This window comes from Numenius arquata, chromosome W, assembly GCF_964106895.1.
Source record: "Numenius arquata chromosome W, bNumArq3.hap1.1, whole genome shotgun sequence".
In the NCBI taxonomy this organism is placed as follows: domain Eukaryota; kingdom Metazoa; phylum Chordata; class Aves; order Charadriiformes; family Scolopacidae; genus Numenius; species Numenius arquata.
Window position 1 is genome coordinate 3,996,475 of NC_133615.1, and position 72,089 is coordinate 4,068,563.

The 72,089-nt window shown below is 44.3% G+C and overlaps 1 protein-coding gene across 2 annotated transcripts; it reads right to left on the reverse strand.

Moving 5' to 3' along the window:
• Positions 1 to 15,515: 15,515 nt before the first annotated feature.
• LOC141476584 (arrestin domain-containing protein 3-like) lies at positions 15,516 to 50,308 on the reverse strand. Of its 2 annotated transcripts, none has more exons than XM_074165347.1 (8): positions 50,029 to 50,308; positions 38,693 to 38,756; positions 34,015 to 34,162; positions 32,676 to 32,778; positions 32,010 to 32,266; positions 31,419 to 31,581; positions 17,220 to 17,374; positions 15,516 to 15,572 (listed from the first exon to the last, which is right to left on the reverse strand). In XM_074165347.1, exons 1-8 carry the CDS (start codon positions 50,306 to 50,308, stop codon positions 15,516 to 15,518), a joined length of 1,227 nt encoding a protein of 408 aa, XP_074021448.1. The 2 variants fall into 2 exon arrangements, with proteins under 2 accessions (XP_074021448.1, XP_074021447.1); XM_074165346.1 differs by having other exon boundaries at positions 38,693 to 38,774.
• Between the last annotated feature and the right edge of the window lie 21,781 nt (positions 50,309 to 72,089).

A 72,089-nucleotide genomic window follows, 5' to 3' on the forward strand; every position in this document is an offset into this window, starting at 1 on the left:
GAGTCTTGCTGATCACTCCTTGGGTCTCCAGCCGACGAATCAGGTTCTGAATGGGAATCAGGGAGTCTCGGTTCGTGCGATACTGTCCTTGATGCACTGTGACAGTAGCAATTGGCACCTGCTGTTCTTTAACCCTCAGCAATCCCACAACAGAAGGGTCATCTGAAAGGCCAGGTAAGGTAGACAGCTGTGTAATGTCCTCAGTCTCTACAGCTGCTACACCAAAAGCCCATCGATACCCTTTCGGGTCTTTGAAATACCCTCTCTTGAGGAAGTCTATGCCGAGGATGCACGGAGCATCTGGGCCAGTTATAATGGGGTGCTTCTCCCATTCATTCCCAGTTAGGCTCACTTCAGCTTCCAGTACAGTCAGTTCTTGAGACCCACCTGTCACACCAGAAATAGTGACTGATTCTGTCCCTTTATGATTCGATGGCATTAGGGTACACTGTGCACCAGTATCCACCAGGGCTCTATACTTTTGTGGCTCTAATGTGCCAGGCCATCGAATCCATACAGTCCAATAAACTCGGTTATCCCTCTCCTCCTCCTGGCTGGAGGCAGGGCACCTCTAACGTCTATAATTGGCACATGAGTTTCTACCTGGACCGGAGAATCGCCCCCTACGAACTGGAGCAGCAGTCCTCCTGGAATGATTCTGTCTTCTATCTGCTTTACCTTGCAACTCACTTACTCGTGCCTGTAGGGCTGAGGTAGGTTTTTGTTATGGTTTGAGAGAACCCATAACAATCTATTGTCGTTAGATAATTATTCTATCAGCCGATGACCCCTCCCCACCCGGAAAGGGGAATCGGGGAACACAAAGAAACACAAGGGTTGAAATATAAATAGATTTAATAGACTAAGACTAAATAATTAACAATAATACTAAAGAACCAGTATTAATCCCAATACTGATATGAGATATACAGAAATTATACTCAGCCAACTATATCAGTAGGAAGCTGTGCACTCCCAGCAGTGGATAGCAAGTATCGGACACTGCGAGCGCAATGGCTTCAGGAGGAAGGGAAGGCCTCAGGGGTCCGGCACCGGGGCAAGGAGTTGTCTGGACCACCGCCATCAGGGAGAGAGCCCGCTATGCAGCAAACTTTTCTAATTTATATTGAATGTGACGTTCATGGTATGAAATAATCCTGTTGGCCAGCCTGGGTCAAATGCCCAGGCCTTGTTCCTCCTTGTCCCTGCACCTGGCAAGGCTCGAAAACACTAACCTTGAATCCCACAGAGCCTGGCTGGCTATAAAGTAAATATTTTCACAAATTCAGACACTAGAGTCTTCTAAAAGTGCAATTTTCCCAGCATTAGAAGAAAAGTTAGTCCTGTGTCTCTCAACCCAGGACAGTTTTTTATCCCATTTACTCATGTCCTCTGCATAATCACAGAGGCAAAACCACAGGATATTTCGTAGTGTGTTCTGTCTCCTCTGAGTCGGTCTCATAGGAGGGCGTCTTCTCCTGACAGCTGCAACATTGGTCCATGGAGGGGAAGAATAGGATCTTTCCTCCATCCTAGACAGTTTATCAAACAGTTTCTCAAACAGTTTCTCATTTTTCTCAATAATTTTCTTAGTTTTATCAGTCAATTTTTCTACAGCTGCTACAGCTAGGGGACAAGAGAGACTGTCATCATACTGTCGCATTCTGCTAGCCACTTCACTTACAGTTAATGAATCATCATCAACTCCTGCCCAAATCAGTACCGACAAAGTGTGGGAATACATTGGTGGTGCACTCCGTGAAAACTTCCGCAACATAGGTTGTCTGCATGGCATCTCATCAGGATTTACAGTTTTATCCCAGTCACCATAAATCACCTCTTTCACAGCCAATTCTCTCAGGTACTTAATACCTTTCTCTATGTTGGTCCATTTACTTGGGGAGCATTCAATATCATCCTTAAAGGGGTATCTGTCCTTTACAGCTGATAAGAGTCGTCTCCAGAGACTGAGAGTCTGTGACTTTTCCCCAAGAGCTTTATCTATACCGGCCTCTTTGGACAGGTTTCCTAACTGCTTAGCTTCTGCACCGTCTAATTCCATGCAACCAGCTCCATTATCCCAGCATCGGAGCAACCAGGAGACAAGTGTCTCACCATCATTACGGCTAAAATCCTTTCTTATATTCCGCAAATCCTTCATAGAGAAGGATTTAATGATTATCTCTGTATCTGAGTCCTCCTCCCTTGCTGGCACAGGAGCCTCTCCCTTATCAGCTCTAGAAGGACGCTCCTCTGCATCTCCATCAGAAAAGTCCTCTCCCCTGCTGTCTGGCCTTACTTGCTGTTTGTCACTAGGGACAGAGGGCTGAGCTGACCTCCTCCTTTTCCTTCTGGTCACCGGAGCAACTTGTACCGGTGCGGATGGAGTCCGAGTAAGGTCAGTGTCAGTGCATATCGCATTTCTGCGCCAAGATTTAAAGAGAAACCACCCCTGCAGCCCATTCAGCAATATCAACACTAAAATAATGATTTTAGGAATGCAGCTGTCATTCACACTATTCAAAGGGGCTGCATCCTCTGTCTCTGATGATGACGTATTCGCATAAGCAGTAAAGGGTGAAGTAAACATTCCCAAGGTAAAATTCGAAGTATAATTAGCAACAGAATTCAGTACAAAATGCCCGAGGAATCTAGGTAAAGAAACCAGCCATTCAATCACGGTATGGATCAGGATCAAACACAATACCACGTTTGAACCACCGCATACAGACACAAAGAGCAAGTAAATTATACAACACATAAGGCAAATTATACAGTGCCGAATCAAGTAACCTGGACGAAATCCCCATCAAGATATGATACAATATCCTGTCTAAAAACATGATGTGAGCTGTCTGTTTTAATCCCGGAGAAAGCTGGAATTCAAACTATTTAGACAATCTACCAGAGCTCTAGTCGTACCACAGTCGAGCCCCACGTTGGGCGCCAATAAATCTGTCATGGTTTTGACCAGATTGACCAATCAGAATGACAGATGGCCCCTCCCCCCCCCCCTAAGGAAAAGAGAGGAGAGGAAGAGATAAAAGAGATTTATGAGTTTAGAAAAAAACTAAACTACTTTAATGAAAATATTAATAAATAATTAAATAATAAATAATAATTAAAAAAGGGAAAAAAGTAAAAAAAAAGTATACAGTATATACAGTATATACAAAACCATATCAAGCTCCCAGGATGATGATCACGTCACCAGCAGGCACAGGGGAAAGTCCCAGGCTGGACTCGGTGATGGACAGGAGCTGGATTCTGGATCTGGAGTCAGGATTGCTCGGATCGGGATCAAAGGCAGACAAACAGACAGGGTCCTCCTCAGATGTCAGCCATTGAAGGAAGAGAGATAACCCTTTGATCCCTCAGCTTTTATACTGAGCATGATGCAGATGGGATAGAATACCCTGTTGGTCAGTTCTGGGTCACCTGTCCTGTCCTCTCCTCCCTACAGGTGGGACCCCTCTACGCTTTTCCGCTTCCGACCCTCCAATGGGGCAAATAACAAATTTACCTGACCTTGGTTGTTATAGCAATAAGTATAAGCAAGGGCCTCCCTGCACACCATCCCTTGGCATGGAGCACAAACATTGGTCTTATCATTCTGAGAACGAGCAGTTTTCTCCTTAATATGCCGTTAATTTCAGACAGTTAGAAGAGGCCTAGCTAGGATGTAAAATTACAGAACAGAAAAATTGGTTTGTTTTTACTTCAAACCGGGACACTTGCACAGGCAGCTTTTGCTTTCCTTATTAAATTGTCATTATCTCGATCCCAGAGTCTTTTTCCCTGACTTCTACTTCTTTCATCCCCCAGGTGGAGGGTGAGTGTGAGGCAGGGTAGGTGTTTGGCTGCTGGCTGGAGTCAACCCACCACAACAATGAAGGAATTAAGAGAAGATTGTTACCTTCTTTGAATTACAAAGGAAAAAATAGGGAAAATTAGAAAGTAGAAAAGTAAACACAGTGATTTGACTTGAAAGTTCATTTAAATTATATTGGTTTACTTCTGCATTGACCAGCTATTGTTTTCTTCATTTGCTTTCTTTGAGATAATAACATTATGTGGTACAATCAGTGAATCACTGTATTGCTTTAGAGGTGTGCAAGTCAGTCACAATATATGGTATATGATGGATTAAAAGGAAAGGGCAGCAGTAAAATTGCTTTTTCTGACTTATGCTGTTAAGACTGGTAAGAAGACCATTTACTTTAATTTATGGGTGATAATTAAATAGCTCTAAAACAGTGATGCAAATTTCTCTTTATTTATACCACATATTTAATATTGAAATAAATTTGGAAATCACACCTGGACTTTCACAGAACCATAGAATCATTTAGGTTGGAAAAGACCCTTAAGGTCATTGAGTCCAACTGTTTACCTAACACTGCCAAGTCCACCACTAAACCATGTCGCTAAGCACCATGTCTCCACATATTTTAAATACCTCCAGGGATGGTGACTCAACCACTTCTCTGGGCAGCCTGTTCCAACGCTTAATAACCCTTCTTGGCCATCTGGGCACACTGCTGGCTCATCTTCAGGTGGCTGTTGACCAACACCCTGTTCTGGTTCCAGTGGGGATAGGGTTAATTTTCCCAAGGATCTGGCACTGGACACAGGTATTCCATACCATGTCATATCATGCCTAGTCTATATAGAGGGAGCTGGCCAGGGGAAGGGAGCAGGAAGCCGCCACTTGGGAGAGGGTTGGGGCATCCCAGGTCTGGTTGGTGAGCGGTGATACAGTAATCATGTTTTGTACATTCCTCTGTCAGTATTATTGTTGTTGTTTTCCTCTTTCCTTTGCTGTTCTGTTAAACTGCTTTTCTCTCAGCCCACGAGTTTTGCCTTTTTCTTCCTATCCTCCCCCACAGGTGTGTGGGGGTGAGAGAGCAGCTGCATGGTTCTTCTTTGCCAGCTGGAGATAAACCATGACACACGCGCAGGTCCTTTTCTGCTGGGCAGCTTTCTAGCCACTCTTCCCCAAGCCTGTAGCGCTGCATGGGGTTGTTGTGACCCAAGTGCAGGACCTGGCACGTAACCTTGTTGAATCTCATACCATTGGCCTCGGCCCATTGATCCAGCCTGTCCAGTTCCTTCTGTAGACCCTTCCTACCCTCAAGCAGATCAACACTCCTGCCAGACTTGGTGTCATCTGCAAACTTATTGAGGGTGCACTCAATCCCCTCGTCCAGATCATCAATAAAGGTATTAAACAGAACTGGCCCCAGTACCGAGCCCTGGGGAACACCACTCGTGACTGGCCACCAGCTGGATTTAACTCCATTCACTGCAACTCTTTGGTCCCGGCCCTTCAGCCAGTTTTTCACCCAGCGAAGAACGTGACCATCCAAGCCATGGGCAGCCAGTTTCTCCAGGAGAATGCTGTGGGAAACAGTATCAAAGGCCTTACTAAAGTCCAGGTAAACAACATCCACAGCCTTTCCCTCATCCACTAAGTGGGTCATCTTGTCATAGAATGAGATCAGGTTTGTCAAGCAGGACCTGCCTTTCCTAAACCTTTCTGGGCCTGATCACTTGGTTGTCCTGTATGTGCCATGTGATGGCACTCAAGATGATCTGCTCCATAACCTTCCCTGGCACGCTTTAATATGTTATGGTGATCTGTTTTCTGAACTTAGCAATGCTAACCCCACAGACTTCAACCGATTTAGAATTGGCCCCAAAACTAGGGTGTAAATAATACAAATTTGATTTATTAATCAGAAATCATTACCAAGTACATGGTCTCTATCTTCTACAGAGCTGAATGAATCATGGAAATTTTATTATATTCTTTTTGTTAACTGATGGACAAGCATGACAAATTTACTTTGAATATTAATACGGCCATCTCTAGTGGGAAGTTTAATTTGGATTCTAGGCATTTTGATGACACTAAGGTATCATTTATATTTAGATAATTGCATGAATTTTTCAGATAAAGATAAAAAAGCATTAGATTTTGTAGTGATTTTCCCTGTTCCTATGTTTCCCCATTGTATCAGTTAAAAACAAGTGTCATATCTCTTTTGATAGATTGAATGACATCCCACTCATAAAATAATTTTAGATATATTTATTAAATCAATGAATGGCTAAAAGGTTCTGACTTCCCCCATTCCCATTTGTTGAAGAGTAGGCAAGTCAAAGGCATACTTTAGACTTGCCTGATGCACAGGAACAAGAGGGGAACCATCTTTCACTTCCTAATTCCCCCCATTGTCCTTAGTGGGAACCCATACAGGGATTTCATGGTAGACTTCAGTGCTGTCATGAGTGGTGATTCACCATCTTAGATTTTTGTTTTTCTTGTATAAGGGATCAGACTCTACTGCTGAAGAGGCAGAGATTTAATGCTTAAATACCTGGTTTTGCACTTCAGTATTACTTCCTGGATGTGGGTTTGGGGTTTGTTTTTTTGTGATTGTATATTCCTACCCCCTTAAAAATGCATGTTCTCACCTTCCCTGTTGTAAGTTATTGTCTTTCATCCAAATATGCAATCATTTATAGCAAGGTGCCTGAAACAAATTCAAAATCCTTATGAACTGGATTAAAGGTACACTGTTCAATTTTTATGTTGCAGCATCATCTGGCCTCTACTCAGAAGCTACCACTAGGTCAGGAGATATGGAGATGCAGCTCTTAAAATAGCAGGCTGTAGCTGACAGGGAGTGAATGATTACTTAGAGAACAAACATTACTTTTTTCCTATTTCAAGGATATCATCTGGAGGGCGGGTGAAACACGCCTGATGACATGCCTTTGTATGTTGCTTTCACTAGAAAAAATATAGAATCATAGAATCATCCAGGTTGGAAGAGACCCTTGGGATCATCGAGTCCAACCATCTACCCTACACTACAAAGTTCTTCCCTATATCATATCCCCCAACACCACATCTAAACATCTCTTAAACACATCCAGGGATGGTGACTCAACCACCTCCCTGGGCAGCCTGTTCCAGTGCCCGACCACTCTTTCTGTGAAAAATTCTTTCCTAATGTTCGGTCTAAACCTACCCTGTTGGAGCTTGAAGCCATTCCCTCTCGTTCTGTCATTAATTACCTGTGCGAAGAGACCAGCACCAACCTCTCTACAGTGTCCTTTCAAGTAGTTGAAGAGAGTGATGAGGTCTCCCCTCAGCTTCCTCTTCCTCATACTAAACAGTCCCAGCTCCTTCAACCGCTCTTCATAGGATTTGTTTTCCAGGCCCTTCACCAGCTTCGTTGCCCTCCTCTGCACTCGCTCCAGCACCTCGATATCTCTCTTGTATTGAGGTGCCCAAAACTGGACACAATACTCCAGGTGTGGCCTCACCAGTGCTGAGTACAGGGGCACAATCACCTCCCTACTTCTGCTGGTCACGCTATTTCTAATACAAGCCAGGATGCCGTTGGCTTTCTTGGCCACCTGGGCACACTGCTGGGTCATATTCAGCCGCTTGTCAATTAGAACCCCCAGGTCTCTTTCTTCCAGGCAGCTTTCCAGCCACACTTCCCCAAGCCTGTAGCAATGCACGGGGTTGTTGTGGCCCAAGTGCAGAACCTGGCACTTGCCCTTGTTGAAACTCATGCCATTGATTTTGGCCCAATGATCCAATCTATCTAGGTCTCTCTGTAGAGCTTAAAATATAAAATCCTAATTCACTGTCATAGAATCATAGAATTGCCTAGGTTGGAAGGGACCTTTCAGATCATCTAGTCCAACCATCAAGCCAACGCTGACAAAAACCACAAATAAACCATATCGCTAAGCACTATGTCTACCCATCTTTTAAATACCTCCAGGGATGGCGACTCAACCACTTCCCTGGGCAGCCTGTGGTGAAGAAATTTTTCCTAATATCCAATCTAAACCTCCCCTGGCGTAACTTGAGGCCATTTCCTTTTGTCCTATTGCCTGTGACTTGGGAGAAGAGACCGACCTCCCCCTCGCTACAACCTCCTTTCAGGTAGTTGTAGAGAGCATGCAAGTACAAGTCCTTGGCAGCTCCTAAAGTTCTAAGAATCTCTGAAGAAGATTCTGCTCAAAATCCATGGAATGTGGAAAGTCAGTGACTGGATTCTTAAAAGTCAGTCTGGACTCTCCAGCCAAATCAATATTCCTAGGAACAGCTGTCCTCTTGTAACACCAGCCTACTGAAAATTTATGTTGGACACTTGACTCTGCCATATAGCCATATAATTCGATTCACAGGATTCAGTTCAGATCAGCAGCATTCACATTAACAAAGAAGTTTCCCTGTAGAAAGTTCATTATTGGACAATGGCCCCACTTACTCTGTTCTGAAGACTGTTCTTTGATTCTGTACCTGAACTTTTGTGAGTGTTGCTGTAGTTTATGGTGATTTACTGGTTGATTTTTCTAAAACATTAAAGGCTTAAATTTAAAAAGGGATTAAGAAGTGCTATTTTAGCTAGATAATTGAAAAAAAAAAAGTTGATCAATTTTGCAACATTGCCTAATATCTCTCAGATATTGGAGTTTTATAATTTATCACCCTTTTGTATATTTTTATGGATAGCCGATGTAGAAGAACCATTAGTTTTATATCCTGGTGTAGCACAGATTTGTATGATGATAATTTAAATTCTAACCTTGCCACATAGCATTAGAAACTTTAGTTATTAAAAAGGGTTGTGCTGTTATTAGAAAAAAATATTCTAATAATTGTCACTCAGCTATAAAGGAGTTCTTAGTATATGATCATAATGAGAGACCACCTTATTTTTTATATTTTGTTGGAAACTGAAGTTTTGCTTAGCATAACTAGCTAGATTGGTGTAGCCTTCTCTAGGCCGAAAGCTGTAATCCTAGCAACATAGTGAATTTAGGCTGAACTCCTTCTTAGTCCAAGAAGAATGGCTGGTAGTCTTGTATGACTTTGATACACTGTAACTTAACTAACATAATGAAATTGTATAAGTAACTTTGATGAAGATTATATGCTTGAGCAATATGAATTAGAGTGACTGTTATGTTAAAAGGAAAGGGAACTATAATTTGTGAAAATGAAGAAAGGGACCATTCTACCTGGAGTAAGCAAAAGACAGATGAGACCCAGGAGACCGATGAGATCCAGGTGCAGATGGGACAAAGAGGTCATGAAACCATGTAAGAAGGTAAAACCACCTTCACCAAAACTCCAGTCAGCGAAGAGGACACATAACTGTTGAACAATTTGATTGGACAAAAGACACACACTTGTCATGTGAACAGGTGCATGGACAGTTTATGTAATAGATTGTGAGGCTTTAAAAAGCACAGAAAAATAACCGAGGGGGGCCCTCTTCTCAGAGGCACCCAGCTAGAGCTGTATTAAACCGACTCTGTGACAGAACCTAGGGTCCAAAATTTTTTTTCTACAGTCAGAGGCTAAGATTGGATCTAGCCGCACCTAGATTTCTCTGAGAAGGAGTTTAGAAAGCAAGGGGGTCCAGTCTGAACCTCACAACTCAGCAGAAGGGTCTTCCCGGACTCTTTAACATATTTACTCTTAGTTTCAACCAGAACTCAGGCACAAATGATTAAGTGTTATTAATGGGCAAAAGACCTAAAAGATCTGTCTGGATTCTCCATAGTTGGCAGTTACAAATTCAAAATTAAATCAAAATGCTTTATTTCACACAAGAATTCACACATTCAGGAAGTCTACTGTTTGCATTATGCAAGGAGTTAGATCAAATGTTTGGGTTGTCTATGTTAGTATCATACACCATAAAACCTACTGTAACAGTACCATGAGAATTTAGTGGTCTTCAGTACCTTTAACACCAACAGACAGGAACAGCACATATTGGACTTCCGAGTCCCTGGCTGCTAGCCTAGTGAACCTTGCCTTAGGTCAAAGGACATTTTGATACCAAACAATGATGATAATCCATTCTGTCAGAGGTTCAGCTGTGTGCAGTATGCAGAAACAAGATGCTATGGCAGTGCTTCATTTCTGGAATGCTGAGGAACTGTATTAATATCTTGCAAAGCTCTACTGACCAAAACACAAATAGCACATAGTGATTTTCAACATCTGGTAACATTAGACTTCCAAGGAAACAGCAAGATGCACCTTATTGACCCCAGTTCAACAAACCAACCTTCATATCCCAACTGCAAACCACTGAGATATCTGGCTTTTAAAGTAATTCCCCTTCTCCAGATTCCTCCCACCCCTACCAAAATGTGCAATCCCTGCCCCCACCATATGTACTGGAAAATACTAGACAACTTGAACAGAGATCATCAGTTACAATAATTTTTAAACATTGTCCTGGAAAGACATTCATATCTTGTAAGTTATTAGTACTTTCTAAGTTTAGGAGATTGTATTGTGGCTTCCCACCGAGCCCCAAGAAATCATTGATATAAACAAGAAAAAGGTGCTGAAACTTAGCTCTTGTGCTAATCAATGGTGTAGCTCCAATGTTTTTTTCCCTATGTAGTTGATACATAGCATATGTATTTCTATAGTAATTTGATCCTTATGGCTATTGTTTATACAAAAACACATATTAAATGTTTAAGTCACAAACAATCTTATGGCTTACAGTTAAAACATTTAAAAGCATTTTTTTTTAAAAAAAGTTTATTTTCCACAAGGAGGAAAACTTAAATTGTTTCCCACATAGTTTTCTTAAAATAGAGTCCATAAGGACATATTCAGCACCAAAACTAAAAAAAAAAAAAAAATACAAACAGCCATATAATATAATCTATAATGCAAACATTTAATATTGCACTTTGTTTTTCTAATGCTTGGATTTTACTTTTTTCCCCTAATTCAGATCAAGATTCTATATCAAATATTGGGCTACAACTATGAACTTGTAATGCCTCTGAACAACTAACAAAAAAGTTTAAATGGGAAGTCTTTATTTGATAAGGTTTTAGAATTTTTCACTCTGATCACAGCCTGTGATGCAATGTCAATTACTACAGCATTGGTCAATTCTGCTTCATATATAGTTTTCCATTACACTGGGATAAGTACTTTAATGCTATATATATCAGCAATTGTTCCCATGTCTGTTAAAACAACAAAAAAGAAAAAAAGTAAAATCACCAAATGCCCTTTTATGCCAACAATCTTATCAACTTTTAAAATTTTGTCTGGTTGGAGAGAGTAGAAGGAAGGGACATTCACAAAATTAGCCAGCATAAGACATCACCCAATTTCCCATTCTTGCTTATCAAAGCCCAAACCTTTGAACCAAATCACTTAAAACGTGACTCTCGTTTTAACCACCCTGTCATCATTTTTGAAACATGAAATATCTTTCATGTTCTCATAAAGGCCACTTATGGAAAAGCCTATTTTGTCATATTTATGAAGCCTTAAAAATAAGGCAGAACTTTGTAAGAATGAGCACAATGCAGAAACACCAGCTTTCTCCCCCTCCATTCTGAGTTGTTTTATTGCACAAGGATATACACATTGGATTAGATTTTAAGTAGCCAACATCAGACATGTCTCTGACAATAGTTGAGGGGGGTGTTTTTTTGGTTTGGGGTTTTTTTGGTTTCATTTTGGGTGGGGTTTTTGTGTTTTGTTTTGTTTTTTTAACGTGATTTCTGAAAAGGAAATTTACTTTTACAAATCTCTAGCATAAAAGCACTGGTCAGATCTAATGGCTCCATCATTCTTTTCTTCTTTAGGGGTAAGTGCTTTTTATATATAATTTCTCGCATTCTAGATGAATGTATGTTTAAAGTTGTTGGACTGTTTGGTTGGGTTTTTTTGTTTGTTTTAAAACTCTCAGGACTAGCCCAGGAGACAATCAGAGCAATTCTCAGCAAACTAACTTGAGTATGGCTGGTAACACTGATACTCTGGCTCGGTTTTATTATAGTTTTAGTATTACTATTTTTACAGTCTGCTACCGACCTCCAAACCAAGATAAAGCCAACAAAGCAATATTTGGGTCACTTAAGCAAGCTTTGGGTCAACAGAACCTGGTTCTTATGGGTGACTTCAACTACCCAGACATCTGTTGGAAGAACAATACAGCAGTTCACGTCATCCATCAAGTTCCTGGAATGCATATGAGGAAGCTGGACTACTTCCTCATACAAATGTTAAGATGTGCCAACCAGGAATGATGCACTGCTGGACTTGCTACTCACAAACCAAGAAAATCTGCTTTGTAATATCTTGGTTAGTGATAGCCTTGGTTGCAGTGATCAGTTGTGGAGTTTGGGATCCTGCTGAGCACACTAAAGGTTAGTACTAAGACAAAGGTTTTAGATTTTAGAAGAGGAAACTTCAGCTCTCAGAGCTTGACTGGGAAGGATTCTGTGGGAAGCTTCCACAGAGGATAAAGGAGCTAGTGAGTGCTGGGAGTTTTTCAAGAACACTCTCCTGGAAGCACAAAGACAGTTCATCCCCTTTAAAGATAAGGTAAGTAGGCAGAGCAAGAGACCCCCTTGGCTTAACTGCGAGCTTCTGTGTCTGCTCAAAACCAAAAGAGAAGCATACCAGAGATGGAAAAGCAAACGAATACTACAAGGACATCGCCAGGGTGTGCAGAGATGCAGTTAGAAAAGCAAAAGCTCATCTTGAATTGAAAGTAGCCAGAGATGTCAAAGACTACAAGAAAGGGTTCTTCAGGTACATAAACAACAAGCAGAAACAGAAGGAAAACATTGGCCCACTGTTAAACAGGAGAGGTGAATTAGTCGCTGACAACACTGAAAAGGCAGAGGTTCTCAACACTTTCTTCACTTCTGTCTTTACCAGCACTGTTGGGCCCCAAGCCTTGGGAACAAAAATCCAGGTTGATGCAAACACAGACCCACTGTCAGCAAAGGAAGAGTTGGTTGTGAGGCCACTCTCCATAATCTTTGAGAAGTCATGGAGATCGGGGGATGTCCCGGAAGACTGGAAGAAGCCTAACATCACCCCCATCTACAAGAAGGGCTTAAAGGAGGATCCAGGAAACAGGCCCATCAGGGAAAGTTATGGAACAAATCCTGGAGGCTATCACAAGTCAAATGAAGCATGTGATTGGGAAAAGCCAGCACGGATTCACCAAGGGCAAATCATGCTTGACAAACCTGATTGCCTTCTATGACAAAATAACCCGCTCGGTTGATATGGGGTGAGTGGTGGACATTGTCTACCTGTCTCCAAGGCTTTCAATACAGTTTCCCACAGCCTCCTCCTAGAGAAACTGGTGCATTACAGTCTAGACAAGTGGTCCATGCACTGGGTGGGAAACTGGCTGACAGGCCGCACCCCGAGGGTGGTGGTAAATAGCTCCTTTTCAAACTGGCAACCTGTCACAAGTGGGGTCCCCCAGGGATCGATACTGGGTCCAACGCTGTTTCATAACAGTATCTTCATAAGTGACCTGGATGATGGGATCAAGTGTACCCTGATGAAGTTTGCCAATGATACCAAACTGAAGGGGGAAGTGGACACCTCTGAAGGGAGAGCCACCCTGCAGGAAGACCCAGATAGGCTGGAAGCAAGAACCTTATGAAGTTCAATGAGGACAAATGTAAGGTCTTGCACCTAGGAAAACATAATCCAGGAGTGCAGCACAGGCTGGGATCTACCCGGCTGGGGAGCAGCTCTGTGGAAAGGGACCTGGGGGTCCTGGTGGACAATAAGCTCAATATGAGTGAACAGTGTGCTACTGTGGCAAAGCAAGCCAACAGGATGCTGGGTTACATCAACAAGAGCATCACCAGCAGAGATAAAGAAGTCATTATCTCACTCAGTGCTTGTCAGGCCACACCTGGAATCCTGTGTTCAGTTTTGGTCCCCGCTATACAAAAAAAATGTGGACAGGCTGGAGAGGGTCCAGAGAAAGGCTGCAAAGATGATCAAAAGACTGGGAAGTCTGCCATATGAGGAAAGGCTGAGAGAACTGGGTTTGTTCAGCCTTGAGAAAAGAAGGCTTAAGGGAGACCTTACCACCACGTTCCAGTATTTAAAGGGTGGCGACAAAGAAGGAGACTGACTTTTTACAAGGAGTCACATAGAAAAGAGAGAGGTGTAATGGGTAGAAGTTAATCCTGGGGAGATTCCGATTGGACACAAGAGAAATTTTTTCACAATGAGAACAATCAGCTATTGGAATAATCTTCCCAGGGAAGTAGTTCCCCAACATTGGACACTTAAGATTTGGCTGGACAGGGTGCTGGGCCATCTTGTCTAGACTGTGCTTTTGCCAAGAAAGGTTGGACCAGATGATCCCTGATGTCCCTTCCAAGCTGGTATTCTATGATACAGTATCATAAACCCTGAAGATAATACAAAGTGCATAAACTGAGCTGTTGCTTAGTTGTTATAGTTCAAACTTTTCTTGCAGTCTGAAATATACTTTCTACTGGAGACTCATTTTATATATAATTTTTGATGATTAGGTAGCTACATATTATTTTAAAAAACAATCAAACCAACCTTCTCCTTCCCATCCCTACTAGTTGAGATATCTCTCTGCCTATGAACCCCGGAGAGCATATGACTATCCCCTTTGAAAGTTCTTTTCACACTTTGCTGGTGTCTGCTGGTGCTGCTTTCACTTTGTAAGTTTTGTGCATGTCCCTATTTAAAATCCCCCTCAAGAATAAAACCAAAAGACAAACACAAAACAAAAGAAATAACAGTGCAACGTAACAAAACAAACAGCATTCTAACAGTTTGGCAAGCGATGAGTTCACCTGAGATTAAGTGATCTTTACGCAGTCTGTAACAAAATGTTGCTTTGTAATAATAGCAGAAAGGCAAAGTCTTAAAAGAAATCAAGAATGTATACAATCTTGACAAAGTCTCTTATTAGTCTCCTTCTATTATCTCTTTCCCCACCCCCATATATCTGTTGCTTGTCTACTACAATTGGCTGCAAAACATACAGCAAGAAGGATTGGCTTGAAGGCATGTGATGTTTGTAAATAAATCCACAATAGGATCCAAGCTGAAGAGGTGATACATGATCAGCCTACTAGAACAATTCTGAGCATATGCATATGCAGGTAAAGTCCAGGCTACATTAAGTTTTAAAAAAAGTCAGTGCATTTGCCAGTTTTCATCACATTTTTTTTGTCATAGCTTTCTTTTGTTCCTTGTTGTGCAGATTACAAACAATTAAGGGGGGATAACAACAGTCCATCATAAATGAGAAAAAGCTGTAGTGACACTGAACTGCATAACATAAGCAATAAGCATGTGCAAATTTTCAAATCATAAGAAGCAGCCATTATTTTCTTAGAACATGGTTTGAGTGTTTTGAAACGTGACTGTATGCTAGTAAGGCTACTCCAAGTATGTGCCACTATTTAAGGGAGGGAGCCTCAGGTTTTCAAGCATGTGGAGCAGTCTTATGATGTGCTGTAGGTGTCAAAGCATGATCACAGGTTTTTTTCATTTATTCTCCGTACAGGCAAGAGCAATATCATTTCCTTTAAAAGCAAGTCTCCACTATGACACCTTGATCTTCAACACAGCAGGTGTGATTCAAAATCCAAGTCAAGTCAGCTTTTTATGGATTCCTTCAACGAGAGGGGCAAGATGGTCTCTCATCTGTGGGCTGATCTGGGTTTGGATCAATCTAACCAAAAGAAAAAAACAAAAACCAACCAAACCAACCCCAAAAAACGCCACAACAACCCAGTGCATTTTAGAATCAATTGCTAGAAATAAACTTGTGAATTTTTAAGACAATTATAATGATATATGGCATTCCCAGTCCAAAAGTTATTGAAATAATTGAAAAACTTCTAGTCAGATAATACTTTGAATAAAAATTAATAGAAATTAATATTAGATACAGTGGAAGACTTTCAGCTACAGGTTGATTGCAATTTAATGATAAGCATGAATAACTAATATAAAACTTTAAAAGTTTCTGCTTTACAAGCACTAGCAAGTCTTGAATTATCTGATATATAAAAAAAGATGACATATCACTAGAAACGTAATTTAAGAAATATTTGAGAGAAGTTTTGCTTGAAAAGGCAGAAAGTTATCAATTAAAAAATCATTCTACTTTTTAATTTAAAAGTAGTTAATCCTCAAATATCCTATGGGATGTTTCAAAAGTTCATGTGTTCTAAACCTTACCTCTTCTTCCTTTCTATAGGAGAAAGGAGGGGTACAGCCTGCTAACTTCAGTCTCAAAAACTGGATGGTAAGAATAGTTTAAGTATACAGTGCATCTTTTAGACAACATTACATCAATTAACTTCATATAGCCTTTTTTTGTTTAAAAAAAAATAACAAATGCTTCTTTCTAAATCTTAAAGTGCCTAAAATGAAAAGGACTCAGGAGTTGTGCTCTAGAGTTAAGCTATAGCAGAGTTCTCAGGAAAGTGTCTAGCACACAAAAAATGCCCCTCTGCTCAAATAGCACAGTAGTGTTTCAAGGCTGGGGCAGAGAATCATGCTACATAATGCTATTTTCCTAAAGTGGGTGAATTCAGGCAAAAATTGGCCAGAGAACATGTTGGGTTTTTTCTTTTGTCCTATATCACTGCTTTTTCTTGAAAAACAAACACAAAAAGCTTTGAAATTTGCATCTCATTCATAGTTATTCAGTGTCTGCATTTTTAGTTCTATAAAGGCCAAAAGCGTTCAAGAACTGTGTACTTCAGAAAACTTAACTCAGAAATGAATAACAGCATGCCGCTTTTCAACATGAAGCTTCTGAAACCCCTACATCCACAGAACTTAAACACAACTCAGCAGTTGCTATAAAATGTTAGGAAGCAGTAGAGGTGAAAGAGTTGAAACATTTTTTTTTATTTTTAATACAAAAATTTATAAAAATTATGTTGCCAAAATGGTAAACACCACCTTGAAAATTTCCAAAAATTATTAGATTAGGAAAGAGTGCTGCCAAGGAAAATTACCGTCCAGGTCTGCAGCTCCAAGAAATAGCATGACACAGAAGCCAAGACACCTCACAGAGCACTTTTTAATTTTAAGGTTGCAGAGTTCATGTTAAAAAAAAAAAAAAAAAAAAAAAGGGTAATCTATGCTGTAAAACAGGCATGGAAAACCCTTGATGCAATTAATCTGCATCTCACAAACAAACAAAAATCCTCCCCAACAACAACTTATTCCATTTTCATCATTTTAATGGTTTCTCCTAGTTTTAGGCAGGAGAAACAACTTCCTAAACTTATTGCACAAGACAAAAAAAAAAAATCAGACACAAACAATACATGAATCATCATATTCTGACAGATATACCTACTTCTGAATATAGGGGTGGAGGCAGAAAACGGAATTCCTGGATGTATGCAAATAATGGTCCTTGAAGTACTCTCTCAAAATCATCAAAAGCAGCTATAGGTGCAAGGCCGGACTGTCTGTTTTCCTCTGTGACCACTTCTGCATAGCTAGGAGGTGCTGAAGGGAGAAGGTACATGCAGTTCAAAGTTCTTATGCATGTCAAAATATATAACATGATAAATATTAAACTTCAATGACTATAAGATTCACCAGCAGGTAGGTGTCTTCTTAAAAATTGTTAAACAAAAAAAGGAAGACTAGAATGCTTCATTTTATTCTAATATTAAGCTTATGTTGAAAACCAGACTGACCACTATTTATTGTGGCTTAATTATTCCCTTAAAATTTAAAGCATACTAAAAATAATTTATTTCTGTACAGGCAGGAATGACAGAACATGGCAGTCCTCCGAACTCCAGAAATCTCCAGGTCTGAGATTTGTACTTTAAAAAACCCAGGATCTTAGGTACGTGAAAACAGGAAGGAAGGAAATACATAATTCTTTCTTTGGCCATAAGAGATTTCCCACAGAAAAGAATATTATCTTTGCATAAAGCCTTGGCTACTAAGGCTGATGAGAGACTTCAGAAACTGCTACTATGGGTTGCAATGCCTTATAACCAAGGATGCGATTGGGATACTAGAGATGGAAGTAATGAAGGTGTACACAGATACAATAGCATTCTATGCTTTCATTTCTGCCACCTTCCAAGGCAGCTGGATTTCACTGCCTGTCCTAGAGAAAGGCAAGGAGAGAAGAAACTCTGTTCTTTCTACATAGGACAACCAGGTGGCAAGAAAACATCCACAACAGGCTTCCTGGGGGCTTTATTACGAAAGGATGTAATTTGACTCTTCGCAAGACTGCAATGAATTGATTCAGAGAATGAATGGTTAAAGGTCGTTAGTGTGGATTTAGTACAGCCTGGCAAAGAACAGAGCTCGGAGCCCAGGAGCCCAGCATTCCAAGATAAAGAAATGGCCTTGTGTATAAGATAGCGGGAACAGCCTGCATGCTAAGGAGGAACCTAACTGTCTGGGTAAAGTGTCCATCTGGTCGGGACCAGTCCCGCGGTTTGGGGTCCAGCCAACCCAGCATTCTAAGCCAAAGGTAAAGGTACACGGTGAAGAAGACTGCGAGCCTTCCTCCAGAAGACCCCGGCCCATGACCACCAGGCGACAGTACGCATGCGGCAAGGGGAGAAGACTTATGATAATGAGTTCCTAGAAATAATTAGAATAGTAACGCCTTTTCTTAGAATCAATTATAATAACCCAGCCCACCTTAATGAATATGTATGCTTTTCATCATAAATAGATGCTTGTTTTACAAACCGGTGTGCAAGTTTGGAGGAGTGATCCCCCTTGCACCCAGCGCCGCAATAAACATACCTGCTTTATAACTCTCTGCGAGTTGTAAGGTTTGTTTCCGCGCGTCAATTTGGCACCCCAGATGGGACCCCCTCTGTCCGGCTGCGGGACCTGCTGAGGACGGGACTCCTCTGGGAGCCCCCGAGATTTCTCGGGAGGACTCCCCAACTCATCCAGATCACCGCGGGGACAGACAAGGACCATCTCTTGCGGACCAGGTATGTTTAGGGTTTCTTAAGGGGGGGACCTGTAAGTCGTGAGGAGACGTCCTACGCGTGGTAAAGAGTCGGCGTACTTGCCCCGGGGTATGCTCAAGCTTGGGCTAATGGTTGGGTTATGCTTGTGTGGGATCCCTCGGTTTTGGATTTTGTGGTAGTGGGTGGAATTGTAATACTGTTGGTTACTTGTTGTATTTGTCATAAGGTACCACTACCGTGTTATTGTCTAATATAAGGTGGAAATTGTTGTATGAGTGAACTGAGTGATTGAGACGCGGCACTGCTGCGGAGCGAGTGCGGAGTTCTGATCCACGGTTCCGTGTTCTCCGCGAGGAGAGCGGCCGGAGACGAACGAAGCGTATGACGGACTGTAAAGAAACATTGTGTGAACCAAATATTGAGAATATTAAGTGGCAGTCTTGGACATTCGGATAACGTTTGTGATCCTATTTTTATCTTAAAGTGCTTTGCTTGTAATACGGAGGTTTGGGTAGATCAGGAGGACGATTTTTGGTGTCCACAGTGTGGTAGCTGGGCTGAGTGGGAAAAGATTGAGCGGGCGGGAGAGTTGAAACAAGTAATCTGTGGAGACATAGCCTACCCCCGGAGATAAAGGTAGCGACAGGGATATAGCTGTACCGTTTCCCGGGAGGGAAATAGGAATAACACCCAGGTGACACACGGAGATCAGGGTCACCTCTTAACCAAGGGGGTAAGGAGGACATAAAATGGGCAATAATCAAGGGGGCGAAATACTGAAAAAGAGTCCCCTAGGGTGTACTTTAGCACACTGGAAGGAGATCGGGGGCTCACCAGGTGGCAGCGTGGACAAGAAAACCTTAATTAAATATTGTAATCAATGGTGGCCCCTTTACAAGTTAGATGATCAAGAGAAATGGCCCTTTAATGGGACCCTTAATTACAATACTATATTACAATTAATGCTATTCCTTAGAAGGGAAGGAAAGTGGGATGAAGTCACATATGCGGACATGTTTTTCACCCTTCGGAACCACCCAGAGTACCAACGGGACTGCGGGCTATTACCTCCACAAGACCCGATGGTATTAGCCTTAGAGAAAGAAAAAAGAAAGAAATGAATGCAAATATAAAAAGATGTTGTTCGGCCTGTAGCATAGGGCAGAGATGCACAAAGCCTGAAAAGATTCGGGGTTTTAAAGAAGAGGATTTACTTTTACTTGAAACTTACTTACCACCGGTTAAGGTAATGGGAGACCGTTGGGAGGTAAAGGTTTCCCAAGGAGATGGAGAAACTGATTCCAGAACCCCACCTGATAGCCCGGTATCGTCCCGTACCCGAAAGGGAACAGGGCGAGCATTGATTCAGGCACCCTTAAGGGAAGCCGTGAGTCCGGAAGGACCTATATTGATAAGAGTCCCTTTTTCCTCATTTGATTTAGAAACCTGAAAAACGTGGCGAAGAATTATCGGAATGATCCCATAGGGGTTACTAAACATTTTCAGTTTCTGTTAAAGCAGCACAATCCTGACTGGGGTGATATCCAGTTATTATTAGATCACCTTACAAAAACTGAGAAACAACTGCTTTTGAAAGCTGCTCAAGATATAGCCACGGACCACCTGAAAGATTCAGGAAGAGACATTAAAGACTATTTCCCCTTGCAGGACCCTCATTGGGACCCAAATAGGAGCAGTCACTTGGAAGCATTACACGGTTATAGAGATTGGGTTATAAGGGGGATGGAGAGGGCTATCCCGAAAGCCATTAACTGGTCAATGCTATATGCTGTAAGACAAGGGCCGAAGGAGAGTCCCTCGGAGTTCTTGGATAAATTACGAGATGCAATGAGACGCTACACCCCCTTGGACCCTGGATCAGAGATAGGAATCCAGCAGTTAGTGTCTCTCTTTATAGGGCAGTCTGCTAGTGATATCTGGAGGAAGCTGCAAAAACTAAGAACAACTGAAAGCAGAAATCTAGAGACTCTGTTAGATGAGGCATGGAGAGTATTTAACAACCGAGAAGAAGAGGATAGGAGAAGGGACAGACAGGCACTGGTAGCAGCACTACAAGAGGGGGGTGGAAATAAGAAATGAGAACTTTAGGAAACCATTAGAAAGAGATCAATGTGCATGGTCTAAGCAGAAAGGACACTGGAAGAATGAGTGTCCAAAGAGACGAAAAGAAAAAATTCAGGCCCATTTTAAAGGAGATTGACGGGGACCTGGGGAATCCTAACTAAATTGGTACCTGAATTGGCATGGTTTACCATCTTGGACCTAAAGGATGCCTTTTTCTGCTTGCCTCTGAGCCCAGAGAGCCAGCTTTTATTTGCATTCGAATGGGAAAACCCAGAATCTGGAAGGAAGACACAGCTTACATGGACTGTGCTACCACAGGGCTTTAAAAATAGCCCAACACTTTTTGGAAATCAGCTAGCCAAAGATTTAGAACAGTGGAAATGCCCGCCTGGGACAGGAGTGGTATTGCAGTATGTGGATGATATGTTACTCGCCACTGACACCAGAGACACATGCCTAGAATGGACTGTGAGCCTGATAAATTTTCTTGGACTTAATGGCTACAAAGTTTCTCCACAGAAGGCACAGATAGCCCAGCAGCAAGTGACCTATCTGGGATATGAAATAACCGCAGGCCAACGGACACCAGGGAAGGAGAGGAAAGAAGCCATCTGCCAGACACCTCGACCACAGACGCCTAAGGAACTTTGGACCTTTCTAGGAATGACAGGATGGTGTCGTCTCTGGATATACAACTACGGACTCTTGGTAAAGCCGCTATACGAGTTATTAAAATCTAACTCAAAGAATATTGTGTGGAATAAGGAAGCAGACAGAGCCTTCCATCAGTTAAAAAAGAGGTTAATGGAAGCACCTGCCCTGGGATTACCCGATACTACTAAACCTTTCTGGTTGTTTTCCTATGAAAAGCAAGGAATGGCCTTAGGAGTCCTAGCTCAGAATCTGGGACCCTATGGAAGGGCGGTGGCATACTTCTCCAAACAGCTCGACGGAGTAAGTAAAGGGTGGCCCAGCTGTCTCCGAGCGGTGGCAGCAGTGGTAATAAACATCCAAGAGGCCCGTAAATTCACCCTAGGCCAGAAAATCACAGTTATGGTATCACACACCGTCTCAGCAGTACTGGAAGTAAAAGGGGGGCATTGGCTTTCGCCTCAGAGGTTTCTTAAGTACCAGGCTATCCTGATAGAGCAAGATGATGTAGAAATAACAGTAACTAATATTGTCAATCCAGCCTCTTTCCTCAGCGGAACCGAAGGAGAATCAGTGACCCATGACTGCTTGGAAACAATCGAGGCGGTGTACTCCAGTCGACCAGACCTGAAAGAAGAACCATTGGAAGATGCAGAGGATTCCTGGTTCACCGACGGGAGCAGCCTCATTCAACAGGGGATACGCAAAGCTGGCTATGCGGTAACCACCACAGAGAAGGTAATAGAGTCCAAAGCCCTGGCCCCAAATACATCAGCCCAAAAGGCTGAGATAATAGCACTAACCTGAGCGCTGGAACTAGCCAAAGGAAAACAGATAAATATCTGGACAGACTCTAAATATGTTTTTGGGGTGGTGCATGCTCACAGGGTGGTCTAGAGAGAAAGAGGACTCTTATCTACACAAGGGAAACACATAAAACATGCTGAAGAAGTTCTCAAGCTCTTAGATGCAGTATTACTGCCTACCAAAGTGGCTATCATGCACTGCAAAGCTCACCAAAAAGGGAACACCGCTATGGAACTGGGCAACGCACTGGCGGATCAAGAAGCCAAAAGAGCAGCAGAGATGGGTAATGCAGAGGTACAGTCCTTGGTCCCAGACGGTAAGATACAAATTGACAATGAACCTAGATATTCTAAGGACGATCACAAATTGATCAAAGACTTAAATGGGAAAATTGAAGGGAAATGGGTCAGAACCCCACAGGGAAAAATAATAGTGCCTTTCTCGTTACTATGGGCTGTAGTCATGGCAGAACATAGGAAATCCCATTGGGGGACAGAGGCACTTTACAGATACCCGAGTAGGCTAATATGTGCTCGGAATCTATATGCCACTGTCAAACAAGTCACTCAGCAGTGTGAGGTATGTTTACAGAACAACCCTAGGACAGGTCCCAGAGTCCAGTTTGGCCAAATAGGGAAAGGAAACTATCCGGGATAACAATGGCAAATTGATTTTTCAGAACTTCCAAGAAAAGGGGGGTTTCGATACCTATTGGTATTAACTGATACCTTTTCAGGATGGCCAGAGGCATTTCCCTGCCGAACCAATAAAACAAGAGAAGTTGTTAAAGCATTGTTGCAAGAAATTATACCAAGATTTGGGGTTCCCGCAGTGATTTCCTCGGACCGAGGATCTCATTTCACTGCAAAGGTTGTTTCAAAAGTAAGCAGATTATTGGGGATAGATTGGCAACTTCACATCCCATACAACCCACGATTGAGTGGTCAGGTAGAAAAGATGAATCACTTAATCAAAACGCAAATTGTGAAACTAGGCCAGGAAGCTAACTTGGCCTGGCCTCAATCACTACCCTTAGCCCTTCTCAGGATAAGAACAAAACCCAGAACCAAAGAAGGTTTGAGCCCCTTTGAAATACTATATGGGAGACCATATAGTGTACAAGACGGGACATCCACAGCGTTGGGGAATGAAATATTGACAGATTACATGATAAATTTACAAAAACAGCTCCGAGGGGTAGAAAAACTGGTTCTGGGAACAAGAGCTCGTGGGCTGGATGGACCAGTACACGAGATCGAACCTGGGGATTATGTATATGTCAAGTCTTTTACAGATTCACCACTGAAGCCAAAGTGGGAAGGTCCCTTCCAGGTACTGCTGACCACTCACACAGCCATAAAGATTAAGGAACAAGCCACTTGGATCCATTGGACTCGAGTCAAGAGAGCTCCAGAACCCCCAATGGACATCAACGCAGGCCGGACCCCTGAAACTTCACCTCCAACGAAAAGATGGACATTAATGACATTAATAGTCGTCAACATGCCAGGACTTTGTATTTCAGGGGGAGGGACATGGGATATGAGTACATATTCATGAAATCTGGAAACATTGGTAAGGGCTACTAATCTGTCAGATTGTTGGGTATGTACTACCCTACCCAAAGGAGAAATGAAACTGCCTCTATATGGGGTGGCAGCAAGCGACTGGAACTGTGCCAACGGGACCTGGCCCAAATTTTGGGCAAGAGGGGGAAATGAGTTGAACGGGTATTGTGAGTACGATGATAATATCTACCCCTTAGGACCCAGATTTGATTTACAAGTGTTGAAAGAAGAGCTTGTTGTATTAATTAGCAGTAAACAATTGTACCCGGGAACCTCGTGGTTACCTAACTTGGTTTGGCTTAAACAACTGTTTATCTTTCTAGTAGCAATACTTGTGTTAGGAATTTTAGTGTGTGCATTAACTAGATGTCTTATGTGTTGTACCGGGGGGGGCCAAAGACAAATACATTCAATGGAAGAAGCATCAGCTCCGTGAACGAGTGGAGTCAGGGAAGTATTTTAGAAATCAGATGGAGAAGGAAAGTGTGTTACAGGCAATTGTAAAAGAATTTACAAAGGTGAAAGAAAAGGGGGGACTTGATTCAGAGAATGAATGGTTAAAGGTTGTTAGTGTGGATTTAGTACAGCCTGGCAAAGAACAGAGCTCGGAGCCCAGGAGCCCAGCATTCCAAGATAAAGAAATGGCCTTGTGTATAAGATAGCGGGAACAGCCTGCATGCTAAGGAGGAACCCAATTGTCTGGGTGAAGTGTCCATCTGGTCGGGACCAGTTTCGCGGTTTGGGGTCCAGCCAACCCAGCATTCTAGGACAAAGGTAAAGGTACACGGTGAAGAAGACTACGAGCCTTCCTCCAGAAGACCCCGGCCCACGACCACCAGGTGACAGTACGCATGCGGCAAGGGGAGGAGACTTATGATAATGAGTTCCTAGAAATAATTAGAATAGTAACGCCTTTTCTTAGAATCCATTATAATAACCCAGCCCACATTAATGAATATGTATGCTTTTCATCATAAATAGATGCTTGTTTTACAAATCGGTGTGCAAGTTTGGAGGAGTGATCCCCCTTGCACCCGGTGCCGCAATAAACATACCTGCTTTATAACTCTCTGCGAGTTGTAAGGTTTGTTTCCGCACGTCAAATAAAGCAGACAAAAACCAAAACAGACCAGCAAAATTATTTGGATTTGTATTGTTGTCATGGTTTAGCCCCAGCCAGCAACAAAGAACCGTGCAGTCGCTTGCTCACTCCCCACACCGTGGCAGGATGGGGGAAGAATCAGAAGAGAAAGGCAAAACTTGTGGGTTGAGATAAAAGGTAATTTAACAAAACAGCAAAGGAAAGAGGAAAACAACTGTCATAGTGTCTTCCCTAACATATTCTTCATGTGTACTATGGGGACTTTATCCCCTTCCACAGTACATGGAAGTTTTGATTGGGCAGGGCAAGCTTGATTGGTAGATCCCCTGGTGTTAACTAGCCAGGTGGCTTTTGATAACTGTGTATCCCACTGTCTGAAGGTTTCACCACCCATTGCCATCAGTATAGTCTTTAACAGTCCATTATATTGTTGGATCTTCCCAGAGGCTGGTGCATGATAGGGGATGCGATATACCCACTGAATACCATACTCTTCTACCCAAGTGTCTATGAGACTGTTTCGGAAATGAGTCCCGTTGACTGATTCAATTATCTCTGGTGTGCCATGTTGCTATAACACTTGCTTTTCAAGGCCCAGGAAATGTTCCAGGCAGCGGCATGGGGCACAGGGCATGTTTCCAGCCATCCAGTGATTTCTTTGGCCGTTTTGTGGGAGTGTGATATAATTAATCTGCCAGGCCTCCCCATATTGATATTTCAACCATCGTCCTCCATACCAGAGAAGTTTTAACCACTTGGCATGCTTAATTGCAGCGTATATTTCAGAGTCAGGGATAACTTCTGCAATTGCGTCCATGGTCAAGTCCAACCCTCAGTCACAAGCCCACCTATATGTTGCATCTCTTCCTTGGTAGCCTAAGGTGTCATGGGCCCATCAAGCCCTGAATAATTCACCCTTATATTGCCAGTCCCGATCCACCTCAGTCACTCCAATCTTAGCAGCCCGATTCACCTGCTGGTTGTTTTGATGTTCCTCAGTGGCCCAACTTGTGGGTACGTGGGCATCTACATGATGTACTGTTACAACCAGATTCTTTATACAGGCAGCAATATCTTGCCACAATGAGGCAGCCCAGAGGGGTTTGCGTCTGCACTGCCAGTTGCTCTGCTTCCACTGCTGTAGCCACCCCCACAGAACATTTGCCACCATCCATGAATCAGTATAGAGATGAAGTACTGGCCATTTTTCTCGCTCAGCAATGTCTAAGGCCAGCTGGATGTCTTTCGCCTCTGCAAACTGGCTTGATTCACCTTGTCCTTCAGCGGCTTCTTTAACTCGTGTAGGACTCCATACAGCAGCCTTCCACCTCCGATGTTTTTCTACAGTACGACAGGACCCATCACTGATCAGGGCTTATTGCTTCTCATTTTCTAGTAGTTTATTATATGGTAGGGCCTTTTCACCACACCTTACCTCCTCCTCTGGCAATATTCCAAAATCCTTGCCTTCTGGCCAGTCCATGATCACTTCCAGAATGCCTGGGCGACTGGGGTTTCCCATTCAAGGCCACTGTGTGATCAGTGCAATCCACTTCCTCCATGTAGCATCCGTTGCATGATGTGTGGCAGGGACCCTTTCTTTGAACATCCAGCCCAGCACCAGCAGTCAAGGTGCTAAGGAGGAGCTGTGCTTCTGTACCAGCCATTTCCAACGCAGCTCAAACCCCTTCATACACTGTCAATATCTCTTTCTCAATTGAAGTATAGCGGGCTTCAGATCCTCTGTATCCCCGGCTCCAAAAATCCTAGGGGTCGACCTCGAGTCTCCCCTGGCACTTTCTGCCAGAAGCTCCAGGTAGGGTCGTTCTCCCCTCAAAGTAGGTTGTCCATCCCACTTCCTCATGTCCTCTCCATTGTCACGCAGGCAGAATAACAGGGTGCTTCGTGGGGTGTACCCTCTATATTCTCGCTCTTGAATGGAGAAATATCTGCTCCTAACAGCTGAGATACTGGCTCATACAGGTGGGGAGAAGAACATATTCTCTTCAAGTTGCTGGACATTCGGAGACAGTTTCTCCAAAGATGAGACAAGGGGGAAAGAGAGGCTTTCTTCATATTGCCAAAGTCAGGCAGCCACCTCATCCACCGTTGGTCCCTCTTCGCCTTTCCATTCCATTACTGCTAATGAGTTGGCATATGATGGTGTGCTCCATACAAACTTCCACCACATGGGCCTTGTACATTGGACCTCATCAGGATCTGTGGGTAACTGTGCATTGTCCAGGTCATGATAAATCATCTCCCACATGGCTAATGCCCTCAGGTACTGGATACCTCTCTCCATGGTGGTCCACTTGCTTGGATGATATACAACATCTTCACTGAAGGGGTACCTTTCCCTCACACCTGACTGGAGTCACTTCCAGAGGCTGAGGGCTTGTGTCTTTTTCCCCAATTGCCTTGTCAATGCCCCCTTCCCTAGACAGGGATCCCAAAGGCTTGGCTTCCCTGCCCTCTAATTCCAAGCTACTGGCCCCATTATCCCAGCATGGGAGCAGCCAGGTGACAACATGCTCACCTAGATGGAGGCTGAAGTCTTTTTGCATTATCCCACAGCTCACTCAGGGACAGAGATCGAGTGATTATTTCTGGTTCTGCCTCTTCCTCCTATTCTCGTGATGGCCCTGGTTCATCGTCATCCCTTACTAAGCAAACATTTCTTTGTGTATTTCTTCTTCTGTATAGGGGCAACTGATACCAGAACGGGTTGATTTTCTGGTTCAGCTGCAGGACCTATTGCAGAGGGTTGAGTGCAGAGTGCCTGTCACAGGAGTTTCCCCTCTCTGCCCCCTGAGGGTGCTGCATAATATCAAGCAGTGTTTGGCAGATACTGGCGAGGGTCCAGCACAGCGCAGTAAATTGTGCCTCTCTGGAATAGCTGCAGCATTTTCCTTTCAAATGTTCTATTACTTGATCAGGGTCCTGCAGTTGTTCAGGGGTGAATTCCCAGACCATTGGGTATGAGTTCACTAGATATCTGCCCATATTCTCCCACACCCCATGCCGCCCATGACTATCCAGCCTTGAGGCAGATCTCTGGTGATAGCCTTAAATAGTTTTTTACCCCTAAACAAGACTTTAATCTACCAGATATCTGCTGAGAATACAATATAGCTGAGAGGGAACAATTTAGGAAGTTCCTGGAGTGTGTTGAGGATAACTTCCTGACACAGCTGGTGAGGGAGCCACCTAGGGAAGGAGCCTTGCTGGACCTGTTTTTTGTAAACAGAGAAGGATTTGTGGGGGATGTGACAGTTGGAGGCTGACTTGGGCATAGTGATCATGAAATGACAGAGTTTGCGATTCTTGGAGAAGCAAGGAGGGGGGGTCAGCAGAACTGCCACCTTAGCCTTCCGGAGGGCAGACTTCAGTCTATTCATGAGAGTTGACAGAGTCCCTTGGGAGGCAGTCCTGAAGGGCAAAGGAGTCCAGGAAGGCTGGACATTTTTCAAGGAGGAAGTCTTAAAGGCGCAGGAGCAGGCCATCCCCATGTGCCAAAAAATGAGCTGTCAGAAGACAAGACCAGCCTGGCTGAACAGAGAGCTATGGTCACAACTCAGGAAAAAAAGGAGAGATTATGGCCTTTGGAAGAAGGGGCAGGCCACTCAGGAAGGCTACAAAGATGTTGTAAGGCTACATAGGGAGAAAATTAGAAGGGCCAAAGTCCAACTAGAACTTAACCTGGCTTCTGATGTTAAGGACAATAAAAAAGTTTCTATAAATACATTAGTAACCAAAGGAGGACTGATCAAGAACAATCTCCATCCTTTATTAGATGAAGGCAGTAAAATAGTGACAAAGGATGAGGAGAACACTGAGGTACTTAATGCGAGTCATTTGTTCCCCGAATACCCAGACCCCATAGCTAGTAGATGGGGTGGGGAGAAGAATGAAGCCCCCGTAATCCAAAGGGAGATGGTGAGGGACCTGCTCCAACATCTGGACATACACAAGTCTATGGGGCCAAATGGGATCTGCCTGAGGGTACTGAGGGAGGTAGCAGAAGTGCTCACCGAGCCACTTTCCATCATTTATCAGCAGTCCTGGCAAACCAGAGAGGTCCTAGCTGACTGGCAGCTAGCAAATGTGACACCCATCCACAAGAAGGATCGGAAGGAGGATCCGGGAAACTACAGGCCTGTCAGTCTGACCTGGGTGCCTGAGTGCCATTATGTGGCACATGCAGGACAACCAGGCAATCAGGCCCAGTCAGCATGGGTTCATGAAATGCAGGTCCCGTTGACTAACCTGATCTCCTATGACAAAGTGACCCACTTGGTGGATGAGGGAAAGGCTGTGGATGTTGTTTACCTGGACTTTAGCAAGGCCTTTGATACAGTCTCCCACAGTATCCTCCTGGAGAAACTGGCTGCCCATGGCTTGGACAGCCATACACTTTGCTGGGTAAAAAACTGGCTGCAAGGCTGGGCCCAGAGAGTGGTGGTGAATGGAGTTAAATCCGGTTGGTGGCCAGTCACGAGTGGTGGTACCCAGGGCTCGGTACTGGGGCCAGTTCTTTTTAACATCTTTATCAATGATCTGGAAGAGGGGATCAAGTACACCCTCAGTAAGTTTGCAGATGACACCAAGTTAGATGGGAGTGTTGACCTGTTTGAGGGTAGAAAGGCTTTGCAGAGGGATCTGGACAGGCTGGATCGATGGGCCAAGGCCAATGGGATGAGGTTCAACAAGGCCAACTGCTGGGTCCTGCACTTGGGTCACAACACCACCATGCACCATTACAAGCCTGGGGAAGAGTGGCTGGAGAGCTGCCTGGCAGAAAAGGACCTGGGGGTGTTAGTTGACAGCCAGCTGAATATGAGCCAGCAGTGTGCCCTGGTGGCCAAGAAGGCCAAGAGCATCTTGGCCTGTATCAGGAACAGTGTGGTGAGTAGGACTAGGGAAGTGATCATCCCCCTGTACTTGGCACTGGTGAGGCCCCACCTCAAGTACTGTGTCCAGTTTTGGGCTCCTTACCACAAAAAAAAAGACATTGAGATTCTGGAGCGAGTCCAGAAAAGGGCAACAAAGCTGGTGAGGGGTCTGGAGAGCAAGTCTTATGAGGAGAGGCTGAGGGAGCTGGGGTTTTTCAGCCTAGAGAAAAGGAGGCTGAGGGGAAACTCCTCGCTCTCTACAACTACCTGAAAGGAGGTTATAGAGAAGCAGGGGTTGGTCTCTTCTCCCAAGACACAGGCAATAGGACAAGAGGAAATGGCTTTAAGTTACACCAGGGGAGGTTTAGATTGGATATTAGGAAAATTTTTTTACACTGAAAGGGTTATTAAGCATTGGAACAGGGAAGTGGTTGAGGCACCATCCCTGGAGGTATTTAAAAGATGGGTAGACATAGTGCTTAGAGATATGATTTAGTGATGTTTTTTGTCAGTGTTGGGTTGATGGTTGGACTAGATGATCTTAAAGGTCCCTTCCAACCTAGGCAGTTCTATTCTTTTAAGACCTGAAGCATATTCAGGAGACATAGCATTAGGAACATGCTGGTTTGAACGTCCCAAGCATATTCAAAATTCTCAAGAACTGTTGTACCTGGCCTGAGGGAGAAAAGGGAGGCCAAAGAACTGGGGAAAGTATCCCCCTATTTCCCCCATAGATCAGGTGTGTTTATTAATAAATTCGAAGAGATGGCACCCGAGGTATGGGCAGGACAGCAACGCCACATAAACATACCAACTTGTCCTCATGAACAGTGATGTTATAAATTGATATATTACACAGGACAGCACAATGATAATCCTAATCCCTCTCCCAGAGGTAATCAACAGCACCACAGGGAGTATATAGAACATGTAAGAATTTACATAATACAGCCATGTGAACAAAGCAATATTGTGACCAGTGACTATTTAACTAATGTAATAAAATAAATTTGTTTAATTCATTTAACACACTTTGATCAGATCTGTCATTACCTCAACCCTTTGTGCACCAAAAAGGACTGTCATGGTTTAACTCCAGCCAGCAACAAAGAACCACATGGTCGATCACTCACTCTCTCCCACCCATCCCCAGCTGGGATGGGGGAAGCATCGGAAGAAAAAGGCAAAACTTGTGGGTTGAGGTAAAGGTAGTTTAACAGAATACAAAGGAAAGAGGAAAACAACAATAATACTTATAAAGGAACATACAGAACACAATTAACGTACAAGCTCTCACCAACCCGAATCCAGGAAGCCCAACTGTGTTCCTGCCCCCCCCCCCCCAGCTATATACTGAGCATGGCATCACATGGTATTGAATACCCCTTTAGCTAGATTGGGTCAGCCCTCCTGGCTGTGTCCCATCCCAGCCCCTTGTGAAAATTAACCCTATCCCCACCAGAACCAGGAAAATTGTCAAGTTACCTTCTGGTCTTTCAGGCAGTGTCAGACCAAGCCAATTCATGTTCATGCTACCCTGGCTGCTCACACTTGATGTTCTGCTACCAAATGGATGTAGAGGAATGGTACCAATGACGAGTGGTAAATTAAGGAATAAATCCATTGCTCCTGGAATATCGACATATACCTGAAGAAAAAAGAAACAAGTGTATGATTAAAATCTGGGGGTTTATCAGCACTTCATAAGTATTAGTCTAAGTTGTCTTTCTATGGAAGTTTCCATGAGGAGCTTGTTTCTAACAGTCTCTTTTAGGGCCCATGCCCTTATGGAGACATGAGCTCTTCAAGTTAAAAAAAAAAAAAAAAAAGTCTCTCAACATGAGCCCTCGCATGGAAACACAGTCTGCTCATTAAATACTTGCTTAGTTGACACACAATTGTTTTAAGAACTTGCATGATTTAAACGAAATTTACTTACCAGATCTCCTGTCAGGACACTAATACCAGAACATGTATTTCTTTCATAACTAATTATCACAAAATGCTGTGCTAGGAATTTGTATGGAATGTTGGAAGCTACTCATTCTCAGGAGTGAAAAAGATTGCTCAACATACCATCAGTGAATACTCCACACGGATTATACTACAGTCAAGGATTGAAGGGGAAACAGGTGGAATTTTCAACTGTTTGCCATTCCAGGTTTCTGTTTTTCCAGATGACAAGGATTCCCCACGGAGGTTAGCAACAAGCTGTTTTACTTCCTTTATTTTCCCTTTGGCATAGAATGCCTGTGTTTGGTAAATGGTTGCCTTTGGCACCACCATACGGGAAGAGCAATTCTCAATCTCAGCAAAGATCTGAATTGATTCACCTGAAACAAGAAAACCAGAATTTCAAGTTACCTTTACATTTACAAGGCAGCTTAAGCTAACTGTCACGTTCTGTATACTGTTATAACACACCAGATGCTGCTATCACTGCTCTACCTGGAAAAACATCCACTGATGCTAATAGAAGCAAGATCCCCATGAGCTGTTCCAAAAGGAAAACCTCCACAAAAAAAACCCCAAAGCTTACCAGTCTAATAGATGAGGTCCTTTAACAATCTAGAGATACAAGTAGCGTTGTCTTAGTTAACAGAGTATACTGAGAAGATTGCTAGATGCAGAGTGAGGTGGTAAAAATGCACTTGATGTTTCTTTTATATAAAAACAGTAACTACAAACTCTAGCTTTAAAAGGGAAGAAAAAACATATCCTACAATTACTTCTATAACATACCTGGGGTGTAGCCCTTCCTTTCAATTTTGGCACTTAAGGATATTGGGCCTGAGGTACAAAGCCAACAACATAGAGTCTTCTCTTTTGTGCCTGCTTGGGGTGACTGCAAGAAGAGAAAAATATTGTCCATTAAAATATGACCTCTGTGAATCTCTTCAGGTATTTAAATCAACACAGGAAAATAATCACTTTCATAATGCACTTAATATATATTTTGATAAACAAGGCTACTTTCATAGGAAAAGTCTCAAGCAATTTAAACAGCATTATACAGACACAAGGCTTGTCCTAATTCCACTGATGTATAAGTATTACTTTTTCTGCCATCCTCCATAGTATAGCCATACTTAAAACAGTTTTTAATACTAAAAATAAATACCATATAGCTTAAAACAACATGCTTCATAGCCTACACATCCCAACATATTGTTGCAGAGCTTTTCATTTAACTAACAGTAAATTAGAACATCTTTGCACTTTCCATCAAGCTGTATTTCAGAAACAAAGTAACTAAACTACTGTAATCTTGACTCCTGCTATTTCCTTGGTTTCTGAATGATCCTGTTTCATATATATTAAAAAGACTTATTTTACACAACATCAGGATTAATGGGCTTTGGATCAAGCCCTAAAAGTCAAATGAGAGACCTTTGATTTTAATGGAGTTTGTACAAGGTCCCTTTGCAAGCCTGATTTTTCACCCATACACACAAGAAACCTATTGCAATGGACTTCTAAATTTTTTTCCCCCTCTGGGTTAAAATTTGAGGAAGGGATAAAATAAATAATTTCTAGGCCAGACTGAAATCAAATCCTCATTGAAAGAAGTTGTGATAATTAAGTTATTTTAATAAAGTGAAATTTCAGGAAAGGATTATACAGAATTGTGATAATTTCACCCCATCAGTAGAAAACTATCCATATGGAAATTATCAATTATGCACTGCAGTAAATTTTTTTTACTTTGCATTTTTAAGTTATCAGTCCCTCACTAAAATATTAAGAGTTGCACTGTTCCTTCCATAGATCATTATTTATAATTGAAGAGGAACAGTTCACCAAGTTTTCTTCCTTAATGAGATTCTACAATTTAGTAGTAGCAATTTAGATTGACAAAGGCATTTTATGTATCTTAAAAATCAAGCAACTCCAAGTACAGGATAACTTAGCCTTCAAAATACCAGCAGTTAAAGAGTTTCTAAACTGATATGATACTTAAAAGAAGAGCTGTAGTTAAACTAGCAAATAAATATTAGGTAAAATTACATGTTGATGTTGCTTCAGTTATTATATTCTTTTTCTGGCATAAACATAATCAAGTAATTCTGTCAGTTCTTACCAGTAATGAAGGAGTGTTGATATCTATATGTTCAAAGACCGTAAATTCCTTCTTTAATTTTACTGGTAGAAGCCAAGGCCTATGCAATTCAGCTTTCACCCAATAGCGCACACTGCCATGTCTGCCTTCGAATGAGGTAGCAAGTGGTCTGTGCAGGACAAAGGTCAAAGTTGAGTAAAATTTTTCTCTCTTTCCAATAACAATACAATTGATCAAATTAGGAATTAGTATGTAGAACTGCATTTTTAGTGCATCATTAGAAGCATAACTTGTTTGCAAAGTTTCCATATCTCAGAAAAATGTAAGATTAAAGTTGGGAGAAAATATCATCACCAATTCATCCAACGGTAGTTTTGTAGAAGTTTTAAGAATCAATTAAAGAATTGTGCTAGAAAATGCCAGAAGAGTACACATTTCCTTTAGACTTGAGGCCATTTTCAAGCGTAGAATAAAACATGCCCCTTTAAGGTCAAATTAAGACCACCAAATAAAATTAGCATTAGCACCATCCAATTATTGGTTTGGACATTGTATTCTATAAATAATTGTGTATTATTTACTTGGCTGGTATCTCAGTGGTTTATTTTAGCTGTAACTGAGTGCTTTTGTAGTTTGTCTTGCCTTAAGTCTGGTAGTTAAATATTTCAATTTAGAGTTCTGAATAGAGAGAGGCTGTTTTGAGCATCTTACAGTTTTCCTTTACCCTGATCAGGCCATCTTAAAATATTTATATATATTAAAAAAAAAGATAAAGACTATTCTGCTCTGAATGCTGAAAGACAAAGGAAGTCCTTTGGGGGAGTTGAAAGGGGAAAGAAAGAGATGCAGAAAGGGACTCCAAGTCTTTCAGCATTACCCTTTTTTCCTCCTCTCCTCTCTCCTTCCCCCCCCCAACATCCTAAGATGAAGGACATCAGATTTTTATATTCCAGCCACATCCAGTTAACTGTAACTTGTCTTTTCCTAACATTTTTTGCCTTTAATATCAAAGGCAGAATTTCTATATTCCACTATGTTCAAAATGCATCATAATAAAAGATAAGTTATGGGCAAAGCTTCACTCCCTAACTTCTATATGGAATAATACTAGCTGTGCTAGTACTTTACTAGAATGATTCTTTCTGCTACAGGTTTGACATCTCTATTTGCACATCTGAAATGTTTACTTATTTCTTAATAATGCAGCTGAAAAGATTTTTCTAATCAGTCTTCAGTGTTTCATCCTGCCCCAGTATCCTTTAAAGCAAAAACAGTAAGGCTAGTCAGTGTCTTGGTTTTTTCACTATTGTTTTGTATTTGGTTATACTGAGTCTGCCTGAGATGGAGTTAACTTCCCTCATAATAGCCCATATAGTGCTGTGCTTTGCATTTGTGGCTAGAACAGTGTTGATAACACACCAATGTTTTAGCTATTGCTGAAAAGTGCTTGCACGGCATCAAGGCTAACACCTCGTTCCCAAAGGCCAACAGGCTAGGTGTGGACAAGAGCTTGGGAAGGGACATAGCCAGGACAGCTGACCAAAATGGACCAAAGGGATATTCCATACCATATGACATCATACTCAGCAATAAAAGCTGAAGGGGTGGGGGGGACACACATGGACATAGCTGGCACAGACATTCATGGTTTATGGTGTTTTGTCTTCTCAAGAAACCACTACACATACTGAGGCCCTGTTTTCCAGGAAGTGGCTGGACATCTGCCTGCTAATGGGAAGTAGTAAATAAATTCTTATTTTCACTTTGCTTCTATGTATGGCTTTTGTTTTTCTTATTAAACTGCCATTATCTCAACCCACAAGCTTGTCAATCTTATTTTATCTCCCTGTCCTGTTGATGAGGGGAAGCGAGAGAACAACTGCATGGAGGGCTGGCAGCCAGCCAGCCAAGGTCAACCAACCACATTGGTTTTGTTTGAAATAAATTTTTTAAAATATTCTATGAATACTAAATAGCAAGAAGCATTAAGGAGGCAGTATCAAACTAGTGTTCTTCAGGCCCTTTATTACCAGCCTTCATTTTTTCAGTATTATCAAAGATGGCTTCATAGTTATTCCTTCAAGCCACTTGAAAAGAACTGTAGTGTTTTAATCAACACTTGTGCTATTTTACTGGTCATCTATTTAATCTCAAACATAATATTCCATATTCACATATACTATTTTGTTGTTTCATATTTGAACATCCCTTCCAACTCAAGGTTCAGATGAAAATCTCATCTATAAAAAGTCATAAGGATGATACTGATATTCCCTTAAAATGACTTCTAAGGCTCCATATATATGGGTCTTCTTCAGTGTTTAAGTAATATCTACTGTAAAGCCCTCTGCTATTTGCTGAAACTGATCTGTAAAAGCATTTATCATCTACAGGTTCTGCTAAAGCCAGACCCTCTAATAAGCAGATACCTTGTATTAAAGCTAATAATTTATTAGTCTAATACTCTGCCAACTTTTTTTAACCTTAATGACTTCAACACTTGGCTTTTACAGTAAAAGGCTTCTCCTGCCTCCCTTCTTTCATCTATTTCCAGACTCCCTCTGTTCCTTTATATTTAATTTTCCTGCAAGTTGTGTTTTAGCTAATTTCCATGTTGGTAACTCCTCTAAGTATAAATCTTCCCTTCACAATGTATAAAGTAGACACCTCAAACTTTTTTGTGTGTGTATGTGGCAATTTGTCTTAAGACTTCTGCTATCACTCCTGCTTCACCTTCGCTTTCTGAGACAAGCAGGATCAGGTATGGGAATGTTTCTTGCTTCATCCACCCATCTATTTGCTTATTTCCATCCTAGCTTTTTGCATAAAGGTCAGCCTGAGTACATACATCCTATTTAAACTAGAAAAAAAAAATATTTTGTTCAAATGTGGTTAAGCTTGACACATCTGTTTCAGACTGAGCCCAAACAGTTAAGCTGTTACCTTATCACAGTCAGTCTGTCAGTCTGACCTCGGTGCCTGGGAAGGTCATGGAACAGATCATGCTGAGTGCCATTATGCAGCACATGAAGGACACCCAGGAGATCAGGCCCAGCCAGCACAGGTTCATGAGAGGCAGGTCCTGCTTGACAAACCTGATATCCTTCTATGACAGTGACCTGCTTGGTGGATGAGGGAAAGGCTGTGGATGTTGTTTACCTGGACTTCAGTAAGGCCTTTGATACAGTCTCCCACAGTATCCTCCTGGAGAAACCGGCTGCCCATGGCTTGGATGGGAGTACTCTCTGCTGGGTTAAAAAAAATGGCTGGAGGGCCAGGCCCAGAGAATGGTGGCGAATGGAGTTAAATCCAGTTGGCAGCCGGTCACCAGTGGTACCCAGGGCTCGGTACTGGGGCCGGTTCTCTTTAATACCTTTATCAATGATCTGGATGAGGGGATCAAGTACACCCTCAGTAAGTCTGCAGATGACACCAAGTTAGGTGGGAGTGTCGACCTGCTGGAGGGTAGAAAGGCTTTGCAGAGGGATCTGGACAGGCTGGATCGATGGGCCAAGGCCAATGGGATGAGGTTCAACAAGGCCAACTGCTGGGTCCTGCATTTCAGTCACAACAACCCCATGCACCATTACAAGCCTGGGGAAGAGTGGCTGGAAAGCTCCCTGGCAGAAAAGGACCTGGGGGTGTTGGTCAACTGTCAGCTGAACATGAGCCCACAGTGTGCCCAGGTGGCCAAGAAGGCCAAGAGCATCTTGGCCTGTATCAGGAACAGTGTGGTGAGTAGGACTCGGGAGGTGATTGTCCCCCTGTACTCGGCACTGGTGAGGCCCCACCTCGAATACTGTGTCCAGTTTTGGGCTCCTTACCAGAAAAAAAGACATTGAGGTGCTGGAGCAGGTCCAGAGAAGGGCAACAAAGCTGGTGAGGGGTCTGGAGAGCAAGTCTTATGAGGAGAGGCTGAGGGAGCTGGGATTGTTCAGCCTAGAGAAAAGGAGGCAGAGGGCAGACCTTATCGCTCTTTACAACTACCTGAAAGGAGGGTGTAGAGAGGTGGGGGTCAGTCTCTTCTCCCAAGACACAGGCGATAGGACAAGAGGAAATGGCCTCAAGTTGTGCCAGGGGAGGTTCAGATTGGATATTAGGAAAAATTTTTACACTGAAAAGGTTATTAAGCATTGGAATGGGCTGCCCAGGGAAGTGGTTGAGGCACCATTCCTGGAGGTATTTAAAAGACGAGTTGACATAGTGCTTAGTGACATGGTTTAGTGATGGTTTTTATCAGTTAGGTTGACGGTTGGACTAGATGATCTTAAAGGTCCCTTCCAATTTAGACAATTCTATGATTCTATGATCACTAGTTCTGATGGTCTGCGTGGCTCCAGTAAAATCATGTTTCATTTATAAGATACCTCAGGCACTTTGCAGGACTCAAATGACACAAATTCCCCTCCCTTCTCCTGTGAAGGGGTAAAATACTACAAGACATAATGAGTCAATAGACCTCAGTCAAAAGAGAGAGTAACCAGCTAGGCAACAATGAGCTCCTGTTTTTTGAAAAACTCTTAACCAGCTTAAAAGCAACTTCTTCAGTTTAATGAGATTATGTCCTCTATTGCAGGTCTGAGCACAACTCCTACTAACATTGAACAGGTTTCCCCCTCCACCCACAAGAATTTTTCTTAAGCAGGTATGTATCTTAGCCTTCTCTCACACAAACTGTCTACTGCATTTAAGTACTTACATCTGTGGAAGCTCAAAGCTGAACGCATATTCATGCCTTCCTGAATGAATGGTGTGAAGGCCTTCTTCAGAACTGTCATCATCTAGGAGAGAAAAACCCAATATGCTATTCGACCTGTGAACATCTTACACAATATACTATATTTCATAGGTTTCTTTTCCAGAATAAGAGAGATTGACACATTCTTTACAATACTAACATGGTGTCCCAGAAACAAGTCCTTCCAGTCCATTTTTATTAACTGCTAGATGAATGGCTGCAGAAAGTTTAAGGTTAGGTGAGATTACAGAAATCACCTTACATGAAAGCAGAAGCTCACTTGTTTTAATTTATGATCTTGTTTCTGAGTACTGACATAGTTATAACTGCTGCCATTTCAAAGTCTGCCTGAAATATCTGTAACGCAAACTGTGGTTTCCAATACAATTTAGAGTTAAAACTTAAAATGAAATAGAGCTTTCTAATAGTATTACGTGATCTTCGTATTAAGTCTGCTACAATAATAGATTAAATGGTATGCAGAAAGGCCCTTACTTATACTTATTACTATAACAACTAAGGTTAGCTAACTTAATTTTTTACCCCGTTGGAGGGTCGGAAGCAGAAAAGCATAGACTCCAGTCCTGTCAATCACCTAGTCCAGTCTGGGACTTTTCCCTATGCCTACTGGTGACAGTCATCCTGGGAGCTTGATATGGTTTTGTATATACTGTATACTTTTCCCCTTTTTTTATTTTATTATTTCATTATTTATTAATTTTTTTATTAAAGTAGCTTAGGTTTTTTCCAAACTCATAAACCTCTTCATCTCCTCTCTCTCTTTTTTTTTTTTTTTTTTTTTTTTTTTAAAAAGAGAGGGGAGGGACAAAAACCACAACAGAGGAAAAGAAGGGTTACAACTGTTGGTGCCTCCTTCCTGAGGGGGACAGAGGGCCCACTATGCTGCGTGGACCCTCCTCATAGGGAAGTCTGCTGTCTTCCTGGGGCCCAGGTTAAAGATGTTACCAGGAAACTTCCTGGCTTAGTACCGGTGTGGGTCGATCAGTGGCCCCTCAGTCAAGAAAAACTCACTGCCCTGCAGTCTCTTGTAGCAGAACAGCTAGCTGCAGGACACATAGAGGTCTCACACAGCCCTTGGAATACCCCTGTGTTTGTTATAAAGAAAAAATCTGGAAAATGGAGATTGTTACGTGATCTGAGGAAGATTAATGAGGTTATGGCAACCATGGGAGCTTTACAACCTGGATTACCCTCTCCCACCATGATTCCGATGCAATGGGAAATTGTTGTAATGGACTTGAAAGAGTGTTTCTTTACGATTCCTTTAGCAGATCAAGATATGGAGAAATTTGCCTTTACTGTACCATCCGTAAACAATATGGAACCTGCAAAAAGATATCATTGGAAGGTGTTACCGCAAGGTATGAAAAACTCACCCACAATTTGCCAGTGGTTCGTGGCAAAGGCATTGAGTCCAGTACGTGCTTTGTTCCCATCAGGTTATTGCTATCATTATATGGATGACGTTCTGTTAGCTGCAGCAACTCCACAGGAGTTAATTGAGATGGAGAACAAAACACGGGAATCTCTGTGCCAATATGGACTAATTGTTGCGCCTGAAAAGGTGCAGCGGCAGCAACCATGGCTCTATTTAGGTATGAAAGTCTTAACTCAAATGGTGATGCCACAACCCATACAATTGCAAGTGGAAGTGAAAACATTAAATGACGTGCAAAAATTAGCAGGGATGATTAATTGGATTCGACCCTACGTGGGGATTCCTTCTTCTAAATTGCAACCGTTAGTTGAACTACTGCAAGGAGACACAGATATTTCTGCCCCACGCACCTTGACGGTAGGTGCACAAGAAGCAATTGCAGACATTGAGCGAGCAATTAGTAGCAAACATGTATGGAGAATTGAACTGACAGTGCCTGTCCAGGCAATCATTTTGATTGACCAGTTGGTACCCTTTGCCATGATTGCACAATGGCATGAGAAGTGGGATGATTCTCTACATGTTTTGGAGTGGGTTTTCTTGCCAAATAAAACAAAAAAGACAGCCCCTGGCCTTTTTGAGCTGGTGGCTCAAGTAATTATAAAAATCAGGCCATTAATTCCATACAGCGTGTCGAGAGACCCGGAAAAAATTGTACTCCCAGTGCAGAGTGATTATTTTGAATGGTGCCTGGCCAACAGCTCTGCCTTACAAGCAGCCATGATGAACTATACAGGGCAAATAAGTTATCATTTGCCCTCACATCCATTGGTCAAACTAGGAAGTCAGGTGAGATTTGGTCAGAAACAATTGAGTCAATTGGATCCGGCAGAGGGACCCACGGTGTTTACGGATGGATCAGGGAAAACAGGAAAAGCGGCCATCGTTTGGAAAGACGGACCACAATGGCGGCATAAAATCGAACATCAAGAAGGCTCACCACAAGTGGTTGAACTTAGGGCGATGGCCATGGTGTTTCAAAACTTCCCTGGCCCAGTAAACATCATAACAGATTCTGCTTATGTGGCTGGACTGGTACAACGATTGGATAAAGCTGTGTTAGGGCATGTGTCTAATGAAACGCTGTTTGGGGTTCTGAAGCTATTATGGTTGGAAATTCAGAAACGTCACTATGAATATTATGTCATGCATATTAAAAGTCACACTACGTTACCGGGTTCTATAGTGGAAGGAAATGCAAAAGCAGATGCTTTGGTGTCCGCAGTGGCATTAGGACCTGTTCCCAATATTAAACAGCAGGCAATAGCTTCACGTCGCTTTTACCATCAGGGCTATCGGGCCCTGAAACGCCAATTTCATATTTCCAATTCTGAGGCGCGTGCCATTGTTGCTGCATGCCCTGATTGTCAGGGCCATCGTGTCCCTATTTACTATGGCACCAACCCTCTTGGCCTCCGTGCCTTGCAGATCTGGCAGACCGATGTTACGCACGTACCCGAATTTGGGTGTTTGAAATACGTGCATGTCTCTATAGATACTTTTTCAGCAGCTCTTGTTGCCACTGCTCATACCGGGGAATCTGCACGTGATGTCATCCGCCATTGGCAACGTGCATTTTCCATTTTAGGTGTTCCCCAACAAGTTAAGACGGACAATGGCCCGGCTTACGTGTCTCAGAAAGTCGCGTTATTTTTGCAGCTTTGGGGGATATCCCATGTTACTGGAATTCCCCATTATCCCACAGGACAAAGCATTGTAGAACGAGCCCACGGTGCACTCAAGCGCTTCCTCCAAAAACAAAAAGAGGGAATGCTGGGTGAACCACCTGATGCACGATTGGCTAAAGCTACCTATGTTTTAAATTTTTTACAGGTTTCTGATGATTCTCCGACCCCAACACCGCCCATCCTTCGCCATTTCAATTCCCTGGTAACTCAGGAGGGGGTGGGCCCAGGGGCAAAGGTGTTAGTGCGGGATCTACATACGGGTCAATGGATGGGTCCGCATGATCTATTAACCTGGGGAAGAGGTTATGCTTGTGTTTCCACAGATCACGGGCCGCAATGGATACCTGCACGGAATGTGAAGCCTGTGTTATCTTCCTCATGATGTGTGCCGTAGTCAACGCATTTTGGATGCCAACGCAGACAAGGACCAACGTATGGATCACTCTAGCCAACATGACTGGCCAAGATTCCATACGTCTGGCCACTGCATCACCGGAGAATCCGTTTACTACATGCCTCGTTGGTGTTCCAGTGGACAAGTGGCCGGTACCGCATGAAGCGCAGGCAACCTTTCAAAACGAGTCGTTGGTTAATACATGGGACGCGTGGGTGCCTTATTTGCCTAAAGTGCCTTTGGAACCTCAAGAGCTCGAGCTTTTGGGATCTATAAAAATGGACTATTGTTTATATTTTAATTATACAAGCAACTTACTATTAGATGTAGACTCAGTTAGGCATGCTACGCTACAAAATAGAGCGGCGATAGATTTTGTTATTAGCTCGAGGACATGGATGCGAGGATATTGATGGAATGTGTTGCATGAACTTGTCAGATCACTCTGAATCAATTCATAAAAGCATACAGTTGTTGAAGGAAGGAGTACAAAAGCTGCAAGTTGATAAGGGATGGGATTGGTTGAACAGATTGTTTAGAGGATGGGGACTGTCGGGATGGTTGTTGTCTGTAGTAAGAACGGGATTAGTTATTTTACTGATTGTTGTGGTTGTGCTATTAACGTTGCCATGTGTCATCTCCTTGCTGCAAAGGGCCCTGCAGCAGACGATGAGGGCGATCTTTTTGGCACAAATACAAAAAGGGGGAATTGTGGGGGACTGCGGCGGGTCCGTGGAACCCTTGATTGTGGGAATGAAGTCAGGAATTGACCTTGCAGAGATTAAAGTATATCCTTGAGAAAAAAGGGAGTAGAAAACATCCTGAGAAGTAAAACAACTTTTAGGTACCAGCTGGAGACTGACAAGATAAGGAGTAGTTTTGATGTTTTGCAAAAGACAACCAATGATATATTGTTATGACAATATGTAACCAATAGTAAAAGAACACGTGTTAAGAAAGAATATATAATAAAGTACGTGTGCTAATAAAGGGTAGACTGTTACTGCTTGAACTTCTGAAGACTGCTGTCCGTGTCGTTTGTCCGCCTCAACAACGACACTCACCACGCTGTTCCTGATACAGGCCAAGATGCTGTTGGCCTTCTTGGCCACCTGGGCACACTGTTGGCTCATGTTCAGCCAACAGTCTACCAACACTCCCAGGTCCTTTTCTGCCAGGCAGCTCTCCAACCACTCTTCCCCAAGCTTTTAACACTGCATCGGATTGTTGTGTCCTAAGTGGAGGACCTGGCATTTGGCCTTTTTGAACCTCATCCCATTCGCCTCGGCCCATTGATCAAGCCTGTCCAGATCCCTCTGCAAATCCTTTCTACCCTCAAGCAGGTCAACACTCCCATCTAACTTGGTATCATCTGCAAACTTACTGAGGGTGCACTCAATCCCCTCTTCCAGATCATTGATAAAAAAGTTAAAGGGAACTGGCCCCAATACTGAGCCCCGGGGTACACCACTCGTGACCGGCTGCCAACTGGATTTAACTCCATTCACCACCACTCTCCGGGCCCGGCCCTCCAGCCAGTTTTTAAAGCCAGTGTAGAGCACTCCCATCCATATTTCAGACTTCAAGAAGATTTCCACTTTGAGACAACAAGTTCATCTTTGATTTATGTAACTAAAATTGGGAATAGTATAGAAGGAAATTGTAACAAAATTTCTCCCAGAAGAATGTTACTCTTTCAGATTTTGAAAACCGTTCCTATATAGATGAATAAGTACAAGGAAAAGATAATATCTAACTGTCTCTATAGATTTATTTCAGTTTTGATTCATATGCTTTAGGATCTAACTGAATCAGGACCCCAGTTTACTTGTTGATGTTTGCAAATTTAAAATAAAAAAAAATTTCCATAAATAACTTCTGCTATTTCTAGGCAATGAAATCCATTCTATTTACATCTAGTTCATTCATTAAAATAAATGTGAATGTGGAAAAATAATGGAAGATTGGCAAGGAATAGTTTAGGTTTTTTCCAAACTCATAAACCTCTTCATCTCCTCTCTCTTTTTTTTTTGGGTTTTTTTTTTTTTTTTTTTAAAGAGAGGGGAGGTAGGAGCCATCTGTCATTCTGATTGCTCAAACCGGGCAAAACCACAACAGAGGAAAAGAAGGGTTACAGTTGTTGGTGACTCCTTCCTGAGGGGGACAGAGGGACCCTCCTCATAGGGAAGTCTGCTGTCTTCCTGGAGCCCGGGTTAAGGACGTCACCTGGAAACTTCCTGGATTAGTGCAGTCCTCAGACTATTACCCATTATTGATTTTCCACGTAGGTGCAGAGGAATCTGCGACTCACAGTCCACGAGCAATAAAAAGAGACTTCAGGGAGTTGGGAGGGATGGTGAGGGAATCTGGGGCACAGGTTATTTTTTCCTCACTCCTTCCAGTTGCGGGCAAACACGCTGGGAGGAACAGATGGATCAAGTAGATTAATACATGGCCCCGTGGCTGGTGTCACTGCCATAACTTTGGTTTCTTTGACAATGGATTGGCCTATACAGCACCGGGCTTGTTGACATCAAATGGGAGGCACCTCTCTCAAAGGAGAAAGAGGGTTCTAGCCCAAGAGATTGCGGGGCTGCTTGACAGGGCTTTAAACTAGATGTGAAGGGGGAGGGGGGTAATAATATCAGGCTTGTCTGTGACAAGCTGTGGGGTATCACATCAGGGTTAGAGGGATGGGGTGCTAGTAAGGGCCTCCAGCCTGTTGCCCTGAGGCAGGCTGGTGATCCTGCACTGCAGTCAAAGTCTTATGGAGATTAGCCAACAGCTCCTGAGGTAGTTGAAGCCAACAGAGAAACACCTGTGAGACACCTCAAGGGGTGTTCCCCTAAGAAGATGGCACAGCCAACAGCCCAGCTGAAGTGCCTCTACACAAATGCATGCAGCATGGGCAACAAACAGGAGGAGTTGGAAGCTACTGTGCTGCTGGAAAGGTATGATATAGTGGCCATCACTGAAACCTGTTGGGATGAATCCTATGACTGGAGTGTGGCTATTGAGGGCTACAAGCTGTTCAGAAGGGACAGGCAAGGAAGGAGGAGCAGAGGTGTTGCCCTCTATGTTAAGGAATGGATAGAGAGTGAGGAGATGTCCCTAAAGCCCTCCCTGGGGTCAGATGAAGAGAGAGTTGAGAGCTTGTGGGTGAGGATTAAGGGGCAGGCCAATATGAGGGACACTGTTGTGGGTGCTTATTACAGGCCACCTGACCAGGATGGGGAAGCTGATGAGGCCTTTCACAGTCAGCTCAAAGGAGCCTCTCAGTCACAGGCCTTGGTTCTTGTGGGGGACTTCAATCACCCTGATACCTGCTGCGAAGGCTACACAGCCAAGCACGTACAGTCCAGGGGGTTCCTCCAGTGTATTGATGATAACTTCTTGACTCAGGTGGTGGAGGAGCCAACAAGGAGAGGTGTACTACTGGACCTAGTTCTGACAAACAAAGAGGGACTGGTGGAGGACATTAAGGTTGGGGGCAGTCTCGGCTGCAGTGACCATGAAAAGATAGAGTTCAGGATTGTGGGTAGTATGCGCAAAACAACAAGTAGGACTGAAACCTTGGACGTCAGGAGGGCATTGCTGGGCCGCTCTCCATCATCTTCAAAAGGTCCCGGAGAACAGGCAAGGTGCCCGAGGACTGGAGGAAAGCCAATGTCACTCCAGTCTTCAAAAAGGGCAAGAAGGAGGACCCGGGAAACTACAGGCCGGTCAGCCTCACCTCCATCCCTGGAAAGATGATGGAACAACTCGTTCTGGGCATCATCTCAAAGCATATGGAGGAAAAGAAAGCTATCAGAAGTAGTCAACATGGACTCACCAAGGGGAAATCATGTCTGACTAACCTGATAGCCTTCTATGATGGCATGACTGGCTGGGTAGATGAGGGGGGGCGGTGGGGGGCTGACCTGCTGGAGAGCTCCTCTGAGGAAAAAGACCTGGGAGTCCTGGTGGACAACAGGATGACCACGAGGCAGCAATGTGCCCTTGCGGCCAAGAAGGCCAATGGCATCCTGGGGTGCATCAAGAAGAGTGTGGCCAGCAGGTCGAGGGAGGTTATCCTCCCCCTCTACTCTGCCCTGGTGAGGCCCCATCTGGAGTACTGTGTCCAGTTCTGGGCTCCCCAGTGCAAGAAGGACAGGCAACTGCTGGAGAGGGTACAGCAAAGGGCTACAAAGATGATTAGGGGCCTAGGACATCTCTCTTACGAGGAAAGGCTGAGGGACTTGGGTCTTTTTAGTCTGGAGAAGAGAAGACTGAGGGGGGGATCTGATCAACTGAATACTTAAATAAGTAATACTATAATATAAATACTTAAAGGGTGGGTGTCAAGAGGATGGGGCCAGTCTTTTCTCAGTGGTGCCCAGCAACAGGACAAGAGGTAACGGGCACAAACATGAACATAGGAAGTTCCATCTAAACACGAGGAGGAACTTCTTTCCTGTGAGGGTGGCAGAGCACTGGAACAGGCTGCCCAGAGAGGTGGTGGAGTCTCTGTCTCCGGAGACGTTCAAAACCCGCCTGGACACGTTCCTGTGCAACCTGCTCTAGGTGGACCTGCTTTGGCAGGGGGGTGGACTAGATGATTTTTCAGAGGTCCCTTTCCAACCCCATATCATTCTGTGAAATGCTGTTAGATTCGTAATAAAACATTGAGAAACAGCAATTTATAGCTGTGCCCACTACAGTCAAGAGGATTTGATGCAGGAGATACATCGTTACATTCTCCTTACTGAAAGGACATAGAGGTGAGAGGCTGTAGGAGTAAGACTCACGTTTTAAGAGAAGAAATAATAGAGAATAAATAAACAAAAAAGGAAACTTTCCTGAGCGGGGCACTAGGAGGAGGAGGATGATTATTTCAAAGAGCAGATCTCGGCTCAGATGCTTTGAGTACAGAAACATACATAGCTCAGAGTTAACATCAGATTAATTTATAATTGTTTTCACTAGGCTTTAAAAAAAGGAATTTAGAACTAGAATAGTATAGAGACAACTTTTATCCAAGATCAGAAGTCAAATGTACATAGCCCCAAACCTACGACTGAATTTTTGACACCCCCATTTGCTCAGCAACTCTACTCACAGCCTAGCTTGACTACCGCAGAGGTAAGGCGAGAGGGAGGAGCACCACCCATGCTTCACACCACAGGGCCATGCTGCTGGCTTGCCCCCACCTGCCCTGTGCTATGTGCAAGGTGATACCCCAACCCTGCATTTCTCTCAAGAGCATGTGCTGGCCATTACTGAAAGGCGATTATGGATAGTACTGGCCAGGGGCACAGGAGGGGAAAGACAACCAAATGATGGATGTGAGAGGCTGCAGGGCCACATGTCCCAATGGCCATCCCTGCTCACAGCCCCTTGCTAGCCCAGTGGATGTGTGCGGCAGGAGCTTGAATGCTTCTGTCTGTCCCCAGAGACTGACTCTCCCAAGAAAGGCAGTGTGCCGAGCCGTCAAGGCCAACATCACCAGGCAGGCCCCGTTCCCAACAAAATGCGACCAGGGTGACAGCACTCCTCCTTAGCAAGGCAGCACCCCCAGCGTCCTACCAAGGCCGCGATAGGATCCATAACCAGGGGGGACGGGGCAGGCAGCAAGGGAGAAAGCAGTAACTACTGAATTGAAACACCCCACACCCCGGGTTCCCAGAAAGGTAAACTTGTACTCCTCACTTCACAGCTAGTGCCCTCCCCCACCGTGCATATTCTGCTAACTCCTCAGGGAGGCGGGGCCCCAACCCCGCACAGGGTTGACCTCGGGGTGGCCGGAGTCCGTTCGCCCCGCCCCCAGTACACACCAGACTGCGGGCAAGGGAACCTGCTCCCTCAGCCTCGTTCTTCCCCCACGTCCCAGCCCCCTATAATCAGGGACTGGCATCGCCTTAGCAACAGGCTAACAAACCCCAGCAAGACAATGACTAGGTGGGGACAGGGAGTGGCCTTCCAGACTATGCTAAAATACGAAGTGTTGAGTTAAACTCCACTCCGTGCGGCGAGTGTTCGCAGTCCTGCCCCTGCAGCCGAGGGAGGGGTAGCGGTGTCCCGGGACAATTGCTTAAGTTTTTACGTGCCGCACATGCAGCGGTGTGCACCCTGTCTCACTTCTGGTGTCGGAACGCGTCAGATCTGCCCCTTCCCTGCCACCTTTTGTTCCCTTTCCAGCCAAAACCAAGCACCTGCTATCGAGGTCAGCATTTGGATCTACAGTCCACGTGCAAAGTCATTGCTGCTTAAGCAAACAGTTAGAAGCATGGGGTCGCCCTCCTACTTGTAAGCATACATCCTACTACAAATGACTCATGCATGTTTGCACGTTTCTGTCATCTGCAAAACAGAGGTGAACGAACTTTCACATGAGAGAATTATTTCTAAGGCGGCAGTATAAAGAACGTTTGAGCTACAAAGCCACCTCATGAGTGACCCGTGCTTGCTCGCATCACGATAACATAATTAAAATCAATAGCAACTCCACACTGCTACAGTATTTATTTCAGAAGTGCTTAATAAAAGGCTTAATGCAATCTATAGCCAAACTTCTTAAAAATTTGCATTTTACTGCAGAGGATCTCCACAGTAAATATGCTGCATATTTAAAAAGAAAACCAAACAAACAACACCAAAACAACACACCAAAACACCCGACCCAAATTATGTAATCAGTTTTAACATTTTCTTGTGCTAGGAATTAAGTCATCGCCACCACCTGACGTGTGCAACCAATCTGCAGAGAGAAGGAGTACTCCCTCCCTTCTTCCCAGGACTGGTCCCAAACAGGATTGAACCGCTTCTAACAAAGGGTGGAAACTTCAGAAAAAAACAAGCTTAGAGTCCCTTACGCTTTCACAACGTAACTATGAGAACAATGACTTAGCAAACCTAAGACCCACAATCCCGATCACAATATAATACTCCATTTCCATACCCAAATTAAGGGGATTTGCAGGGCACTTTCCGTTTCTATAGGGGCTTAGCAGACCAGGTTTTCATTGAATGCAGGTTCCAGAAGTCCCCAACTCAGAAGCGATACTTCGATCGTACAACTATGACCTCTTATTTGGCCTTTCAGACAGATATTTACATTTGGGTCCCTCATAAAGAAGTTGAATAAAAGAAACGAAAGTGATTTACAAGTATACTAGTTTAGAACAAAGAAAGAGGTGGGAAATTACAGGTGAAATAGTGATAGCATGTCAAAGTACGCCACAGATAATCTTTTATCTGCCAACAATGAGCCAGCCATAAAAGTCATTGCATATCAGCCTGAAAGTCAGACCTGTATCTGTTATGTGTCAAAAAGTCTAGTGTCGTTTTAATTACGCTTACGATTCCATAGGATACTGCCAAGAAAATAATTTAATGCATATCTGGTTTTGATTTAACAGTTATTTTCCACATAGAGAAACAAAACCTGCTAATATCACTAAGAAAAAAACCAACATATATAAAAAAACTGTATTGAAAAAGCAAATCCTTATGAAAAGATTCTGTTAAAAGGCAAGTATTTTAAGAAAGCCCTGTTTGCAGGCACTTTGAAAATGCACCTCAACACAGTTTTATTATTAAGTAAACGTTCAAATAATCAAAAATAAAACCTAAGAACATAATCAGCATTTCCACATCTTTAGAAACAGCAAACCCTATGAGACTGCATATGAAAAAGGGATAAACCAAGACGATGCAAAGATGCATCTTTTTCTGGAAAAATGCCTGCATGTAGTGAACGAGTAAGTAAAAAGCTTACCTCTTTCATGCCCAAGTAGAACGTCCTTATGGTTAAAATACTCTACTTCTTCTGTGTAATTTTGTGTATAGGCAGTGTTGGATCCAGCATTTCTAGATTCAGTCCAACGTACTTTTGCATGTCCTCTTGCATGAATTTTAAGAGACTTTACTCTAATTCCCCCAGTAACTTCTAAACTGACCCTTCCTGAGACTGTATCCCCACTAGAATAGACGGGGATATTGCTGTCATTGAGACAGTCAAAGCTTATTGTCAAACTCTTCACCTTCCCCAGCACCATGCTTTATAACAAAGTGTATAAAAATATACTGTAAGGGGGAAAAAAAAGTCAAGGTCTCATACAAAATGCGATCTTCGCTTTACACTGAACAACACAAAGAGCCTGCCAACAAGATCAGCGCGTCCCCTACAAATGCTTCATCCGAATTATTAAGGATATCACGACGGCAACAGCAACAACAGCCGCCCAGCACTGCGATCTCCTTACAAAGACAGCTGCCCGCGCGCTACCAGCTCGCTTTAAGAACAGCTTTGTGAAAAACAACCCCACTGCGCATGCGCGAGTCGAGTCGTGGCGGCGGTTTCCGCCGCCGCTTGCGCGTATCTTCCTTGTCGTGTGCGGTTTTCTTGTGTTATTGCTTCCGTCTCGTGTAGAGAGTCGGAGCACTCCCTGGTGGAGCCAGGGCTTTATTGCGAGCCCGCAGTGCGGTGTTGAGATAGGTACTGAAGAACTGAGAGAAAAATGTCTGCGGCGAGGGGTGTGGGGGCTCCTTGTCTGGAGGGTTTCGACGTGACGTCTCGTCTCGTCTCGTCTCGTCTCGTCTCACTGCCTGGCCTGGAGACTCTGGATGGCTGGTCGGGAGGTGTCTCGGAAGGAGCTGGCAGCTGAAATCGGGCAGCGGGCAGTGAGTGATGAGCGCCGGGCCTTGGAGTCTGGCCGCGGCTGGTACGGGTTCTCCCCTTTAGCCACGAGTTGCCTGGCTAATAGCAAAAATAGCAAAGATTCTGTCAGGGAAATACTCGGCATGTCGCTTTGGTTCGTGAAGCGGGGTTGTAGGCGGGGAGCCAGCCGAGGCCGGCATGTGAGCGGGGCACGGCCGCCTTTGCCGGCCTGGCCCTTCCCCCTCTTCGCCGCGCCCCCCTCCCCCAGCAGCACCCGCCTTATTCACTGAGGGGTGAGGGTACAAAAGCGAGGCATTATGCAAAAGTAAACACTTAAACCTCTATCAAGGTGAAGTTTTCTGTGTTATTCCTTTTAAATATAATTGTTCTACGGTATCTTAGTTTGGGGTCTGGTTTGTTTGCTGCTGCGGTTGGTTTTTTTTCCCCCATTTCTTCCATTCATGGAGTTCAGACCGGAGGGTCACAATTCCTGTCCTTCCGGTTCTGGGTTCATTGTCACCATGTACCTCTGTGTTAGGGCTTGAGAAACCCACAACAATTTATTGTCGTTTAGACAATTCTGTCTCCCAATGACCCCTCCCCACCCGGGAAGGGGAATCGGGGAAAAAAAAAAAAAAAAAAGAAACCCAAGGGTTGAAATAGAAACAGATTTAATAAAGTAAGACTAGATAATTAACATGAATAACACTAAAGAACCAATATTGATCCCAATACCAATATAAAATATACAAGGATTATACTCGGCCAATTCTATCAGTAGGAAGCTGGGCGCTCCCAGCAGTGGACAGCAAATGTTGGACACTGTGAGTGCTACGGCTTCGGGAGGAAGGGAAGGCCTCAGGGGTCCGGCACCGGGGCAAGGAGTTCTCTGGATCGCCGCCATCAAGGGAGAGAGAGCACTTTGCAGCAAACTTTCTAATTTATATTGAATGTGACGTTCATGGTATGAAATAATCCTGTTGGCCAGCTTGGGTCAAGTGCCCGGGTCTCACTCCTCCTCATTCCTGCACCTGGCAAGGCTCAAACACTGAGACCTCGAATCCCACACACCATAGCTGGCTATAAAGTAAATATTTTCACAAATTCAGACACTAGAGTCTTCCAAAAGTGCAGTTTTCCCAAGCATTAGGGGAGAAATTAGTCTTGTGTCGCTCAAACCAGGACACTGTCAGTGTGGATCTGCACAGAATTTAAAGTGCGCAGCAGTTACCTTCTGCAGGTCCTTGAAGATCTGCAAAGTTTAAAGACTCAAATCTTGCTAACCAAGTGGATATTCATATGTGGGGTTTTTTTTGTATACGTGTTGATAAGGAAGAGGACCTTCTTAAATAATTTGGATATGGCATTATGGTGTTTTCTCATTTAATTTTTTTATACAGATGACGTATTTTGTATACTTGCTAGGTTCGCCCATTCCAGGCTTGCTGGAGATAGATAAAACATTTTGGTTTGCTGGTGTAACACCCCCCACACACACACCCCACCCCACATTATATATGATCTACAGACAGTGTAGCCCTAACTTACCTTCCTCTCTCAGCAGAATTGCTGTCTCTTGCCAAGCCATTTTCGGACACAGAACTTCAGAATAACATGGCTGCTGTCATGATGTGGGATGCGTTCTAAGCATTTCATGCGAGTAGGCTATTGGGAAGATCATTTCATTTGTGAACCAACTTGTAGTATATTAGATTTGAGCAATTTTCAGACTGTTGGAATCCTGATCATATATCATATTGGGCAGCAGACAGCTCTTTCCAGTTTCTGGATTATAGTCTGGCTGAAAATGCAATGAATGGTAACCCTACTTCTCAGACATATTGGATATGTTGAGAACAGCACTGATAAATCTAAGTTTCACTGCAACAGTGGCACTGTTACCTGAAACGAAAGCTCTCGAAACCAGAAGTAGTTTAGAGAGGAGATATTGCTTTATTCGACGTCGGGTGCTAGGTGGAAATCCACAAATCTAGCACACCTTACCGGGGACATTCATCCATTATTTATACACAAAAGATTCTCATTATTTCGCCTACCTAATACATAACTCCACCTAGGCTTACATATTCATTAGGATGGCCGAATAGCCCTTTTGCACATGCATATTAAATTTTGCAGCGTCAGCAAAACACTTCTGCACAGGCGTGAGCTCCTCAGTGGTATTTTGGGTAAGGATACCCTTCCTCATGTTATCCTTTTAAGGTATTGAGTCATCTCAGGACAGTAAAAGTTTACTGCAAGTTTGCCAACTTCTTGAGGATGATAAGGATGTCCTTTGAAGTAGCCACAGCTCTGTCCTAATTGGTATAGGAGTGCATACTTTGACATATGAGAGAACCTTGAAGTGATTAACTACTTCTTGTTATCCCATCCTTAGCACTATCAGCTCGGTGACCAACTATTTTCTCACACAGTAAGAAGCTCAGTAATTAACTCATTTTAGTTAGCATATGGTTATAAACAAAGCAGAGGCCTGCCTTTGGTAACAATTCCCCCCCTTTGGGACTTATTTAAAATATTTAATTAAGTCCCATAATAATAATAAAAAGTCCCAGTCCAATATAGAGCAATATGGGTGCAGGTCCTTTGTAGAATTCAGATATTTCCTGTGTATTACTCATACACTCTTCCGTCTCACTCTCATATTTAACGGATCGCGTCCCTGGGAAATTATTTCCCAGTTATCAGGTGCCAAACCTTTCTTAACTCTGGTATAATGAATCCAAGGTTTCACTCTGTCTAACTTCACAGCTGTATAAGTCGTTAAAAGAACTTGAAAAGGTCCTTTCCACTTTTCTTTCAAGGGTTCGTCACTCCAGTTTTTTTAGATAGACCCAATCTCCTGGCTGAAATGGATGGACTACTGTATCCAGCCCGAGAGGTGTCCTCTGATGTAGATACCTATTAAGGGAAGAAAGAACTTTTCCCAGAGAAATTACATATTCCTTGGTATGCTGTTTTCCTAATATTATCTCATTCCCTGGCTCATGAGACAAACTCTGGTAAGGTCGTCCATAAAGTATTTCGGATGGGCTGACTTTCTCCTTTGACCTAGGAGTGATCCTGGCCCTTAACAAAGCTAAAGGGAGAGCATCTGGACACTTTAATTATGCTTCCTGACAAATCTTGCTCATCTGTCTTTTTAACGTTTGATTCATTCTCTCTACCTGCCCACTTGACTGGGGTCTCCAAGGGGTATGCAAATCCCATTTTACCCCTAAAACCCTTACTAAAGTCCGAACCGCTTCGGCCACAAAGTGATGATGACATTCTATCTGATGACATTCCAATCGGGATTCCAAACCTCAGAATAATCTCCTTTAGTAATACCTTCACTACCTCCCGTGCCTGATTGGTACAACAGGGAAAAGCTTCAGGCCATCCAGAAAAGGTATCCACCAGTACCAACAAATACCAGTACACGAGTTGCCTGGGAAGCTCAGAAAAATCAATTTGCCAATAATCCCCCAGTATATTTCCTTTATTGTTCCTGGTGGGGGTCTCAGCTTACTTTGGGGATTATTCTTCTGACATATCTCGCATTTGTTTGCAACACTTTTTGCAGTACTGGTCATTCCCACTCCCAGAGCATAAGTCTTAGTATTATCTATTAAAGCCTCCATTCCCCGATGAGTTTCTTCATGGGTTTTCTCTAAAATGTCTCTCAGAAGATGCTCAGGTAATATCACACGCTGATCTTTGGTCATCCACCATCCGTTTTCATCCTTATCAGACATTAACAACTTAGCTTATTGATCATCCCTTTCTGTATACTTGGGAGGCTGACTTAAATGTTGATATCTTTCAGGCCACATCCTGAGGATTTTCTTTTCTGCAGCTTGCCTGGCAGTCATATCTGCCTTTCGACTTCCCGCAATGATGAAAGAGTTGCCGAGTTGATGAGCCTTACAGTGCATTACAGCAATTTGTTTAGGCAATTGCACCACTTCTAATAACTTCTTTATTAATTTTCCATATTTAACTGGTGTTCCTTGAGCAGACAGGAGACCCCTTTCCTTCCACAATGCCCCGTGGGCGTGTAGCACCCCGAAATCATATTTCGAGTCAGTCCATATGTTAGGAGTTTTCCCAGCTGCTATTTCTAAAGCTCTGATTAATGCAATTAATTCTGCTTTTTGTGCTGAAGTTCCTGGGGGGAGTGCTCTATAACTTCTATATAACGGCATGAAAGCTATGATGTAGTTGCCATCACGGAAACGTGGTGGGATGAATCGAATGACTGGAGTGCTGCAATGGATGGCTACAAGCTCTTCAGAAGGGACAGGCAAGGAAGGAGAGGAGGAGGAGTGGCCCTGTATGTTAGGGAGGAATATGAATGTGTGGAGATAAATGAGGGTAATAGTAGAGTTGAGTGCCTGTGGGTACGAATCAAGGGGAGGACCAGCAAGGCTGATATTGTGGTGGGAGTCTATTACAGACCACCCAACCAGGATGCAGAGGTTGATGAAATGTTCTATAAGCAGCTAGCAGGTGTCTCGAGATCACTTGCACTTGTCCTGGTGGGTGACTTCAACTTACCAGATATCAGCTGGGCACTCCATACAGCTGAGAGGGAACAGTCTAGGAGATTCCTGGAGTGTGTTGGGGATAACTTCCTGACACAGCTGGTGAGTGAGCCAACTAGGGAAGGAGCGCTACTTGATCTGCTGTTTGCAAACAGAGAGGAACTTGTGGGGGATGTAACAGTTGGAGGCCGTCTGGGGTACAGTGATCATGAAATGATAGAGTTTCTGATTCTCAGGGAAGCAAGAAGGGGAACCAGCAGGACTGCCATCATGGACTTCCGGAGGGCAGACTTTGGTCTTTTCAAAAGTCTGCTTGACAGAGTCCCTTGGGAGGCAGCCCTGAAGGGCAAAGGAGTCCAGGAAGGCTGGACACTTTTCAAGGAGGAAGTCCTAAAAGCGCAGGAGCAGGCCGTCCCTGTGCGCAGGAAAGCGAGCTGTCGAGGGAAGAGACCGGCCTGGCTGAACAAAGAGTTAAGGTCACAGCTCAGGGAAAAAAGGAAAGTTTATGTCCTTTGGAAAAAAGGACAGGCGACTCAGGAAGATTACAAAGGTGTAGTAAAGTTATGCAGGGAAAAGATTAGAAAGGCCAAAGCTCAGCTAGAACTGAACCTGGCCCTGGATGTTAAAAACAATAAAAAGAATTTCTATAAATATATTAATAGCAAGAGGAGGACTCGGGAGAACCTCCACTCTCTCCTGGATATGGAAGGTAACATAGTGACAAAGGATGAGGAGAAGGCTGAGGTACTGAATGCCTTCTTTGCCTCGGTCTTTAGCAGTGGAGTAGGGTGTCCCCCGAGTACCCAGACCCCTGAGCTAGCAGTTAGGGGCGGGGAGCAGGACGAAGCCCCCGTAATTCTAAGGGAGATGGTGAGGGACTTGCTCCATAACCTCGACATAAACAAGTCTATGGGCCCAGATGGGATTCACCCGAGGGTTCTGAGGGAGCTGGCAGAAGTGCTTGCAGAGCCACTTTCCATCATCTACCAACAGTCGTGGCAAACTGGGGAGGTCCCAGCCGACTGGCGCCTAGCAAATGTGACGCCCATCCACAAGAAGGGTCGGAAGGATGATCCAGGGAACTACAGGCCTGTCAGTCTGACCTCGGTGCCTGGGAAGGTGATAGAACAGATCATCCTGAGTGCCATTATGCAACACATGAAGGATGCCCAGGTGATCAGGCCCAGCCAGCATGGGTTCACAAGGGGCAGGTCCTGCTTGACAAACCTGATCTCCTTCTATGACAAAGTGACTCGCTTGGTGGATGAAGGAAAGGCTGTGGATGTCATCTACCTAGACTTTAGCAAGGCCTTTGATACAGTGTCCCACAGTATCCTGCTGGAGAAACTGGATGCTCATGGCTTAGATGGGTATACTCTCCGCTGGGTTAAAAACTGGCTGGAGGGCCGGGCCCAGAGAGTGGTGGTGAATGGAATGAAGTCCAGTTGGCGACCGGTCACGAGTGGTGTCCCACAGGGCTCGGTACTGGGGCCGGTTCTCTTCAACATCTTTATCAATGATCTGGACGAGGGGATCGAAAGCACCCTCAGCAAATTTGCAGACGACACCAAGCTGGGTGGCAGTGTTGATCTGCTGGAGGGTAGAGAGGCTTTGCAGAGGGATCTAGACAGGCTGGATCGATGGGCTGAGACCAACGGGATGAGGTTCAATAAGGCCAAGTGCCGGGTCCTGCACTTGGGTCACAGCAACCCCAGGCAGCGCTACAGGCTTGGGGAAGAATGGCTGGAGAGCTGCCTGGCAGAAAAGGACCTGGGGGTGTTGGTCGACAGCAGGCTGAACATGAGCCAGCAGTGTGCCCAGGTGGCCAAAAAGGCCAACAGCATCCTGGCCTGTATCAAGAACAGTGTGGTGAGTAGGACCCGAGAGGTGATCGTCCCCCTGTACTCGGCACTGGTGAGACCCCACCTCGAGTACTGCGTCCAGCTTTGGGCCCCCTACCACAGGAAAGACATTGAGGTGCTGGAGCAGGTCCAGAGAAGGGCAACGAAGCTGGTGAGGGGTCTGGAGCACAAGTCTTACGAGGAGAGGCTGAGGGAGCTGGGGTTGTTCAGTCTGGGGAAGAGGAGACTGAGGGGAGACCTTATTGCTCTCTACAAGTACCTGAAAGGAGGCTGTAGAGAGGCGGGGGTCGGTCTCTTCTCCCAAGTTACAGATGATAGGACAAGAGGCAATGGCCTCAAGTTGCGCCAGGGGAAGTTCAGGTTAGATATTAGGAAATATTTCTTTACTGAAAGGGTTATCAGGCATTGGAATGGGCTGCCCAGGGAGGTGGTTGAGGCACCATCCCTGGAGGTATTCAAGAGAGGAGTTGACATAGTGCTTGGGAATATGGATTAGTGTTGGGTGGTGTGGTGGTGTGTGTGTGGGTTGCGTGTGTGGTGGTTTTTGTTTTTGTTTTTGTTTTTGTTGTTTTTTTTTTTTTTTTTTCATTGGTTGGACTAGATGATCTTAAAAGGTCCCTTCCAACCTCTGTGATTCTGTGATTCTTCTTCTAGGATTACAGCATATTCTGCCTTCCTAGTTCCATTATCAACAAAACTACTCCCATCCACAAATAGATTCATTTCTGCTGAGTCTATAGGTTCATCCTTTAAATCCACTTGACTAGAATAAACCTGTTCAATTGTTGCCAAACAATCATATTCTAATTCTGTCTCACCTGGTAAAGGTAACAAGGTCGCTGGGTTCAATACCGAAGACACTTTTAATTCTACATCATCCTGTTCTAATAAAACAGCTTGATATTTCATCATTCGGCAAGGGGATAACCAATGCCCCCCTTTTTGCTCTAAAACAGTAGTCACCGTATGTGGTACCTGAACAATCAGCTTCTGCCCCAGGGTTAACTTTTGCGCCTTTTGTATGAGCATTACGGTAGCCGCCGCCGCCCGCAAACATGAAGGCCAGCCTTTACTTACTTGGTCCAGTTGCTTGGAAAAATATCCTACCGGTGTTTTCCGGGATCCAGTCTGCTGAATCAGTACTCCCAAAGCAACGTGTTTTTTCTCCTGAACAAACAACTCGAAAGGTTTTTCCAGGTTTGGTAATCCGAGAGCCGGGGCAGCCATGAGCGCGTGTTTCAATTGAAAAAACGATTGTCTGCATTCCGGAGTCCATTCTAGGAGATTTCCAGGTTCCTTGATAGCTTCATACAAGGGTTTCGCTAACAAGTCGAAATTAACGATCCGCAGGCGACACCATCCGGCCATTCCCAGAAACGCTCAGAGTTTGGTTCAGGTATTTGACAGATTGCCTCTTTTGCTCTATTCCCAGGCTCTGTTCTCCCTTCGTAATCGTAAAGCCCAAATAAACAAAGGTCTGCTGCACCACTTGTGCCTTCTGAGATACTCGATATCCAGCTGCTCCTAGAAAATTCAAAAGGTCAATTGTATAGTGCACACAATTGGGTTTTGTCTGTGTCCCCAGGAGAATGTCGTCCACATACTGTAACAAGGTTACTGCCACATTTTCTTTCTGCCAATTCTCTAATTCTTTAGCCAGCTGATTGCCAAAAATCGTGGGACTATTTTTAAAACCTTGCAGTAACACAGTCCAACATAGTTGTGTTTTCTGTCCTGTAGTGGGACTTTCCCACTCAAAGGCAAACAACTTCTGACTTTCTTCTTCTAGTGGAATACAAAAGAAAGCATCCTTTAAATCCAATACGGTAAACCATTGATCTATTTCTTTTATGGTGGTCAGCAAAGTATATGGATTAGCCACTACTGGGTGTACATCTTGTACAATTTGATTAATAGTTCACAGATCTTGGACCAATCTATACTGTGTCTTCTTTACTGGTAAAATGGGAGTACTATATTCTGATTGACATTCCCACAACAGTCTGTATTGAATAAACTTTTCTATCAATGGTTCAAGTCTTCTTTTTGCTTCTAATTTTATTGGATATTGTTTTCGTCTTACCAGTCGTGCATTCGGCTTTAAGTCAATTTTTACTGGTTCCACTGCTTTAGATCATCCTGGCATCCCCGCTTCCCATATGAGAGGATTCACTGCATTCATCACTTCCTCGGGGACTGTAGATGTTTGCACATCTCTGTTTTGCTGGAATAAGAAAATTTGTGCCTCCAATGCTTTTTCTTCTGGTATTTGCACATGGATATGATTATATTCAACTACAATTTGAGCATTAAGTTTACTTAATAAATCTCTTCCCAATAATGGCATAGGGCAATCGGGTACATACAGGAACTTATGCATAAAAACTCAGAATCCATATCCACATTTCATAGGTTGAAAGAAAGGCTTTATTTCTCTATTCCCTGTGGCACCAACAATAGACATATTTTCACTGCTTAATTTTCCTTTACAAGAATTCAAAACAGAACATGCTGCTCCTGTATCCACTAAAAATTCTACTCTTTCATTCCCCAACTTCAGGGTAACCAGGGGTTCTGTTGGGGGCACTTCTGAGTTTTTCCCTGGTCCCCATCACTGAGAATCCTGGTCCAGAGTAAGTAACTCTCTTACCCTGGGATTTTCCGCGCTTTGAGGAAATCGTTCCTGAAATCTATTCTGGGGACATTCTCTCTTCCAGTGTCCTTTTCATCTACACAATGCACACTGATCCCTTTCCAGAGTGGGGCGAAGATTCCCATCTCTTTCCCCTATACTCCGATCCCTTCTATTCCCATTCCATTTCCTTCCTCTCTGATTCCCTTCTGCAATAGCTGCCGCTAGCAATCGTGCATTCCTCACTTGCTCTCTACCCCGTCTATGTTCCTCTTCCCTATTGTTATACACTTTCCAAGCAGTCTCTAACAATTTATTTATTGATCTTGCATTTTCCCCTTCTAATCTCTGTAACTTCTTTCTTATGTCTGGATTGGACTGTCCAATAAAAATATTAGTTATAGACAAAGCATCAGCTTCATTTTCTGGATCCATATCTGAATATTTTCGGGCCATCTCGCATAACCTCTCATAAAAGGCTGAGGGAGTTTCATCTTTTTCTTGAACCACTTGATACAGCTTTGACAAGTTTTTAGATTTTGGGATTGCATTTCTGACTCCAAATAAAACCAATCCTTAATATTCAGCTAAAAGCAATCTTTGAGCCTCATCATTTGGATCCCAATTAGGCTTATTAATTGGAAAATGATCCTCAATTCTTCCTGCCTGTGCATCCTGTACATGGATCCTTTCTGCCTCTTCTCTAGCCTTAGACATCAACATTCTCCTCTTTTCTTAAGTAAAGAGAGCATTTAATATAACCTGAACATCCTTCCAATCTGGATCATGATTTTCTATTGTAGTCTCTAAAGTCTGAGCCACCTTCTGCGGATCTTCTCTATAAGTTCCCGACATTTCCTTCCAAGCTTTTAAATCTGCTACAGAAAATGGTATTTTCACCCACACAGGTTCCTCTGCAGGTCTTACTGCCTGTCTCAAAGAAGCTGAGCCTGGAGCACCACTGGCCCCCCTCGGCTAGTACGACCAGCCACGGGACTATAATGCTGCCCATCCTCGGTCCCTTCCTCAATTTCTCTCCTTCTTTCCCCTCTCGGTGGTGCCACCGGCAACTATCTTCCTCTTCTACTTCATCCTCCTCTTTATATTTATGACACCTTTTGCCAATACTACAAGTCAAACAGCATCGCTACGACAATCTTGATTTCCTGTACTCCTGTTCTAATGCCAGCAGATTAGTATCTGTAACCATTAAACCACACTCTTTTCTGCTCTTATAGTCATTTCTCAAGGTGAAAAACAAATCAACATAGGGAGCTTCATCCCATTTACATTCCTTTATATAAAACAACAGTAATTGTAATATAGTATTATATTTTAACGTGCCATTCTTTGGCCATTTTTCCTGATCTTCCAACACATATACAGGCCACCATTGATTAAAATTTTCAATTAATTTCTTTCACGTTAGGGGATCTCTCCTAAATTTTTCCCCAATGTTTCAAAATAGAGAATAAGAGAGAAGCCTTAGTAATACCCCCTTACCAGGATGATGACACATTTCCCATTACTCCAACCCTTTTCCCGCTCTGGTCATCACTGTACAAGCGCAGGAAATAAACCAACCCAGCAGCTGCAAATACCAATTATAACCTACCGACACATACGCCTTCTGCTATGATTTACTTGGGGGGGGGGGTTACCATGCAATATCTCAACTTGTCATTCAGCTGGTTACTCACTGCCCAACGGGAAATCATCAGGGAAGTCCCCGGAGAAGAGGTCCGGTGCACGCTGGAGTTCCACTTGTGATTTCCCCGCAGCAATGAGAAGCAGTCAAACTCCAAGCCTGTATGTGAAGTACCATCTGGGATGCCAAAAACTGTCACCTGAAATAAAAGCTCTCGAAACCAAAAGTAGTTTAGAGAGGAGATATTGCTTTATTCAATGTCGGGCGCTAGGTGGAAATCCACAAATCTAGCACACCTTACCGGGGACATTCACCCATTATTTATACACAAAAGATTCTCATTATTCCCCCTACCTAATACATAACTCCACCTAGGCTTACATATTCAGTAGGATGGCCGAATAGCCCTTTTGCACATGCGTATGAAATTTTGCAGCGTCGGCAAAACACTTCTGCACAGGCGGGAGTTCCTCGGTGGTCGTTTGGGTAGGGATACCCTTCCTCACATTATCCTTTTAAGGTACTGAGTCATCTCAGGACAGTAAAAGTTTACTCTAAGTTTGCCAGCTTCTTGAGGATGATAAGGATGTCCTTTGAAGTAGCCACAGCTCTGTCCTAATTGGTATAGGAGTACATATTTTTGACATATGAGAGAACCTTGAAGTGATTACCTACGTCTTGTTATCCCATCCTTATCACTGTCAGCTCGGTGATCAATTATTTTCTCACACAGTAAGGAGGTTAGTAGGAAGCAAACAACATTTTAGTTAGCATATGGTTATAAACAAAGCAGAGGCCTGTCTTTGGTAACAATACCTTACAGAGTCTGAGTGCCTTTCTTACTGGGATCATAATGGACCAGCACGTCCTGGTGCTAAACAGCTCCTCTATCGCTTGGTTCAGGAAATAGTCCTCCTGGATTGTTTATGCCCTGCTTTGTTGTTCCTCCAGCAGATATCAGGGTGGTTCAAGTTCCCCATGAGGTCCAGGGCCTGTGAGTGTGAGGCTGCTCCTAGATGTCTGTAAAACTCCTCATCCACTTCTTCTTCCTGGTCAGGTGGCCTATAGTAAATGCCCACTACAATGTCATCCATATTGGTCTGCTCTTTAATCTTTACTCGTAAGCTCTCAGTTGGCTCATCATCCATCCTCAGGCAGAACTCCATGTATTCCAGCTGATCTCTCACATAAAGGGCATCTCCCGCTCCTCGTCTTCCCATCCTGTCCTTCCAAAAGAGCCCATTCATTGCATCACTCCAGTCATGCAAGCCATCCCACCATGTGGGATTCCATTTTCCCATCCACAGGGCCAGGTTTTAATCTACCCCAACTTATTTTCCAAGATCTGTATGCCGAGACTACCATAATTTACTCCGTCGATAATCCTTATTGTCCTCATAGGTAAAGTGGAAGAGAGACATTCAGGCCAAAGTAGTTTATGGGACAGATACATGTTAGCTCAAGGGTAGCCTTGGCTGCAGTGATCATGAAATGGTGGAGTTCAAGATCCTTAGGGCAGCGAGGAGGGTATGCAGCAAGCTCACTACCCTGGATGTCAGGAGAGCAGACTTCGGCCTCTTGAGGGATCTGCTTGGTAGGGTAACATGGGGAAAAGCACTATAGGGGAGAGGGGTCCAAGGAAGCTAATTAGTATTCAAGGATCACCTCCTCCAGGCTCAGGAGCGGTGTATCCCAAGAAAGAACAAGTCAGGCAAAAATTAGGAAAACTAGGAGGTGATTGGTGACGGCCAAGATGGCTTCACCAAGGGCAAGTCATGCCTGACAAATTTGGTGGCCTTCTATGATGGTGTTACAGCATTGGAAGACAAGGGCAGAGCAACAGATGTCATCAACCTGGATTTGTGCAAAGTGTTTGACACTGTCCCGCATGACATCCTGGTCTCTAAATTGGAAAGACATGGATTTGACTGATGGACCACTTGGTGGATAAGGAATTGGCTAGATGGCCACACTCAAAGGGTTGCGGTCAACGGCTCAATGTCCAGGTGGAAACCAGTGACGAGTGACGTCCCTCAGGGGTTGGTACTGGGACCAGTGTTGTTTAACATCTTTGTCAGAGACATGGACAGTGGGATTGAGTGCACCCTCAGCAAGTTTGCCGATGACACCAAGCTGTGTGGTGTGGTTGACACACTGGAGGGAAGGGATGTCATCCAGAGGGACCTGGACAGGCTTGAGAGGTGGGCCCATGTGAACCTCATGAAGTTCAGCCAGGCCAAGTGCAAGGTCCTGCACCTGGGTCACGGCAATCTCAGGCACAAATACAGGTTGGGCGGAGAATGGATTGAGAGCAGCCATGAGAAGGACGACTTGGGGGTGTTGGTGGATGAGAAGCTCAACATGAGCCGGCAATGTGTTCTGGCAGCCCAGAAAGCCAACCCCATCCTGGGCTGCATCAAGAGAAGTGTGGCCAGCAGGTCGAGGGAGGTGATTCTACCCCTCTATTCTGTTCTGGTGAGACCCCACCTGGAGTTCTGTGTCCAGCTCTGGAGTCCTCAGCACAGGAAGGACGTGGACCTGTTGGAATGGGTCCAGAGGAGGGCCACAAAGATGATCAGAGGGCTGGAGCACATCTCCTATGAGGACAGGCTGAGAGAGTTGGGGTTGTTCAGCCTGGAGAAGAGAAGGCTCTGGGGAGACCTTATAGTGGCCTTTCAGTACCTGAAGGGGGCTGACAGGAGAGATGATGAGGGACTTTTTCTCAGGGAGTGTAGCAATAGGATAAGGGGTAACGGTTTTAAACTGAAGGAGGGAAGATTTAGACTAGATATTAGGAAGAAATTCTTTACTGTGAGGGTGGCGAGACACTGGAACAGGGAAGTTGTGGATGCCGTGGATGCCCCTTCCCTGGGAGTGTTCAAGACCAGGCTGGATGGGGGTTGAGAAACCTGGTCTAGTGGGAGGTGTCCCTGCCCATGGCAGTGGGGTTGGAACTTGATGGTCTTTAAGGTCCCTTCCAACCCGAACCATTCTATGATTCTATGATAATTAAAATCGCAGCCTACTATGTTAGTAAAGTTACAAAGACAAATATTAAAGTGGTTATCTGCATCTACTATGACAGTTTCTGGGTGGGACTTAACATACTCTCATATATAAATACCTGCTGCTTTCGTACAACGCATGCATCAACATCAATTGCTTGCAACTTATCGTTGTTTTATTGGTCCTATACTCTGTGTTCTCATGGATACAATATAGTTCCATTATGATTCAATCCTAACACAACGATCGGATATACAGGATATATAGTGTTGGGAAACTAATGATTGGCAAGTCAATCGGGTGCCAGTGTGGAGAACAGAGGACTGGAAGCAGCTATTAGAAGTGGGAAAGGAAAAGACACTGCGAATAGGCTGGGTAAAGGCACGTGATAAAGCTATAACTGAGGTTGCCCACTGGAACAATGAAGTTGACTACCTTACCCGCATACATACATTGGAAGCAGGTGAGAGTACAGATGCACAGGAGTGGGTAATTTTAAGGGAATGGCTACATGAAAGGTGTGGCCACATTGGGAAAGCTGATCTGTATAAAGAATACCAAGCCAGAGGGTGGTCTGCTACACTGGCAGACTGTGAAAGGACAATAACACACTGTCCACAGTGCTGCTTATGATTAAAAATGAATCATCCAAATCAAGCCCTGCCTTTACATATTAGGGCAGGGAAAACACTCTGGCAAACTTGGCAAATTGATTATATTGGGCCACTTAAAGTGTCTAATCATTATAGATATATCCTAGTAGGTGTAGAGGTCGATTGACCCAAGCCACCACAACCACAACAGCGTCTGGAGAATGGACCATTCCATAGAACGTTCAAGTGCTAAAGGAATGGTTTAGTACTTTACCTATGCCTTCTGCCATCCAAAGTGATAATGGTTCACACTTCACAGCAGCCATCATCCAGGAATGGGAAAAGGGGAAGGTATTTGACTGGGTCTTCCATACCCCTTATTACCCCCAGGCAAATGGAATGGTAGAACAGATCAATGGATTAAAAGATTTGCAAAGGTCCATGAATCAAATTGGAACCTGAGACTATCTGAAGCAGTATATACTGTTAATAACAGATGGGGTAAAAATGGAAATGCAAAAAGCATTTTGTCCTACTGGAGAAATGATCTCCAAGGCACCACATAAAATTGGCAAATTCCCCATACAAATACATCCTGGTCAATCAGTAATGGTCAAATTACCTCAAACTGGAGTTGTACTCCTGACATTGACCAATCCAAGGGGATCATATGCATGGGAAGCAAAAGATAACTCTGACCGCATACGTCAGTAGTAGGTGGATCATACCAGATTTCTAACTGAGTTAGGGGAAATAACTGAAAATGCAAAAGTTAGACAATTGAAAAACTGCAAAAGTTAAACTTTTATGTAATAGGCGGATCGAGAAGTCTGTACCTTCCAAGTACCTCAGCCAATGGGGAAAGGAAGAGGGTTACATGCGGCTGGGGAATTAGGATAAAATGGAGGTTGCATCCTCTGGCAATTTGAGAGACCCCACAGGGATATGCCCCAGTGGACTCTCCCTTTATTCAAATAAAGTCTTTGCAGGACTCCTCTGTCTCCTTTGTGAACATCGACCTCTGGCTACGGGATCTTCTGCACAAGTAGGGGCTCGTCCAGGATCCTTCCACCTTCCAGGGATGGCGGATGACAAATGGAGCTGACAGCATGCCTCACCAAAACTTTGATGATCAGCTCCCTTCATAGATTCATAGATTGGTCCAGGCCGGAAGGGACCTCCAAAGGTCATCTAGTCCGACCTCCCCGCAGTCAGCAGGGACACCCCCAACTAGACCAGGTTGCCCAGGGCCTCGTCGAGCTTCACCTTGAATATCTCAAGGGAAGGGGCCTCAACCACCTCCCTGGGCAACCTGTTCCAGTGTTCCACCACCCTCATGGTAAAGAATTTTTTCCTAATATCCAATCTAAATCTCCCCTTCTCCAGCTTAAAACCATTGCCCCTCGTCCTGTCGCTGCAGGCCTTTGTAAACAGACCCTCCCCAGCCTTCCTGTAGGCCCCCCTCAGGGACTGGAAGGCCGCTATGAGGTCTCCCCGGAGCCTCCTTTTCTCCAAGCTAAACAACCCCAGCTCCCTCAGTCTGTCCTCATAGGAGAGGTGCTCCAGCCCCCTGATCATTTTGGTGGCCCTCCTCTGGACCCTCTCTATCAGGTCCATGTCCTTTCTATATTGAGGGCTCCAGACCTGCACACAGTACTCCAGGTGAGGTCTCACCAGAGCAGAGTAAAGTGGCAGAATCACCTCTCTGGATCTGCTGGCAACACTTCTTTTGATGCAGCCCAGGATGCGATTGGCCTTTTGGGCTGCGAGAGCACATTGCCTGCTCATGTCCAGCTTCTCGTCAATCAGCACCCCCAAGTCCCTTTCCTCAGGGCTGCTTTCTAATACCTCATCCCCCAGTCTGTATTTATACTGAGGATTGTTTCTTCCCAGGTGCAGAATCCTGCACTTGCTTTTGTTGAACCTCATGAGGTTCATCTGGGCCCACCTCTCCAGCCTGTCCAGGTCCCTCTGAATGACATCCCGTCCCTCCGGTGTATCGACAACACCACACAGCTTGGTGTCATCTGCAAACTTGCTGATGGTGCTCTCAATCCCTCTGTCTATGTCTTTGATAAAAATGTTAAACAGTACTGGTCCCAGGACGGACCCTTGAGGGACACCACTAGTCACTGCTCTCCATCTGGACTTCAAGCCATTGAGTACCACCCTCTGGGTGCGACCATTCAGCCAATTCCTTATCCACCGAACCGTCCACCCATCAAATCCGTATCCCTCCAATTTGGCAAGTAGAATGTTGTGAGGAACTGTGTCAAAGGCCTTACAGAAGTCCAGATAGATTACATCCATAGGTCGCCCCTTGTCTACTGACCTAGTCACTTCATCATAGAAGGCCACTAGGTTAGTCAGGCAGGACCTGCCCCTAGTAAAGCCATGTTGGCTGTCCTGAATCATCCCCCTGTCCTCCATGTGCCCAAGCATGGCATCCAGAAGGATCTGTTCCATGATCTTCCCAGGCACAGAGGTGAGGCTGACAGGTCGGTAGTTCCCAGGGTCCTCCTTTCTTCCCTTTTTAAAAATGGGTGTGATGTTTCCTTTCTTCCAGTCTGCAGGGACTTCACCTGACTGCCATGACTTTTCGAATATCATGGAAAGTGGTTTTGCAACTTCATCTGCCAGTTCCTTCAGGACTCTGGGATGGATTTCATCAGGTCCCATGGACTTGTATGTCTTTAGATTCCTTAGGTGATCACGTACCATGTCTTCAGTTATAGTGGGATGGACTTTGTCACCTGGATCCTCAACTTGTGGGCCATCAATACAAGAGCTAGGAGGAGAGGGGTTGCCAGTGAAGACTGAGGCAAAAAAATTATTGAGAACTTCTGCCTTCTCTTCCTCCATTGATACAAGTTCCCCATTGCTGCTCTTTAGGGGGGGTACATTTTCTTTAACCTTCCTTTTCTGGTTAATGTACCTGTAGAAGCCTTTCTTGTTTTTCTTTATGTCCCTTGCCAAGTCCAATTCTAGCTGTGCCTTGGCCTCCCTGACCTCATTCCTACACAGCCGGGCAACATCCCTATACTCTTCCCAGGTTGCCTGTCCCTTCCATTTCCTGTGTAGCCCCATCTTACCCCTTAGTTTGACCAGCAGGTCCCGGCTCAACCATGGTGGTTTCTTGCCTTCCTTACCCAATTTCCTACATGTTGGGATTGAGATCTTTTGCGCTCTATGGAGAGCATCCTTAAAGATCTGCCAGCTTTGTTCTGCTCCCTTGTCCCTAAGGGCAGTTTCCCACGGGGTCCTATTTACTAACTCCTTGAAGAGTTGGAAGTTCGCTTTCTTAAAATTTAGCGTCCTGATGGTGTTCCTCTTGGGCTTCAAACTTCTTAAGAGAGTGAACTGCACTAGAGCATGATCACTGCAGCCCAGACTGCCTTCAACTTTGATATCCCTGATGGCCTCACTTGCATTTGTGACCAACAAGTCCAACAATGCATCTCCTCGAGTAGGGCTGGTGATTTCTTGTCTCAAGAAGTTGTCATCTAGGCACTCTAGAAGCTTCCTGGAGTGCCTGCAGCCAGCCGTGTTGCTTTTCCAACAGATGTCAGGGTGGTTAAAGTCACCCAGCAGGATGAGAGCCTGTGATCGTGATGCCTCTTCCAGCTGGAGTAAGAAGGCATCGTCGACAGGCTCTGCCTGGTCAGGAGGCCTGTAGTAGACTCCTACCACAAGGTTCCCTTTGTTGTCCCGATCTCTAATTCCTACCCACAAGCTTTCTACCTGCTCATGGCTATTCTTTAGCAACAACTCTTCACACTCTAGCCATTTCTTCACATAGAGGGCAACACCTCCACCCCTTCTTCCTCTCCTGTCCCTTCTGAATAGTTTGTAGCCATCAATGGCCACACTCCAGTCGTAGGACTCGTCCCACCAAGTTTCCGTAATTGCTACTATGTCGTAGCTTTCCTGTAGCAGGATGGCTTCCAACTCTTCCTGTTTGTTTCCCATGCTGCGTGCGTTGGTGTAGAGACACTTTAGTCGGTCTGCTGGCTGTGTCTCCTTCTTAGAGGGGCACTCCACTGATCTCCCAACATGTTTTGTGCCAAATACACTTCTGTCCCCTATTGTCTCAGGGGATCTCGGTCCCTCTCTGCAAGACCATGCCTTTGTTACAGTATTTACAGCATCTCCCACTTCAAGTGAGATGGCAGGCTGAAGGCTCTCCTTAGGCTTATTTCTGCTGGACTCGTGTTTAACCCCTTCCCCCTTCGAGCCTAGTTTAAAGCCCTTTCAACAAGCCCTGCCAACTCACATGCCAGTATCTTTTTCCCCCTCTGAGAAAGATGTATTCCATCCGTTGCTAGGAGACCTGGTGCCGTATAAAGTTCCCCAAGATTAAAAAACCCAAAATTTTGTTGGTGGCACCAGTTTCTGAGCCACTTGTTAATCATGCATATTTTTTTTTTCCTCTTGGTATTCCTACCTGCGACTAAGGGTACTGACGAGAAAATTATCTGTGCCCCTGATCCCTCAACCAGTTTCCCCAGTCTCTTAAAGTCCTTTTTGATTGTTTTTGAATTTCCAGTGTTGACTTCATCGCTACCCACCTGAATAACTACTAACGGATAGTAGTCAGAGGGCTGTACCAGACTTGGCAGCCTTCTGGTAACATCTCTGACCCGGGCCCCAGGGAGGCAGCAGACTTCCCTGTGGGAAGGATCCGGCCGACATATGGGACCCTCTGTTCCCTTCAGAAGGGAGTCACCAATAACAATAACCTTTCTCTTTTTTTGTAGTGTAGAGGTTCTGATGCGAGGGGGAGACTGATTTGCTTTAGGTGACTCCCCAGATGGTGCTTCTTCTACCTTCTCATTTGCCTCACTCTCAACCTCCAGTGTCCCATACTTGTTGTACAGGGGTAAATGGAGAGAAGAGGGGGGCTGTGAGACTTTTCCCTTGCCTCTTCTAACAGGCACTTGTATCCATTCCTCCTTCTTCCTTTGGTCACCTCCCTCTGCTACAGGGGTCTGCAGTGCCTGATACCACACATCTAGTTCTTGTTCGCATTCCCTTATGGATCTTAGTCTATTGACTTCTTCCCTTAGTTCAGCCACCATGTTAAGCAGATCGCTGATCTGCTCACACCTAACACAGATGGTGTCTCCGCCACCCTCTGTTGCAAGGTTCCAGCACTCACTGCAGCCAATTGCCTGGGTGCCTGCATGTTTGTGTAGGGCCTCAGTTTGGGTACCCACAGTTTTTTTAACAGCCTTCGGCCGAGCTTCAACCATGATTCAAAAAAATCTCTTCTGCCAAGTGACTACTTTTTTTTTTTTTTTCCTGTGTGTCACGCACCGCCTGCCAGACCAGTCAGCTGCCGCCGCCTCGCCGACCGACCGAGTGTCTGCTCTGACCGCGTTTAAATCCCCGCGGCCGCGCCCCCTCCGCGCCTGATTGGCTGACGCGGACTTCCGGGTTCCGGCTGGGGCTTGGGCTGTGAGTGGGGGGTCCCTGAGCTCGGAAACCCCTCCATACAGCGCGATCCAACCCTCCCCGCGTGCTCACCTCAGTCCTCGTCGCCGGTGCTGCCGCCACCGCCTCGCCGACCGACCGAGTTTCTGCTCTGACCGCGTTTAAATCCCTGTGGCCGCGCCCCCTCCGCGCCTGATTGGCTGACGCGGACTTCCGGGTTCCGGCTGGGGCTCGGGCTGTGAGTGGGGGGTCCCTGAGCTCGGAAACCCCTCCGTACAGCGCGATCCAACCCTCCCCGCGTGCTCACCTCAGTCCTCGTCGCCGGTGCCTTCAATGGCTGCCGGCGCTGGACGACTGACTGGGTACCCAAGACTGTTCAGGAGACAGACGAGTGACGGACCGCAGGGGTCCATGAAGACATCTGCAAGGAGAGACCACTGGAAACCTCACCGGCGAGTACTATGGGAAATTCGGGGAGTAAAAAAAGGGAGGATGCCCAGGGAAGGCAGTAAAAAGAGGATGCCCAGGGAGGGCAGTAAGGGAAAGTCGAGAATGGGTGTCGAAGATCAGGATGATGACCCCGAAATACCCCTGGAAAGTCCCTTGGGGAGAATGTTAAGATCTTGGGGAGATCTACACATTCACCCAGAAATAACTAAGGAAACAATGGTAAAGTTTTGTTATATTGTCTGGCCTGACTATAATTTGCAAAAAGGTTTTAGATAGCCTCCTCTTGGGTCAGATGATGCTAGTCTTTGTCAGTGTTTATGCTTATACTCTGAGAAAGGACTTATTGAAAAAGAATGTGGTGAAATATCACAGAATCACAGAATCTTCTCGGTTGGAAGGGACCTTTGAGATCATCGAGTCCAACCAACAAAAAAAACCCAAAACAAACAAAAAAAAACCCCCAAACCAAAACAAACACCCACAACCACACACCACACCCACCCACAAACAGACACAACCCAACAATCTCGGGCACTAGAGCATGCCCTGAAGTGCCACATCTACACATTTCTTAAATACCTCCAGGGATGGCGACTCCACCATCTCCCTGGGCAGGCTGTTCCAGTGCCTGACCACCCTCTCAGTAAAGTAATTCTTCCTAATATCTAATCTAAACCTCCCCTGCCCCAACTTCAGACCATTTCCTCTGGTCCTGTCGTTATTCCCTTGGGAGAAGAGGCCAACACCCACCTCTCTACAACCTCCTTTCAGGTAGTTGTAGAGGGCAATGAGGTCCCCCCTCAGCCTCCTCTTCTCCAAACTAAACATGCCCAGTTCCCTCAGCCTCCCCTCATATGACATGTTCTCTAGACCCCTCACCAGCTTGGTGGCTCTCCTCTGGACATGCTCCAGCACTTCAATGTCCTTCCTGTAGTGAGGGGCCCAGAACTGAACACAGTACTCGAGGTGAGGCCTCACCAGTGCCGAGTACAGAGGCACCATCACTTC

Coding starts and splice junctions, on each gene's coding strand:
- LOC141476584 (XM_074165346.1), bottom strand. CDS start 50,308: ATGGTGCTGGGGAAGGTGAAGAGTTTGACAATAAGCTTTGACTGTCTC. Junction 32,267..32,675: donor AAGGAAGGGCTACACCCCAG/GTATGTTATAGA, acceptor TTCTTGTTTCAG/GTGAATCAATTCAGATCTTT. Junction 17,375..31,418: donor ACTGCCTGAAAGACCAGAAG/GTAACTTGACAA, acceptor TTCTCCCTTCAG/CACCTCCTAGCTATGCAGAA.